Below are 67,191 nucleotides of genomic sequence, written 5' to 3'. Positions count from 1 at the left end.
CTGAAAAACAAGCCTCCCTCCCCAGGCTTCTGGTGCACTTTAGCCTAGGGGCAGGGAAGATCTTCCAAATTTACATTCGCATTACATCATACTATCACCTTGCATAAATCTCTGTCTTTTCCACAAGAAAAAAAATATGATTTTATCATGTGTTTTACTAAAATCTAAGTAAATAATATCTACATCATTCCCCTCATCTATCCATTAGTAACCCTATCAGAAAAAGAAATAGTGTAGCATAATTTGTTTCTGTTTTATGTTAAAATGTTTGGTAGTTTTTTTACACCATGTGTTATTTCTTAATATCTCTAGCTTCTTCATTGAAACCTTCCTTTTAACAACCTCTCTCTGTCTCTCTCTCTCTGTGTCTCTCTCTCTCTCTCTCTCTCTCTCTGTTTCTCTCTCTCTCTCTCTCTCTCTCTCTCTCACACACACACACACACACACACACACACACACACAGCAATCACACTGGTATACCCAGGATGACTGCTAGCACAGGTTTTTAGATATGCTTTACTAGGAAAGATACCACACTGGTATACCCAAGATGGCTGCTAGCACAGGTTCTTAGATCTGCTTTACTAGGAAAGATAGCTGTTTAAGGGGTCACGAATCTGTTTTTATTACATTCTCTGGTTCAGGGGAAAAGTTAGCATCCTTAACTTCAGAGGAAATACAAGCAGAGAAACAAAGACTAACAGACAGGCCTCTGCCTGAATCAACTACATACTTTACATACATCCCTGGGTAGAGAGAGACTTTACCTCTGAGCAATCAGGGAGATCTCAACCAGGGAATGACAATATCCTTCTCATAAGCAAATTCTCATAGCAAAATACCAACTCAAAGTATATATACACTTCTCAGAGCCAGAAGGCATCACAACCCTCCTGACTCAGAGCTTAGTTAGAATTTAGCAGGTGTTAAAGACTTCCTACAAGCAAGCCTCCCCTAAGCAAGCTTCCCTTAATGCACTCCAGTGAGGCCTGTTAATGGGAGGAGAAGATCTTAAAAACCATTAATATTACACAAGGGTTGGAGAGAGTAGGTCTCCTTCTCTTGCCTGGGCTGAAAGTACAGGGTTTATTTACTCACAGGCCCTGTAGCAGTCTACGATGAGCTTTAATCTGCTTTGTTTCCTACCTGGATCAGTTTGCCCAACCTGGTGGACTCCCCTTCTCCTTCCAGACTCCTAGGGGATCACCATATTGATGCCAAATTTGGTGCAGACAGCCTATTGCTTTAGCCCAATGAAGCTCAGAACTCCCTAGCTTGAGACCTACCCACTCAGCTTCCAGGGTAACAGGGATGTGCCACTGCTCTCAGTAGCAATTTCTTCTCTTTTGAGCCTTCAATTTCAGCATCTTCATGGTCTCTTCTGAAAAATAATGTTTTATCTGGTTGAAACAGATTTGTCTTACTTTCTCAATGGGGGAGGGGGAAAGGGGCTGGAGAGAATCTGGAACTGAAAATAAAATGGAATGTAATTTTTTTAAAAGAAAAAAGTGTCTCCATCTTGTCACACATTAGTTTTCTTGGTATGGTATGAATATTTCTAAACACAGCTCAGTTTCTTCATGTGCTACAAAAGGGTTTAGAATCAGAACCAAGTCATATTAGATTCTTCAGTAGCTCCCACTACTATGCTTGGAGAAGAATGCACTTGATAGAATCCCATCATTCCTGCCTGAAGCTCCCATGGTCTATTTTCCATACCACTGCAAAATATCAATGTTTAATCCCAAGGGTGCTGGCTTTTTTGCATGCATAAGTATTTGGTGAAATTGGTTGAATTAATTAAACCATAGTCTTATAATATCATTCCCTTTTCCCTATTCCACAGGATTCTCCAGTACCCTAAAGGAGGTTTGAAGGTGAAGTATCCAGTCTCTCTGCCATTGGCTCAAAATCCTGCCTCTCTTCCCTCTATTTTAGGATTCCCCAATACTCCAGTTCCATTTAGCCATTTACTAGTCAGATTAGTTTTCCAAAGGCATATTTACTTCTAAGATATAGCAAGAACAGACAGACCAAAACCTGAGGGGGTGGCATAATCTCACCCCTCGTACCATCATTGTCTTGGGGAAGTTGAAGGGGTATAGGTACAGGACAGTTCCACTAAGTTCCAATTTCAAAGACCCTTTTTGAACTTAAGCCCTGGAGAACCTGGCTTCTCAGGGCTTCTTTGTTAGGCTGGCAGTAACATCCAACCTGAAATCCTATCTCCCCCATCACTATGACTCAAGTCTGGTCTAGGAACTCCAAAGGAAAATGAACAAAACCCTATACTATTTCCTGGAGCCACAGGGTCTGATTTTTTTTAAAACGGCAGTTATCCAGATCAGTTTATAGTACCCATGCTGTGGGAGAACAGGACCTTCACCCTTGGAATACCGCCAGGAAGAGAGGGAGACTCCTAGTCTGATATTTTTAAAGATATAGCCTATTTTAGTTATGTGGTCAATAGAAACAGGGGGGGAGGGGAGGAAGGCTGTTTCCATTAATCTGGCAGAAGAAGTGAAATATCTTTTTCCAGCAGCAAGTCCCTAGCAACTCCCACATGCATCCCTCCATATTAACTGATCTTACTATGTTCAAAGCAAATCCCCATTAAATAAACATATGAATAAATAAATATAAAATATATTCCCATAAACAAAATTAATACAGAGAATATATGACACTATACCTCCTCTCCCAAGGTTTTTGTGAGGATATTACATTGTTAACCTTAACATACCATAGAAATGTGAAATATTATGTTTGCTAAGTTATCATCTTAAATGTTTTCTTTCTCAGCAAAGTATACCCAAATTCCTTCGACCATTGATCATCTGACAGTTTATATACCTATCACCATCACGTTCATCCTCTTTAGAACATTCCCATTACAATCAATTTGCTAACCAGAACTCAATACAATACTCTAAATATGGTCTGACACTATAGAACCAAGGGGGACTTTCAGCCCCACCTTCTGGATAGTAAGCTATTCTATTGTATATTAATGGAGACAAAGTTTGTGTTATTTTTTTTTGGCAATCACTTCATATTGTTGAAAGAAAAATAAAATTTAAGTGAAAAAAACCATGATCCTCCTCATCCTATACTTGTGATAATGACTTTTTTTAACTTAAGTGAAGATCTTTTGATTTATTCCTATCAAATTTCATACTACCTTCATTAGCTTAAAATAGAGTAACACAATATAAAATAGAACATAACATAAAATAGAACATAACAATAAAACATAACATAACAATAAAATAGAATATAACAATAGAATAGGACATAACAACAGAACACAAACTTCCCGAGGGCAAGACTTGTTTTACCTTTGAATTTGTATACAGACAAAATATTCAACCTGTCAAAATATTTGGATATCAATAATTTCATAATTCAGAATATTAGACATTCTTCCAAGATATGAGTCACCTGACTCAAAATTTCATAATCATATCATTCAGGCTTTCATTGAACTCCTTGATATAAACATTGAATAGAGTAAGTCCAATAGCAGAACCCTTCCCTAGATCACTAAACAACATCCTCCAAGTTGATAGCCATCCATTAATCAATATTACTGAAATATAACTGGGCAAACAACCGCAAATTCACGTGACTCATAATATTATCTATGCCAGAGTCTTTAATACTGTCAATGAGACTAGTATGAACCACACACATTGCTGAATTCCCCGATGAAATCCAGATACATCAGTCTGAGTTTGATTCACCAACCTAGTAACCTCTTCCAGAAAGGAATTGTAATTTGGTATGACTTATTCTTAACAAATCCATGTAAGTATGATTATCACTTCCCTTCATAAGTTCTTATAAACCATTTGTTTAGTAATCTCTTCTAAGAATTTTGTAGGGCATTGACATCATTCTCACCAGTCTGTAGTTTCAGAATGAATATATTTTGTGTCCTTTTGAAAATGGGAAAATATTTTCTTGTCTCCAGAGCCTAGAACCTCTCTCTCCATGGTCCCTTAGAAATTATCAGCAATTGTTTTGCAAATTTTTTTTTTCCAATTGGTTTTCATCCAGATCAACCTTTGGATTGATCATGTTTTCTTTTCAGTTAATTCTTTTTAAACAATGTTTTCTTTATTTTTCTTTACATCTAATATTTAAAACAATTTACTGGGCCTGAGGAACTAGAGTACTTTATCTACACCCTTTTCCTCAAGAGACCTCTCTGTTCTGGAGCCATGGACATGGTCTGACTATGTTCATCCCCCTAGAATATCCCAGCTTTGTTATCTCAAAACACCATTCTGGTGCAGCCATTCAAAGCACCTTCTGGTGCTGCCAGGAAGAGTAGCTTTGAGGATGCCCTGAAATGGTCCTGGAAATACTCTTTCCCCAGCCAAATCTTTGCTACCATTGGCAAGTCAGTGGGGATGTTTTGGGCAAATTTTTCAAATTTCCAATTGTAAAACGTTCTCTGGGATTTCAGGGAAGCTCAGGCATTGCTCTCTCCAGTGTCTCCTACAGGCTATGTACTAACTGTCTCCAAAAGTACATGCAGTACAGTTCTTGATTGTCCCCTAAATGCCATGAAAGAATCTCGGGTTCAGCACAGTCCTTTATACTGTCCCAATTTCAACAGCCTTTAGGAAGGTCTTAGACTAACCACAGCTAATGACCCTGAAGACCACAATTACCCTCAAATACAAAGTTATGTGAATTCAACAAATCAGTGACATTTTATAAAGCTTACTTTTAAAAGACCCATCCAAACCCAAGAAAATAGAGAAAAGAAAATATTACAATAAAACAAACAACTCAAAGGAAAAAAAAGAGAAAAGCAAAATCAAGCTTTCCTTCTCAGAAAAAGATTAGCCTTCAGTGAACTCCCAGAATAGCATGGGGCTCTTTTCATAGGGCATAAAGACCTAACAATCAACTGAAAGGCAACTCCTGAAACCAAACTCTTCAGGGAAAATTCCTTCAATGATTCCCTTCATCATATGGTTCAGTCATTTCAGTTGTGTCTGATTCTGCATGACTCCATTTGGTATTTTCTTGGCAAAGATACTAGAGTGGTTTGCCATTTCCTTCTCCAGCTCATTTTACAGATGAGGAAACTGTGGCAAACAGGGTTACAGTGTCTTGCCCAGGGTCACACAGCTAGTAAGTATCTGAGGCCAGATTTGAACTCATGAAGATGAGTTCTCCTGACTCCAGGACCAGCACTCTATCCACTGAACCACCTAGCTGCCCCCTTCAACACTTAGGGCAATCCAACCAAAGGTCTAGACAAATTATCTTCAGGTATCCCTTCAGCATACAGGGCACAATGAAGTTTGTTTAAGGATTCTAGGAACACACTGGGCAATCTCACTAGAGAAATGGACAAAACATTTACTTGGGATCATTGAACACATATGACACTTGAAATTTTCCCCAATAAATCCTTGTCACTCCACTGAGAAATTCCTCACTCAACTGACAAATAGGTTTAGTTTAAATATAAAAAAGCCAGATGATCCTTGATCACATGTGGAGGTCCCCAAAGGGATTAACATTTGGGGTCTGTTGGCATCAGACTCTCAGAAATGGAGTGGTTCCCCATATCTAACAAAAAGCAGGGCTGCTGGGCCCAGCAGGTCTGAGGCAATGTGTCCACTTCTATTCTGGACCAATTCAAATAGTCTCAGCTGGATTCAGGTCTAGAGGAGCCTGGCTCTGAATGAGAGTTAAATCTCCCTTTTCTCCCACTCTTAAAATTTTGCATCTATTTTAGGCTTTAATTCATGTTTAAATATTTACAAAGGAGGAAATAGAAAGATATTCTGTGTATGCTCTAGAAAAGGTAAGTATTTTATGCACAAAAGAAATTCTGAAAGACAGAAGACTCAAGACAGGCTTAAAATAGGGTTCAACAACTTAACCTATAGCAACAGTTATATTCTTCCAAGGAGGTTAAACCTCATCATGATAAAAAGCAAACTTTGGAATTGCTGAGTAGCCATGGTTATATTTTACCCTAGTTCTGCATTTCAAACAATCCCATTCCATGTCATCTGTCGCAAGAAGACAGCACCTCCTCTTCTGAGTGTTCATCTTCTCATAGGGAAGCTGGACCTTGTCATTTCAAAGCACCAAGTCTTAACTAGGAAGGGCAGCTTTACTCATGCCCAGAGGTGACACACATACACATATGCATGCATACACAAACACACATATGGTGTGTTTATAAATATATGTAGATAAATTCATACATATATTTACACATACACATACCTAGATACATACACATGCATAGATATACATAACATGTATCTATGTTTATGTGTGTGTGGTTGTGTTTATACTGTAATATGATATATATCTATGCATATTATGTATTATGTTTATACTGTATCTTTCTGTTGGTCCTGCTTTTTTCATTCTATAACTGCTCCCTGATTTCTGATAATTATCATTTTATACAGTGAAATAGTATTCTATTACTTTCATAATCCCAAAAAACATCAATCAGCAAACATTTGCTAAGTACTTACTGTGTGCCAGTCACTGTGGTAAGTTCTGGAGATATACTACAATTTGTTAAGCCATTCCCTAGTTGATGGAAACCCACTTTATTCCCCCTTCTTTTTTCGCTAGCACAGAAAATGCTGTTGTGTATAAATATTTCTATATAAATGGGACCTTCTTCTGTCATTGGGATATATGACCACTATGATGACAAGTTCAAAGGACAAGAACTATTTAATACCCTTTTTTGCACAATTCCAAATTGTTTTCTGAAATGGTTGAGCCAATGAACAATTCCATAACCAGTGAGCTTGTAGGCCTGTTTTCCCACAGTCCATCCAGCATCAACCATTTCCACCTGTGGTCTGATCAGTGTCCTTTTAAAAAGAGACTTGAACTCCAACTGTAAAGATACTGTACTGTACTTTGTGGGCAAGTTAAGAGATTTGTCTTTTTCATTTCAAATTTTTGTCATTATGAACTTAATAAACAGCATCAAACATGAGCATTTCCACATACAAAGAAGATCATATATGAAACTGGGAAATTCCATTTTATGTTGGGAGGGGATATGTAACAAATTCAATAATATTTAGTTCATATGCTGTCCTACTCTGCATCTCCCTCTGAACTTGATTCTGTCTGTCTTCTGGGCTTTTCTGGAATAATTTTTCTATATACAATTCTCACCTGATAAGCTGACTTGAGTCATGTAGTCACAACATTTTATAAAGCACTTATTATATCCTTAATTTGATTTTATTTTATTAATATTTTATTAAGCACTTATTACATGCCAGGCAGGCACTATGTCCTTAAGCTAAGGATATGAAGACAAAAACACCCCATTGTAAATCCAAATGTTGTTCACTAATGATATTAATCTCTCCCTCTGCACCATCTGGAAGAAGACTACCTGCAATTCAGTCCATGAAATATCTGTAAATGTAAGATTTTTAAACTGAATACTGAAATGGAGATTTTTTAAATAACAAATGTGAACAGAAAAGTAAGTTATTTTCACTGAGTTTTAAAAAGATGTGAAGAGGAGGATCTCAGTGTGTTTCTAATACTGATTAAGGAATCTTTCCTTAGTTCCAACAATATCTCTTCCACTTTAACTTGAATCCATTTCTTGTACTCTGTCCTTCATAATCAAAATGGACATATGATCAGCATCCTCCCCATGGAAACTCTTTATTTACTTGAACATGGTAATTAAACTATCGTTTTGTCATCCCTTCTTCAGATGATTTGCTTTCCATCCCTTTCATCTTTTCCACAGTTCTTTAAGCCTGCTCTAGTCTTTTCATTCCCTTGATGATACTGAAAATTAAGCACAATACACTTAAATGATGACACAATGCCAACGAAGGATTATTTATGTGTCCTTGAATTGATATACCTTTTAATATAACTCAGTATCACATTGATTTTTGTTTCCAACAGCAACAAGGCTCCAGAGACAATAGAAACAATTTATCCTGTTGATAAAATTTTCTGGATTGAGAGTATATAGTGGTAAATGTCACTGATATTGGCCCCCAGGAAATGCTTAAATTAACTTTTCTTGCTCTGAATCTTGCCAATGCAGCTGACAGCAGCCAATACCACTTCCTAAGAAAGAAAGAAAAGAAAAAGGTGGTCAGAGATACTTTTCTGGCTGAGATATCTCCTGGTCTTAGCTGAAAGAGAGCCCAACACTCCACCCCCGCAATGGGGATGGACTATAGACATTATTGCTAGACTTGTTTGAATCCCAATTCTATCATTACTAAGATTACAGCTTTGTTGAAAGTATATTCTAATAGGGTATTTTCTCCTCTGCTATGTGAAAGTATTAGACTACTGGAAATAGGAAAAATCTCTAAGGTCCTTTAGAAATCTGAAACCTTATGACTTTATGACATTCCAACAATAGAGCCAATGAATCCAGGCACACCATCCTTAAAGAGGAACCCAGTGATGGGAAGGTCACTCTTACATCAGCTTTAACTTTCTGATCTAATGAGCTCCCCACTAACTATTCTCAACTCAGTATATCCTAGAGATAGCCAAATATGCAATCCCTAAATTTCGTTTATCCAAAGATTTGCCCTTCCCCTAACCACCTAGCAGACATTAACCACCAACCGAGAGATTGGAGGGTCTAAAAAGTGACAGCCTCCCCATTATAGTTACATGCCACCTAATGTCCTTAATTGTTGTCCTAAAAACACAATGTTATATAAAATAATAAGTGGGAGTGAGAAAAGCAGTACAATCAGAATAACACTATAAATAAAAGTATATATTCTGGGTGACCAATATTCATAAAAGTGAAGCAGGAAATATTGGTCTTATTGAGGTTTTTTTGTTTGTTTGTTTGTTTTTGCTTTTTGGAGAGCAATTAGGGTTAAGCAACTTGCCCAAGGTCACATGGCTAGTTTTTGTGCTAGGTGTCTGAGGTCATATTTGAACTCAGGTCCTCCTGACTCCAGGGCCGGTGCTCTATTCACTGTGCCACCTAGCCACTCCCTCTTACTGGGTTTTGATAACTGGTAATTTTTTTTTATTTTTTTAAACCAGAGAACTAATTTAATGAATAAGGGGCCAGTAATCACGATCTGTTTCTAACATAGAGTGGGAAGGTAACTTCAACTCTATGTCCCTTGTTGTGTGAAATCTTGTCTGGCTTCCAATGCAGGTTTACAGAAGACAGAGGTAGACAAGGACAGACAAATATATTTTACATAGTCCTTGAGTAAATGCAATGCAGAAATTCAAGGAGAAAAAATCATTGTTCTTGCCACACAAAATTTCCATCTTGGGAGAGAAGATAACAAAATATAGTATAGTAAAATCCCCCTAATTTAGACTTAACCAGGGAAAAGATCTGTTTTAAGGAGCTTCCATGATCAGAAATGATTTCTCTTTCATCAAAGCATGAATAAAACTCCGCACCTCTCAAATTTATATTGTCTCCTGCTCCAAATTAGTGCACAGTTTTGTATGTATGTATGTATGGTATCACCCTGCTAGACTAAAAGCTCCTTAAGGGTAAAGATCCTGTCTTAATGCTCTTTATATTCTTCTATTGTTTAGTACTAAAGGCAGGCACTTAAAAGCAGTTGCTAGAGAAAGAAATTAGTGAATAGCCTTAATCATAAAATAGATATCTTAATTGCTTTACAGAACATATACTTATGAAAATTAATATAGCAATGTGCAATGTATAGATTCTAAACCACTTTTAATGCCAGCCCCCAACACCACCTGCTAATTCACTGAACAAACCCTTTCTTCACAGAGAAGACAAGTATATATACACTTCAGATGAGTCCAGGATAGATACTCACAATTTTGAAGTGAGAATGTTGTGGTGAATTCATGAATTCATTCAAAATGACTTACACAGCACATTAAAAGCTAAGGTACAAAAAGAGAGTTACCAGGTTTCCAGGCAAAGTTTTCTGAATGACTTAAAGAATTTTGTGTATTTCTTATTCTTATTGAGTTTCCTTAGCTCCAATTTCTGGAATTTTTTCTCTCCAATCAGAGGGGTTTTAAAATTTAGCTGAATGTGTTTACCTGAGGGAAAAAAAAAGGAAAGGAATTTCCATAGCATCAGATACAGAGTTCCTACCTTCTTTCCAACCCTTCCCTCTACACATTATTCCTTTTAATCAAGCTCTTTTTGTGTCCAGACCTGTAAAAAGATATTGAGAGAGATATTGTATATACAAAGCAATAACACAATACCTTAGAGCTGAAGTTGTTTTGTGGTCACCACCTCCTACCCCTCAAAAGCCATAGTGTATTTGGAGGTCATTGGAGGTTTTGGATCCGGAAAATAAAATGATCAGAGCTGTGCCTTAGAACATTTCATTTATCAGCTATGTGATAGGGTAGATTCATGGGGACAAGAGGAGGAAGAGACTAGAGACAGGAAACCTACTGGAAAACTACTGCAGTAGTCCAGGTAAGGTCAAAGGCAGAAGAAAAGGTCACTTTTGCACCAAAATATTTGTAGCAGCACTTTTTTTGTTGTGACAAAGAATTGGAAGCACAGTTGATGCACATCAACTGGGACAATGGTGAAACAAATCAGTCACATGAATGTCATTGAATACTCAGTGGCATAAAAAAAGATAAATATGAGGAATTCAGAGAAGCATAGAAAGACATGAACTGATGTCAGAGTAAAGTAAGCACATCCAAGAAAATAATATACACAGTGACTACAACATCATCAACAGAGAGAATGACTTTTCCAGAAGAAAACAAGAGATGGAGAGATGAAATAATGTATGTCTAGATACAATAAATAAACAAAATCGTTGGCGTGTCTAGAAGCCCAGGTGGCCTGTCTCTGGATTTAGGAGAGTCCAAGGTTTTCTCCATACACCTTTGTCTGAGATCCAGACACATTTTGCTCTGCTTCTTCTTCATCCCTAGGTAACCACTAATGGAAATGGGGTAGAACTGGGGGGAATGACGTTGTTGTTGTTGTTTTTAAGGGTCCCTGGAAAAGGATTTTGAATACTTTCAGAGAAGCTGGATTCAGAAAAAGAAGAGAACTCAAGATTAATTGAACAAAGTTGTAGGTAATTAATCTGTTAGAAACAATTAACATGGGTGTCCTCCTCCTCTCCCTCTAGGCTCCCTTCTCTTTCCAGATAAGTACTCACCACTTTTGGATATTCTATGCTTAGTGCCTGTAGGGAGATTTTGAGTAGATAAGGCCATGGACTGAACATCATGGAGGACTGTAGGCTCAGACCACATGATGAGTCTAGGAAAATCTGTGCTGAAGTTGTGGCATTGAATGATCTGGCTAGAATTGGTGATCAGATCTTTTCCCTTCTTAATCCTTCTCACGGAATTTCCCAGCATCAATTTGATGTCTCTGCAAAGGGGATAAAGTGTTGACTGTAGCAGAAGAATGAATTTGGTGGTGGTTTTCTTGTTCAATCATTCCTAACTCTTCACAACCCCATTTGGGATTTTCTTAGCAAAGATATAGAGTGTTTTGTCATTTCCTTCTCCAGCTCATTTTGCAGATGAAGAAACTGAGGCAAACAGTATGAAGTGACTTGCCCAAGGTCACACAGCTACAGTGCCTGAGGCTGGATTGGAACTCAAGTCTTTTTTGACTCAAGGCCCAGCATTCTATCCACCTCACTGTCTGAAGAATATGTAAAATCACATACATTATTTGTTTTCCTTGACAGCATATTTGTTATAATGCCTATGTATGCAAATATATCTACATATATGTAGGTAGATGTTGACATATACACACATAATGTACATATGTATGGGTATGTATACATACATATTGTCTAATGTCAAAGTTAATGATTTTTTAAAATCCTTTATATGAAAGCTACGTTTCTACAAATACTTCACTTGGAAAATCTCACTTGGAGATTCCTGTTTGAATTATTTGTAGCCCTTGGTGCCTCTGACATTCTCCATGTCTTCTCAATCTCCAACCGTGACTTAATAAGCATAGCCAAAAATGTAGTATCCTGAGTTTGTATCCATCATGGTGTAGCAGCAAGCACCCCAAGCGTCCTCAGGGTTTGCAGCTACCACAGGTTCTTGGATCTGCTTTGTTAAAGGAAAGCAACTCAAAATGGGTTAACAAGCTTACTTTAATCAGTCAGACATATATCGTTTACCTTGTTCAGGAGAAAAGGTCAGCACCCTGAACCTCAAAGTATACAGGCATAATTATCAAGACAGAAACATCAAGTAGACAGATTTCTAAACTGTCCAACCATTACATCCATACCCAGTCAACATCTGGGTTTCCACATTCTGGGTTTTTCAAAGCCGGGGGACTCTCAACAACGGCTTCCCAGAATTCAGATCAAATCACAGAACACTTCTCAAAGTGAGTCCCAAAACAAAGCTACACATCAGGGCTTATATAGCCTTCTCCTGGCTCAGAGAATGTAACAACCTTATTGACCCACTGGCCAATCAAAAAGTATCTACTGAAAAACAAGCCTCCCTCCCCAGGCTTCTGGTGCACTTTAGCCTAGGGGCAGGGAAGATCTTTAAAATTTACATTCGCATTACACATGGTCGTGGTCACATTAGACTGCGAGCACTTTGGAAGTAGAGACTTTTGTTTTAACCTTTCTTTGTATCCCAAGTGCTTAACACAGGGCCTGGCAAACAGTAGGTGCATAAAAAATGCCAGCTGTCTAATTGACATACCAAAACTCCCTAGTCCCATGACCTAAGGACTTGGAATATGTGAGTGCGTGTGCATGGACACACACACACACACACACACACACATATATCTTTATGCACACATGTATGTGTGTCTAGTCTCATTCTGTGCCTTCAATCAATCCCTTCCCAATCAGAAGATGGATAGCATGTGTTTCATGACCAATCCTCTTCACATTGTGAATGGTTATTACATGATCACTGTTCTTATAGCTTTCACAGTTGTTAGTAGCCACAGTGTTGCTATCATTGAACAAATTGTTCTCACTTTGTTCTTAATTGTTCATTTTTATAGATTTTTTTTGGATAAGAAGAAACTACGAGCACTTTAATGTCTTTGGGGCAGCACCTATCTTACTTAAAGCGAGATTAATGGGACGACTTTATAGGCCAGATAAATCCAGAAAAGACAGACTAAGAGGATGCTGCATCAGAGCTTGGAAGTGGAAGCTGAAGGTTAGAGCCCCTAACACTCACCGTAAATAACAGTGAGCAGCTACCAGCTGGTATTGTTGCTGGGTGAAAACACCTTCACAGGACTTGAAATGGATCTCCATCTGTATTGCGTGGGTGTCGAGACATTCATCTTGCTCAGCTCTGTGACCATAGTAAAATGAATCTGGTTGGGCTAGGGAGTGGAGAGGAAGAACACAGAGAAGAACAGATTATAGGATCAGAAAAGAGTGTGGCCTCCATCTATTTATTCACTTGGTTTTCATGATACATTCTTGCCACCTCACACCAGCCCGCATCCCAGACCTTGATAGCTCTGTCTCATTCTTGCCTTCACTCTATTATCAAACACAAGGGATAAGAAAGAATGAATAGGAATGGTAAAATGGTAAAATGGTAAGTGGTCCTGCACCATCAAACTCCCCAGACACTTTCAGAAAGGCAGTGAGACATTAGAGGGTGGAAAAGAACTTAGCACAGGCTTCTAAGATTCAAAAATGGGCCAATATCCTGAGTTTTATTTTCTTATTAGAATGGGAAATGGGTCACTAGAGGAGGACAGCAATAAATATTGAGTAGGAAACAACAGCTTGCCAATCACCTGGAAATGGGGGAGGGCAACAATAATGATGGATGTGGGATGAAGTACTTGGAAACTTTTTTAAGGCAGAGCTTGGGCAAAGATCATAAGCAGTATCCATGAGTGATTCTAGATCATCGTCATACTTTCTGCCCCTATCTCCCCTCCTCCCTCTCCCAATCTGGAATAATTCAAATTTCCTTCAGGCAAATAAACATGAATTCACAGAATGAAGAAAATAATGAATTTCATGGTCGTGGTCAGGATTCTCCCCTAGTGATAGGGAGGGAGAAGATAGGAGGGCCCAGTCCCCCCTTTCTTTTCCCGTCCCCAGTGGTACTACAGAAAAGTTGGTAGTCTTAGGAAGGAGTTTTCTGTAGGACAAGAGATACGTCTGAGCAGGGGGTTCCAAGGCTCAGAGTATCTTTTTTTCCTTTTTCCCCAAAATAGAACAACCCAGAGGCAGGTTATCTACATCTTTCCCCAGAGAAAGCTTGTCTGTCTTGCCTCCTCATTACAGTTCCTCTCTAATGCTAAGGGTCATTTATGCTATACACAGTGCCCCTTCTCTACCCTATTATCACTGGGATCTCCATTGTCCACATCATCACTGTCATCCTAGCAACAGGTCAGACACTCCACAACGCACCTAGTAGAGTAACTACAATACAAGCAAGAATTGAGACAGATCAAAGTCAAGCAAGTTATTTATTGGGGGCATTTCAAGGTGTTTTCACAGCTATTTTGCAACACAGGAATAAGGGGTGGGAAGAAATTCCGATTCCTTCCCCAGGTCTTCTAATAAGTTACTGAGTGACTATGGATAAGATGCTCTCTGAATCTGTTCCCCCATCCTTAAAATGGCAAAGTCTAACTAGAGGATTTCAAAAATTCTTTATGTGAGGTCTACCTCCGTATTGAAACTTAATCACTTGGAAATTTCTATTATCATGTAGGCCTTGGTGTTTCTGACATTCTCCATGTCTTCTCCAGGTGCCCTGCATTTCTAGTCACCCTTGTCATGGTCACATTAGACAGTGAGCACTTCGAAAACAGACACTGTCATTTTACCTTTCCTTGTATCCCTAGTACTCAATGCAGGGCCTGGCATACAGTGGGTGTTTAATAAATAGTACTTGACTAACTGACAGCTAAGACTTCACAGTCCCATGACCTAAGAACTTGGAAGAGATTTTGCATATTTCATATACGAAATGAGAGGGAATTGAATTAAATGGTCTCTAAGGACTCTTCCGGATCTAAATCTATGACCTTGCAATTCAACCTTTTTCTTAATAGACATACATTGTTTGCCAGAACCCTTCTACATTAGTTCCCAGATCTGCCTCTTCTAGCCAGATCCACTCAGCTGCCACACACACCCTGGTGTGACGCAGAGAGGGGGACAGGTGTTTATAAATTTTTAAAAATGTATCAGTAGTTGTGGAGGAATCCATCTCTTTCCACATGAGCCTCACTCTTTGTTAAGTCCAGGGGTTCCAAGATATTTGTGGTTTTTAAGAAATGGAGTTAAAAGAGTCACAAGGACACAGAAGTGGAGCCAGAGTTCTCTACTGGGACCCTATTCTGTAACTAGAGACAGGGTCAAAGTTAGGGTTCTATATCCCATAGTTTATATCATAGGGACAGGGGGTGAGTTTCCAGGAGGATCAGAGAGATCAAAGGAAACTCAGTCTCTAGAGATAATCTTCTTGATCCAGAGAACATAGCTGTGGACCTTGGTGAAGATACCAACATCCCCTCCCAGGATACATCCATCAGTCCAGGATAAGATCCCCTGTAAGAATCCACCACATATGGCTGGAGAAGCTGAGACTTCCTGTGAGAGAGAAAAGAAAGGAGGTCAAAGATATCCCCAGAACTAAGGTCACCCCAGCCAATGAACAAAGCCATGCCTGGTGCAGAGAATCCCAGGGTATTTGGACTTAGGGTAATTGGTGGGCCTTGAGTCTCTAAGTATAATGGTTATGTTGAGGCAAGCCTTTTGTCCACCCCATTGACCATCCCTGTGGCCCAATATTTCCCTAACCTACACCAAGGGGAAATTAGAAAAAAGCTTGATCCAAAAACCTTCTATTCCTCCCTATTTCTCCATTCTTTTTTTTTTTTTAAGCAATTGGGGTTAAGTAACTTGCTCAAGGTTACACTGCCAGTTATTTATGGGTGTGGTGCTAAGTATCGGAGCCCAGATTTGATCCCCAGGTCATCCCGACACTGGGGCCAGTGCTCTTACTCACTGAGCCACCTGGCTGCTCCTAAGCAATTGGGGTTAAGTAACTTGCTCAAGGTTACATGGCCAGGTGTTTCTGGGTGGATGCTAAGTGTCTGATCCCGGATTCGATCCCCAGGTCATGCCGACACTGGAGCTGGTGCTCTTACTCGCTATTTCTCCATTCTTAAGGGCCCCCACTTTCTAATCGAAGGAAGGAGAGGAACAAGTATTATTCTCTGGGTCCCATTCTCCTTCATCTGTTATCTCAACTACTGAGAAAGATTTCTGCCTGAACAAAGAGAGAGGTCATAACAAACAATGACCAAGAAAAGAAAGGATATATGAAACCTGGAAGAATTACCAGACATTTGTATGGCATTTCTGTTATAACTCCCACACAAAGCATGTCCTTTGTGAGCTTTCCTGGATAGTTATAAATGCACTGACTGTTAGGGATCATATCAGTTCTCAAGGTATGTAGAACATCTGCATCTTGTTCTGAGAAAGAGAAAGAGAGACAGACAGAGAGAGAGAGAGAGAGAGAGAGAGAGAGAGAGAGAGAGAGAGAGATTGAAATTTCCCTTTGTATTTCACTATTCCCAACGTTCTCCTTTCTCCTTCCATGCCTTCTTTTCTGTTATCTTCCTGACACTTATTTAAGAACAAGTAGAAGATACAAAATAATGTAAGAACTGCTCCCCTGAGTTAATATCTCTAACTTGGCATTAAGCCTGTCCAAAGCAGCCAAAGAGGAGTTTGTGGGAGGTCTTGTCTATGATCTTGACCTTCCTGTCTATGGTTCTTCTTGATCAGATTCTGCCTCCCGACATGATTCATATCTATCATATGTACCACTTTTAATTGAACTCTTCCCCATATCCCATTGTAAGGAGCTGTACCATGGAGTGACCTTAGGATTAGAAAAGAGGCATTAAAAAATATGCTAGAAAATTACAGAATCTCAAAACTGGGAGGAACCTCAGAGGTCACAAACAAGCTCACAGCTGAACAAGAATTCCCTCTCACAAAATAACCTAACAAGTGGCCACCCATCTTTTTCTTGGAGAATTCATGATCTGCCTAGGGAGCTCATTCTAATTATTGGAAAGTGATTCAGGCTTAAATTTGCCTATTGTTAAGAGAACAAGTCTAATTGCTCTCCAGCTTCATAGTCCTTAAGCTTATAAGATCATATATCTAAAGCCAGAAACGTTGTCTCAGAGGTCCTCCCTTATTTCATCTTTATTTTTTTCCTCAGTTGAGGAAACTGAGGCCCAAAGACGTTAAGTGCTTTATCAACAATGACACAAGTAGGGAACGTTAAAGTCTAGTACATTTAAATGCAACTCTCAGACCAGTGCCATTTCCACTATACCCCACTGCTTCCTCCATTGCTTGCTTGAAGAGAGAAATCTACCACTCCACTAAATCTTACCTCCTCTAGGTTAAATATCTCTATTTCCTTCAATAGATCTTTACAGGATACAATCTTGATTTTTTTTAAAGAGGCAATTGGGGTTAAGTGACTTGCCCAGAATGATATAGTTATTAAGTGTCTGAGGACAGATTTGAATTCAGGTCCTCCTGACTCAGGGACTAGTGCTCTACCCACTGAGCCTCCTAGCTGCCCCTCCTAGGGTACCACCTTGAAGACCTTCACCGCTTGCCTTCTTTTGAATGCTCTCCAGTCTGTCAGTAACCTTCCTAACCTGTGGGTTTCCAGAACTGAGTACAATAATCAAAGCAGAGTGCTGCCAGACTATTACTTCTCAAGATATTATGGTCTCTCTTTAATGCAATGCCTGGATCAAAGTAGCCTATTTGCTATATCATGTTGTCGAATCACATTGAGGTTATGATTTATTTAAACTCCTTCAGTTTTTCAGATGAATGGTTTTATTACCCACATATTTCCCAACTTGAGCTCACTGAAGTTGAATTTTTTGAACCAAAATATAAGATTTTATATTTATTTCTATTTAATTTCATCTTATTAGATTCCACCCAACAATCCAGCTTGTCGAGATCTTTTGAGATCCTGACTCTGCCATCAGTGTTGCCCAAGCCCTCCCAAATTCATGAAAGACAGCCCCTGTCCTCTTGAGGCTTACATTCATCTGGGAGTACTGAATGAGATGGACAAAGAATGAGAAGTCCTGTGCTGCATCCAAGTCAATGCTAAAAATGGTGAACATAATAGGGTTTGCCTATTAGAGATCCCTGAGGATAGAGAGTGGTGATGGAAGAAGCATTAGAAGAGTTTAGGAATAGCTTTTGTTCTTGTCTAATTATACAACTAGTTAGCATAAATGATAATGATGTTCAGTCGTTTTTCAGTCATGTTCAACTTGAGTTTTCTTAGCAGAGATACTAGAGTGGTTTGCCATTTTCTTCTCCGGCTCATTTTACAGATGAGGAAACTGAGGCCAACAGGGTTGACTTGCCCAGGGTAAGTGTCTCGGGCCAGATTTGAACTCAGGAATATGTCTTCCTGACTTCAGGTCCAGCACTCTATCCACTGAGCCACCCCCATAAATGGTGATGAATACCTGTGATCCCTGGTACTGGGAAGGCTGAGCCTGGTGGATCACTTGAGTTTAGAAGTTCTGAGCTAGAGTGGAATTAGTGTCTAAGCAGGAGTGGGACTCTGAACTAAGTCAGGAACTAATATAGTGACTACCTGGAAGTGTAGTGGAGGGGTGTAGAGAAGAACAACCAGGCTGCCTAAGGACAGTTGAACTAGCTCAGGTCACAAATAGAGTATTTCAAAGCTCCCATGCCAGTCAGTAGTGGGATTAGGTACATAAATGGCTGCTATTATTTCCAGTCTGGGCAAGAGAGGGAGTTCCAGCTCCCACTTCACTCTACCCACCCCCTGAAGTATTATCACTATGATTTGTAATAAAATCATAAAAACAATAATAATTAATATTATAATTCCTTATATTTATATAGTGCTTATAAGTTTTCAAAGTGGTCTCGCATCTATTAGTTTAACAACTCTATGACATAAAGCAGAAATTATTTACACCATTTTATAGACAGGGAAACCAGGGCTCAAAAATATTTACTGACATTGTCTACCATAACAAAAGAAGGTAGTGGTAATCCCTGGGGATAATATAGGCAAAACACTTTGCAAACCTTAAAGTTCTATATAAATGACAGATATTATTAGCCATTATTATGGGGCTCAGAAATCCAGTCCTACCCCAGTGATTTTCCATTCTTTCCCTGTCTCCTTCAGAATTTCCAGTAGAATATGAGCCCTCTAAGGGCAGGGGCCGGCCATCTTTCACTTTGTCTTTGTATCCCCAGGACCAAGCACAGTGCCTGGAACAGAGTAGGCATATAATAATATACGATTGTTGGACTGGACTGATTAGACTGATCTCCAACCTAAATAGCACCACCATCCGATAGTCACTCACTGAAATTATCACTTCATGCCCAGATTGAAATTATGCACTGTGTATCCATACTGATATCTTCAGGAGGCAATTCTACATTTTGGAAGTTTTTTGGTAATTGAATGGATGTGGCCAGCTTGATCACCATGATGTCATGCTCAGAAGAAATGGAAGTAAAGTTTGGATGACTGATGACCTTTTCATAAGGTACCTCTTGCTCGGTTGGCTATTGGTCATTGAGGGTATAATCCTTCCAGATGATTTTGAGATACCTAGAAGAAGAGGCAGAGGCTGAAGAGGTGAAGGAGCACATGGCTGATAGGCTACTTCATTGACAGACACATCTATGTAACACATGTACTCATGCACACACAGACAAATTCTATCCTTTATCCTTCCATTTATCTCAATTCGCTTATCCTCTCTGCCCTCAGAATCAGCTGAAATGAAGTTGAGTCCCTTTACCCCTGCTTTCTAGGATGAGTCAGATCAAGGACCTGGCAAAGCAATCAGACACAGAGAATCCTAGCCCTAATGCCTTCTGAATTTCTGTGAGAGATTGAGGCATATGCTATAAAAATCTATCTGAATGGGAGCATGAAGGGAATGTTTGACCACTTGGCTTGATAGAATGTTAGACAGATGAAGCTTTAGACATCCTCTTTAATAAACCTAAAGCTCAGAGTTAATTACTGTTTCCTTCCAGATTTAGATCGAACACTATCTTCTTCTACATGAAACCCTTCCAGATACTCATCAGTTTCTAGCGTCTTCCCCAAAATTACCTTACATCTATTTCGTATATAGATATATATGTTATATATGTGTCTCTCCCCCAATAGAATAGTATATATGCTTATGTTTATTTTTCCTCCAATAGAATATTAAGTTCCCTGAGGACAGAGACTTTCATTTTTGTCTTTATACTCTCAACATTTGTTGATGGATTGATCACTAACCTTTTAGAGACAGATTTAAATCCCAGCATTAACCTGTCTGATCTTGGGAACGTAAATTAATCTCTATGGAGCTCCATTTCCTCATCTTTAAAATAAGTTAGGTAGACTAGATACTGCTCTCTTCCAAGAAAACCTCAAATAAGGTCAAGAAGAGTTACTGAAACAAATGATCAACAACAAACTAGCTGAAGCCCCATAGGGTAGGTGTTGAGAGGCGCAGGGAGAAGGTGCAGAAATCCAAACTTTGCCAAACCTGCCATTGCTGTGATTGGTCAGGCCACAGAGCAAGTTTAATGTAGGTTATTATAATGGAATACTACTGGGCTATAAGAAATGGTGAGCAAGATGTTCTCAGAAAATCCTGGAAAGACTTGCATGGGCTAATGCAAAGTGAGATGTACTGTGTACAAAGGTACAGCAGTATTGTACAATGATCAGCTGTGAATGACTTGGCCATCCTCAGAATTGCAACAATTCAGGACAACTCTGAAGGACTTATGATGACAATGCTGTTCATCCCCAGAGAAAGAACTAATGGTGTCTGAGTATAGATAGAAGTATACTGTTTTACTTTATTTTTCTTGAGTTTTTGTGTCTATGTTTTCTTTCACAACATGACTTATGGAAATGTTTTGCATGACTACCCATGTGTAACCTATATCAAATTGCTTGTCTTCTCAATTGACGGGGTCAGGGGAGAAGGGAAGGAGGAAGGGAGAGAATTTGGAACTCAAGGTTTTAAAAATGAATGTTAAAGACTGTTTTTACATGTAACAGTGGAAAAGTGAAATACTAAATAATTTTTAAATAAAATTATATGAAGTATCTATTTAAAACCACCAGCAAGCATTATTTGTAATGGGGATAAGACAGAAGTCTTCCTAATAAGATCAGGAGTGAAGAAAAAATGCCCATTACCACTACTATAATTCAATATTGTACTAGAAATGCTAGCAATAAGAAAAGAAAAAGGAATTGGAGGAATCAGAATGGACAATGAGAAAATAAAACTAACACTTCTTGAAGATGATATTATAGTATGCTTGAAAAATCCTAGAGATTTAACTAAAAATTTAGTTGAAAAAATTAATAATTTTAGTAAACAGGGTAAAAAATAAACCAACACAAATCACCAGCACTTCTATATATCACCAGCAAAGTTCTACAAGAAAAGATAGTAAGAGATACTTCATTTAAAATAGCCAGACTATATAAAATACCTGGTGGGGTGGCTAGATGGCACTGGCCCTGGAGTCAGAAGGACCTGAGTTCAACTCCGGCCTCAGAAACTTGACACACTTACTAGCCATGTGACCTTGGGCAAGTCACTTAACCCCAATTGCCCTGCCTTCCCCTCTCAAAAAAAAAGCAAAAGTAAAATAAAATACCTGGGAGTATACCTGACAAACCAACCCAGGAACTATATGAACATAATTATAAAATACTTTTTATACAAATAAAGTCAGATTTAAATAATTGGAGAAACATTCATTATTCATGGGTGTGCTGGACCAATATAATAAAATGACAGTTCTACCTAATCTACTTATTCAGTGCCATCCCAATGAAAGTACCAAAAATTATTTCAATAAGCTATAAAAAAAATAATAAGATTCATTTGGGGAAAAAAAGGTCAAGAATATCAAAGGAATTAATAAAAAATGTAAAGGAAGGATGTCTAGTCATATCAGATCTTATATGGCAATAATTATCAAAACTATCTATCTGGTACTGGCTAAGAAATAGAAGGGTGGTTCAGTGAAATAAAGTAGTTATACAATACACAGTAGTAAATGACTATAGTAACCTTATGTCTAATAAATGTAAATGTACAAGTTTTTGGAAAAAGAATTCACTATTTGGTAAAAATTGTTAGGAAAACTGGAAAGCAGTCTGGCAGAAACTCGGTATAGACCAATATCTTACACCATTTACTAAAACAAGGCTAAAATTAATACATGACCTAGACATAAAGAGAGCTCTTAGTGCAAATTAAAGGAGCATGGAACATATTACCTATGAGATATGTAGATAAGAGAAGAATTTATGAATAAATAAGAGATAGAAAGCATTGTGAGAAGTAAAAGGGATCATTTTGATTATATTAAAACCAAAAACTTTTGTACAAATAAAATCAATGTAATCAAGATTAGAAGAAAAATTTTATGGCTAATTTCTCAGATAAAGGCCTCATATCTCAAATATATAGAGAACTGAGTCAAATTTGTAAGAATATGAATCATTTCCCAATCGACAAATGGTCAAATGGCAATTCTTGGAAGAAGAAATAAAAACTATATATAGTCATTGAAAAATGAATGCTCTAAATCCCTATTGATTAGAGAAATGCAAATCCAAACAAATCTTCTGAGGTATCATCTCATACCTATCAGCTTGGTTAAAATGATAAAAGGGGAAATGACAAATGCTGGAGGGGATGTGAAAAAAATGGAACACTAATACACTGTGTTGGTGGTATTATGAACAGATTCAACCATTTTGGAGATCAATTTGTAATTATGCCCAAAGGGTTATAAAATTGTGTATACCCTTTGACACAGCAATACCATTATTATACCTGTTTCTTAAGGTGATCAGGGAAAAAGGAAAAGAACATACGTGTTCTTTTATAGCAGCTTTCTTTGTGGTGGCAAAGAATTGGAAATTGAGGGGATGCCCATCAATTGGGGAATAACTGAATAAATTGACATAAATGATTGTGATGAAATGCTACTGTTGTAAGGAATGGTGAGCAAATTGGTTTTAGCAAAACATGAAAAGATTTGTATGAAATAATGCAAACTGAAATGAGCAGAAGAGAACATTGTATACAGTTATAACAATATTGTTGAAAGAGTAACTGTGAATGACTAAACTATTCTGAGTAATATGATCATTCAAATTAACTATGAAGGATTTGATTTATGAAGCGCTATCCACCTTCAGAGAGAGGACTGATATACATAAGTATATATTGTATGGTTCCACATACATCTCTATATCAATTGTTGTCCTTTTCTTTTTTTAAGTCTTTTCTACTCTTTTTTTAGATCATAAGCTCTTTGAGGGCAGGGTCTGACTCTTATCATATTTCCAATCCTAGTCCAGTGTTTCACTTAACAAACATTTCCTGAAGAGTGACAAGGTTTCAAGAATTAACCTTCCTCCTCCCTACCAGATTCCCTTATCCAGACTCCTAAGTCTTCTCAGTCCAGCTAAGTGCAGTGAAATTCCAGACAGATTTTTAGATTGTCCTCCAAATTTTAGATTTTCCTCAAAAATTTTGGAGAAGAATGGCCTTGAGATATCCTCACTCATGGCAAGTAGCAATGAGCAGCTGTCACCACCCACTGTGGGTGAATAAGAGTCCCAATGCAAGGTTGGAAGCTGGATTTCAGGTAGACCAGGTAAGGTAGACCCATCTCATCCATGTCATCATAGAACATTGGTAGGGAAACTAGATAACCAGAAAGAGACAGTTTTCAGAAGATGGAATACAACTGATTAAATCCACGTTGGTAATGAAGATTAAAACGTAGCATGTGCTATCACATCCAGAAACAATTCATTTCTTTCTTCTTTTTTTAATCTCCCCTATTTCCATTACTGTCAGAGGTAGAATGAGCAAACTGTTTTTTTCTGTCATAGTCTGAGAGTTCAGAGCTCTTTTGCATAGTTTTAGAGGTAGGGGCAACCTGAGAGGTCATTTAACACAATGCCTCCATTTTACAAATGAGGTAACCAAGGCCCAAAAATGTGTTTCCCTTTACTCCTTTATTCCTCGATATAATCATCACCACACTCTCAGGCTAGTCATCTTTTTAATTTTTTTAAAAAACATTACTGCAGGCATAAGGATATAGAGGCATGTAGGCAAGCAGCAAAGTGCATATGGAATAGATACATCCTGTTTTATATCATTTAGGAGATGAGACAGTAGAGTGAAGGGGAGAGAACAATGGTCTGAGAGTAAAGAGATACTGGGTTCTAATCTGTGCAATGGAATCTGTGCAAACAGCATCTCACTGTGCCATCCTAGGCAAGTCTTTTTCCTTCTCAGTTTTCTCATGTATAATAAAATGAAGAGGTTAAACTAATGGAACACCTTAAAAGTCCATGATAGCTCCAAATCATATATGGATGAGCCCGGGAGAGTCCTTCCAAAGCAGAGATTGTACTGTGAATCTATGCAAAATCATAGAACTCTATGAACAAAAATAATTTAATTTCTTTATTTCTGGATTCCTCTACCCAATGTATTCCTGACCTATATTTTCCCCCATGACTCAAGCATCCTCCTCTTTGTTGCTTTGTTATGATCTTACTCTTGGGGGCAGGTACAAGTCCTGCTAAGCCCTACCAGCTAAATGGAAAAAAACAACAGCTCTTGCCTGCTCAAAAGGTCCTATTCTTCTCCAAGACTTAGCTGTGTGTTCTTGGTTAAGTAATCCTGATTGTTCAAGCAGCAGGTCCTTCTTGACCCAGGGCTTTTATCACATTTATTCATATTTTTCCTTAATTGCTCTCCTACTTCACACCCATCTGCCTCCTTAGGTCATGATATCTCTCTTAAAAGAGTCAGAATCATGTAGCCCTTGCTTTTCAATTACTAATAATTCCTTAATATCAAACGATGGTCTTTAACATATATACATATGTATATAGTCATTTAATATAGCTTATACTCTAAATAAGCCTCAAAGTCAATACACTTTGCCCATATCTCTTCTCTCAAGCCAGCAATTATGTCCCTCTTTCTATCTCCTTTTCACTGTATATGGTGAGAACATTGTCAAATTCCTATTGGGAATATCTTCCTCTTCACTGAATTGTAGAATAGACCTCTGAGGTCAAGTTCAACCCTCACCCAAAAAAATTCCTTTTGAGACCCAAAGTAGAATTCCTGGAGATGCTTTTTTTTTCTATTTTTGCTTCTCTTTAACTACCTCCTTCCTTCACTTTATTGCTTTGAGGTCAGAGGAAAATCTTTGGGATCTGGCTATACCAGATGGATATTACACATAGAAGCTGTGAAATTGAAAATTGATGCCCCGATTTATTTTGTATTGCTTTAAGGTTTGGTCAATATATTATGTATTAGTTAGTGATCAATCTGCCATGTTTTGAGTGGCTCCTTCATTATGTGAGTTTGAGCTCCTTAATCCTATAACTGTAGTTGCCTATTGTGAAATTTGAAAATCAATATTGGTTGAGAATTGCATCTAATCATTGTATCTAATCAGAATCAATATCTGTGAATCAAATTCAGAATTGATTATATAGTCCCTATTAGTAAAATCTGTTAAGAGTTTAGCTTCCCTGTTACTATGGACTAAAGTCCAACCACAAAATTTCTAATCTGTGAGCTTTTGCTGACCATGGCAGAGGGGAGAGGTAGTGAGATGAGTCAATATGGTGATGAGATGTTTCTCTACCATGAGACTTCCCAGAGGATGTTAGTCATAGGTTGTTGGTCCACCTGGTGAGGAACTAAAGAGTGAAATACAACTGTACAGTCACTGTGTAAATGCTATAAGAGAGTTGCTTTGCTTGTTAGTTTTATCTTTGACTACTGAGGGGTCTTGGATTCAATTTATTGGCATTTGCTAATAAACTTATCATGTGTAAAAATTTGTGCCTCAGTTTCGTTTTGTCATAGATTTTTATCATGACAAACATGCTTGATTATTGTTTGTACCACATTTATCATTTTTTCTGTTAAACTTGCCAATAATTCTTCTGCCCCACTCACATACATAAGACGCCCAAAGTCACTCACCAGCCACTGACATGAGATTGAGGAGGAGAATATATTTCATGATGATATTCATATCCTGCCCCAATGAGACAGGAATTGAGTCTTCACACTGGTCTGTTCTGCTACTGGGGAACGAGAAAAGAGAAGGAAGGATCTGTTGGACTCCTAAGTGGTTCCAGAACTAGGTCTTTTAGGCTCAGGCTCTAGTCCCAGGAGGGACATCTGTCATTGCCTCTTCCAGTGTAATCAGAGAAGAGGAAACCTAAGAAGAAGGAGCCTACCTGATCTTTCTGCCTTGTGGGGCTAGAGATGTCCCCAACCTGGAAGAAGCCTGTTCTGATGAAGAAATAGACTCCAGGACTCAGAGTTTTCCTTTCTTATTTCTGGGAAAGAGATTTCCCCAGATGAGGGCAGGTAGGTTTCTCTAAGTCCCTAAAAAGACAATGTCACTGTGGCCTCCTCCTTGGTCTTTGCTCTTCTCCACAATCAATTACCCACCCTCTCTGTTTCATCCTAACCCACCATGTACACACATACCATGTCCTTTATGTGAAAGAGACCTTCTCAGATGTGAAATTGACCCTGCCTGTGTGACACTGTGTGACATTGAACCCTCCCTTCTGTGTGCAACATTAAGACAATGACTCCTCCCCTCTTTGTGTGACATCAATATACTGAGACCTCCCCACCCAAGTGACCCCCATGCATGTCCAAGAGCACCAGTCATGAGCACAGTGAAATTGTTCTCCTTTATAGTAGAGGGTAGAAGTAAAAGCTTCTGATGTTTGGCCAATTATCAGATTCTAGAATTAATCCTTAAAGCTACTATTTTCCAAGGTGCACATTTTCAATAAGAATATGCTATATGTCATGAATGTCTTTAGGTTCAAAATCCATCATGGTGACCCATCTAGAACATCTCCCAAAGAGATCAAAGAGGAAAAAGATCAATATATATAAAAACACTTATTGCAACTGTGTTTGTTTGATTGCAGCAAAGAATTGGAAACTAAGGGGATTCCCAATCAGATGGGGAAGAGCTAAACAAATTATTGTGTGGACATAATTGAATATTATTGTTTCTCTGTAAGAAAATAAAGAGGTGATTTCAAACAAACCAGTTCAAAGATCTGAATGAACTGCTACAAAGTGAAATGTACAGAACTAAGAAAACAATTAATAAAATAATAATTGCAGTTTAAAAAACACAACTAAGAAAGACTTAAGAATTCTGATCAATGCTATGACCACTCAATATTCTAGAGTAACAATGATGAACATGCTATCTTCCTCCTGACAGGGAGGTGACAAACTCAAGTTAAAGGAGACATGTTTTTAAACCTGGCCAATATGGGGATTTGTTTTAATGTGACTATGCACATACCTGACAAAAGGATTTGGTGTTTCACTGGGATTTGAAGTGGGGTTTTGGAGAATGGAAAGAGGCTAGTAATAAGGAAAAGAAAGTAAAGAAAGAGGGTCAGGTAAGCATTTTTAAACACAGAACAGCAGGTATGTGACTTGATACAGGCAAGCAGGGCAACTTTGAAAAATAGCATGTTGAATTTCTTTTATACTTGTGGCCATAAGCAGTCTTCTTTTTCTATGCTGCTTTGTGTGTAGAAATGATCTTATTTGGTGTTACATTCAGGATTTTAAAAATAATAAAAATATTTAAATAATATTCATTTAATTTTTAATATATATACATACCTACATATGAAGAAAGTAAAATTGTTCTTTACACTCAAGGGCAGAAGTAAGAGCAATGTGTAGGAGTCACAAAGATACAATTTTAGGCTCAATTTAATTTTTTTAGAAAACTTATTAACAATTATAGCTATGTAAAAATTCAGTGGGCTTCCTGGACAGATTACCCCTCCCTCAAAGTCAAAGAAAAGCTGAATGACCCCTTGTCAGGTCAGAGAACATTCCTGTACAGGAAAGATGGGACCAGATATTAGATAGAGAGATAGGTAGGTAAGTAGACAGACAAATAGATAGATAGATAGATAGATAGATAGATAGATAGATAGATAGATAGATAGATAGATAGATAGACAGATAGATAGAAAATTGTCTATTTAAATAAAAATAATAAAAAATAATTTATTCCCCCACAAAAAATAAAGTGTTAGACTAAGTGTACTTTCTAACTCATAGAATTAGAGAGTTTGTTGATTATGATCCTATGATTAAAAGCTTCACTGTGAAGTCTTAGTGTCTTAGTGTCTGACCCAAAACCAGAATTATTTCCTCAATTTAGTTATTTTTAAAGTAGCAGTATTTCTTTTTTTTCCCTCTATGTATTGCTTTTATCTGCTATCCCACTACTCAGCTCTGCTTTCTATATTCTCATGTGGAAGCATTTTAAATAATCTTTTTAATTCAACTAGAAATTGAGATAAAAATTGGAGAAGTCAAAGGTTTGTGTCCTGTCCAGATAGATTATGTGTATGGCCATAAAGGACTGGCCTCAGACACTTACTAGCTGTGTGACTTTGGGTAAGTCACTTAACCCTGTTTGCCTCAGTTTCCTCATCTGTAAAATGAGCTGGAGAAGAAGATGCTAAACCATTACTGTATCTTTGCCAAGAAAACCCCAAAACACCAAGAGTCAGACACAACTAAAATAATCAAACAAAGGCCCCCAAAAAATATTGCTAGGAAAAATAATTTTTTAGGTTTCAGTCACTCTCCTGATTACTATGCCTTATCAAAGGAGTGCCTTAAGCTATATCTGAAGGCTTGACTCCCTTTCCACCAAATACCAGTTCCATAAAAACCATCGACATAGTGAATTACAAACAATCCCATTAATCTGAACAGATGACAAACAGAAATCAGAGAAATTATACAGATTAGAATATACCAGACCACACACCGAGTGAATGAGCTCCTCCCACCGGCAGCAAGATATTTTAGTTCAATTGACAGAGTTCTAACGAAAAGAGGAAATTGCCAAAGTCTGCTAGTGTGGCAAGCTGAAAATAGGGAAATACTCAAGGGAGTGGCTGCTCTAAGTACAGGCTTCTTCTAGAGTGCTTAAATTTTGTTCAAAAAATTCTTTCCAAATACACATCAAAACCATTTTAATATGCATTTTTTTTTATTTTGAGTTGTGAATTGTCTCCCTTTCTCATTCCTCCCCCTTCCCCTCAATGAGAAGGTAAGCAATTTGTTATAGGTAGAGTGTTTCTCTCCTTCCAAGGGCCTCATGCTGAAGAAATTCTGAAACTTCAGGTAACCACATGCGTCCCCTGTGAAACTCGGAAGCCAGCAGAAGGAAACTCCTCTCCAAGTTTTCATCAACTCCACCCTTCAGACAGACAACAGAGCTTCAAGTAATCATTCCCTCCACTGAAGAAAGAAATCTTATGCAAACAAATGTCTAAACTTCAGCCTTGGGTTGTAGTCATTGAGCCAAAAAGATATAATGACCTCCTAGGTTAATCCCTAGGATCAAATCCAGTCCATTTGAGTTCAAAACCTTTGTGGGACCCTGGACCAAAGTTTACATTTGAATATTTTTAACTATCAAAGAAAACTAAAATAAAAGACGTATTCTTTTAAAATATTATCCACTTGATTCCAATAATCTTGAAAGGAAACAAAATTAGTCTATGACCTAATCTTGACAAAATCATATTGGCTCTTTGGAATACAGAAGGGAATTCTCATTTATTAAGCACCTATTCTCCTCTGCCAGGCAAGTGTTAAGATGGTCTTCACGACAAGCCTGAGATAGTTAATATTGTGATCCCCATTTTACAGAAGAGGAAACTGAAGCAGACAGAGGTTAAATGACATGCCCAGGGTCACACAGCTAGAAAGTCTATGAAGCTGGGTTTGAACTCCAGTCTTCCTGACTCCAGACCCAATGTTCAATCCATTGTGCCACCTAGTTGCCTCTAGGTATCACTATCTCATCTCCTAGATGTTAAATAACACTTTGACAAGGTATTCTATAAACAGTGTGATGATGTTAGCAGAGTGGCTTGACATCAATATGATGGTTTTTAAAATGGCTAAGGGATCGATAAAATGACTGACCATGAATTTAAGACTATTCAGTCAACAGCTGAGGAAACAGACTAGGAACTAGACAAAACTTACTGGTACCAAAATTGACAAAAAAAAAATAATAATAACCAATATGTTTAGAGCCCTTAAAGGATCACAAAGCACTTTATCTTCATTATCTTATCTAAGCCTGATAACAACCTTGTGAGGCATCATTATCACCATTTTATTGATAAGCAACGGAAGCTTGGAAAAATTAAATGACTTGCCCTGTGTCATGAAAGGTATAATTTAGGCCCAGGTCTTTTCCCTAATGAGTGTATTGACCTATAGAAGCATAAATGGCCCCGAATTTGCCCAAACACCTTGCCAAAGGAGTGATGAGGTTCTGATGTCACACAGAGGGGAGGGGTCAGTGCTGGGCAGAAGTAAGGGATGTTACTCAGTGGGGAGGGGTTGATACATTAGGGAGAAGAGCAGGAATGAGGGGAGATGGCAACCCAGGGAGATCCACCTGCTCTTTTTTAAGAACTTCTATTCTTTGGGGAAGGAGGAAAAAAAATTCTCTCCAGCATTCACCTCCCTGGTCAGACAAAGTTTTCAGACCAGAAACATAACTCTCTGTTTCCTCATGTCTGCCAGTGCTGCTAACATCACTAATAGATACCCTAATTGGAATCAGGCTCTTACATCTATAGAGTTACAACTACCCAAGGCTTTTCGAGCTTCATTGTCCATTCCTCTCCTGCTGCTGGAAGTCCCTAAGTACACAGTTAATCATCCCAGCTTGCATCACCCTCTCTTGGTCTCATCAGCAGGACAAGATCTGGATATCACTATGTGGTATCTCCTTTTCATCCATCTTCTGATGCTGTCTGGTGAGTGCCTGGTGGGTTCCTGTATGTACCTTTCAAGAGGGATGAAGGTTAAATTGGATAGTTAAATGGCACAGAGGATAGAATGCTGGATTCACTGGAGTCAGGAGGATCTGAGTTTGAATCTTGCCTCAGACGCTGAGTTGAACAAGCCTGAAAAAATCAAATGAGATCACACTTAAGAGAATTTTTGCAAGCCTGAAAGTGATATATAAATGCCTATCTCTTATCCTGTACGTAATTTGTTTTTGAACCTAGTTATGTGCAGGTTGTCTCCCTCGTTAGACTGTGAGCTCCTTGAGGGCAAGAGCTGTCTTTCACCTTTCTTTTATCCTCAAATGCTCAGCATGGTGCCTGGCATATAGTAGGAACTCAATAAGTACTTATTGACTAAATAAATTGTGATTATTATTGTTGGAGATAATGTAGTATGTGGAGAAGCTAGAACAGGGAAAATAAAGGAGAAGTAAGAAATTAACTTCTGTATTTCTAAGGAAAGGGCAAAGAGGTAGGAAAAGGGGGCATAATGGTGAGGGGGGTCCAGGAGGAGAGACAGTTAAAGTGTATGGAATACGCGATGGTTTTGAACAGTCTGTAACCATTATGAATCATTCCCGTCAGCTGGGTTCTGGAATTTGTTTCTCCTTCTAGTTGTTCAATCATCCTGTACCAATAATACCACAGTGCCTTTCCTCCTCTTCCTGAGATCCAGCTCCCAGTCCTGTGTGGGGACCCTCATTCACCCACAGTGGGTGTTGACTGCTGCTCACTGCTTCTTACCGTGAGTGATTGAAACTCAGGACCAAGCAGGTCTTGGGAAAAACATACCTCGATTGGGATCTCTCCAAATCTGAGCAACATCAGAGAGGCTTTCTGGGTTTGCTAAAGGGGAATAAAAAAGAAATTACAGATTTGGAGGCAGGGTGCATTCCTAAGTTTATTATGACTTCCTGGAGCGTGGTAAAAGTGGAAAGATAGGGCATGAGTGCATTTATTTGTGGGATATATCACAGCTAGAGAATTCATCAGGAGTGGGAAAGAAGTGTTTTGTGGGGTTGAGCTCTCCAGTAGAGATTTTTCTAATGGGACATTCAGGACTCAGAACTCCCAGAGGATGCAATAATATGGAGGGGGCAGGGACACTGAGGTGGGTGCTCAAAAAGGCTCTAAATATAAGGTACTGAATGGAATGTTGGGGTGCCAGGGGTCAAGGGTCCCCTATTACCTGTCTCTTCTTCCAGATACCTCCAAGTGATCATAAGAAAGGATATCCAGTACAGCCAAGAGGAACCTGAGAAGGTGGTACCCTATGAGAAAGTCATCCCTCACAAAAAATTCACAGTCATCTCATCTGAACATGACATTGTACTGATCAAACTGGCTTACCCCATCATGCTCCCAAACTCCTTCAAGACTGTGGATCTGCCCCTTAATAGTCACAGGGCAGATGACCTCTGTGCCACCTCCAGCTGGAGCTGGAACATAAGCAAGCCCTGTAAGTGGTGGTGGTGATGGTGATCGCCTTTATATAGGACTTCACATTTGTTATATCATTTCATCCTCACAAAAGTCCTGTAAGCTAGGCATCTTTTCAGTTGAGTCTGACTCTTCGCGACCCTATTTGGGGTTTTCTTGGCTTCATTAGAAGTGATCTGGAATTTCCTTCTCTAGTTCATTTTACAGATGAGGCACTGAAGCAAACAGGGTTAAATGACTTGCCCAGGGTCACACAGCTAGGAAGTATCTGAGGCCAGATTTGAATTCAGGAAGATGAATCTTCCTGACGCCAGGTTAAGCATTCTATCCCATTGCATTACCCAACTACCCTCTAAGTACAATTATTAATCCTCATTTTTCAGATGAAGAAACTAAAGCACACTAGATTAAGTGATTTACCCAGGGTCACATAGCTAGTGAGTGTCTGAGGCCAGATTTGGACCCAGGATGATGAGTCTTCTTAACTCCAGGCCTGGTGCTCTATCCATTGTGCCACTCAGCTGTCCTCTAGGTGCTGTTATTATCTCCATTTTTCAGATGATCAAATGAGGCAGAGAGGCTGACTTGCCCAGGGTCACACAACTAATAAGTAGATGAGATAGAACTTGAACTCTGGTCTTCCGACTCCAAGTAAGGCACTCTATTTTAATATGCTTGCTTAATAGGCTGGGCAATAAATGACACGGCCACATTCAAACACCTCAGCCCTGCTTCCCCACCCTATTAGCTCTACCCTCCTCTACTTCAATGCATATGTGTGTGCACACACACGTGTGTGTGGATATGGATGGATGGATGGAAAGATGAATATGGATATCTGTATATACACATATATAAATATATATTATATATGGGGAGGGGAAGAGAAAAGGAGGGAGGAGGAAGGGAGGGAGATAGAAAGAGAGAGAGTAACTCAGTGTAATGCCAATGTGATACCCATAGCAGCTGCTATGAATATGCATACATATTCCCAGGGCTTGTTCACAAAATATAATAAACCCTCCCCCTCTAAGACAAAACCAAATTATTTATTTGGGACATTGCTATTAGAATACCAAAAATCAAGGTTTAGTAAGATACTCATCAGCAATCCAGGGAGCACCAACATTGCAAGCTTTCTCTCCGTCAAGCCTCCCCACAACCAAGTTCCCCTAGGCAAGTTCTTCCCTCTGTCTGCTCCTCCCTCTGTTCTAGGCTCCCTTCTCTCCAGGTTTTTCTCCCCAAAGTGAGTACTAGAAAAAGAGCTAAGAAAAGGAGGCAAAAAGTAGCAAGGAGGAGGGAGGAGCAAATGTGAATGGAAATCTTGTGTCTTCTTTTGTGCTCAGATGACATCATTCTCCAGAATGTGAAACATTCCCCCATTCCTCTTGGGCAATGTCTCTATATCTTCCCTGGGAAGACCATGAAGAATGTGTTCTGCATGGGGTTGCAGGAAATCCATCATCCCCCCTGCCAAGTAATGATCCCCTACCACATCTCATTTGATACTCATTTGTGACTCCTCTGTCCCTGAGCAGATGTGCAATGTTATTCCCATGTTTAATTCTGCCTCTGCTCCTCTCTTTATATGTTTGTCCTGTTGATTCAGCCCCTGACTTGTAACTGTAATCCTAACACTCCTCTTCCCTTCCCCCACCCCAAATGCTAAATAAAGAGTTTGGGGTATCCTAAGTAGGTAGGAGAAATAGATATGTGAGGCTCAATGACTCACCCAAATCTTTCTGCTGATTCTGGAATGTTCCTGGCCATGGGTGGAGAGAAATATAGTAAAAAAAAAATAATAAGGAGGAAAACTGGTCTGAGCAAGGCAGAAAGCTAGTCAGGGAAGGAGCTCCCTAGATGCCTGATCACCTGAGCACCTCTGCTGGGGGGCAAACCACACCTAACATCTGGGGAACACTTGGGGATAAGTGAAGCGGGCCAGCAGTGAAGCATAAGGAAGGAATTCTGACTCTGTGCTCCTTTCTGGCAGGAGGTCTCCGCAGCTGCAGCCATCTGTGGAAGGAAGCTGATTGGGATCTTATCCTGGGTTCGTGGATGTGTCCTGAATGGTGATGTGGGCATCTATACCAAGATTTACTACTATGTCCCCTGGATCCAAGATGTTATCTATGAAAATTGAAGCCCACTGCCTCTGATCTCTGACCACCACTCACCAACTGACTTTCTCACCCTGTTGCACACTAGACTTCTTCCTAACTCTGTCTTGGACCTCAGGATGGGAACCCAATATAGACACCACTGGCTACCTCTAAATATGTGACTCTGCTTTGCTTGGCTCTGTTATTCTCTCTGTACATCCCCCTACACAAGAGATTCATAGCACAGGCCAATGTCTATTGTAGATGCCCTGTCACCTTCACCCTGGGCCAATTTAAAAAATCAGAAACATACATGTAGAAGGTTCTTCTCACTGTCACTTCAGGCTGAGGTGAGCTCAAGGATATAGCCTTCTCTAATTCACAAAATCACAGAATGTCAGGGTGAGAAAGGAAGCCATATGGGACATTATCAAGAACACTGGATCTAGAGAATTTTTTTTGTTCAGTCAGCAATGTTAAGTGACTCACCCAGAGTACACAGCTGGTAAGTGTCTGAGGCCAAATTTGAACTCATGAAGATCGGTCTTGACTTTCAGGCCCAGTGCTCTAGCAACTGCACCACCTAGTTCCCTGATCTGGAGTCAAAAAAACATGAGTTCAAATCTTAACTCTGACGCTTACTACATAAGTGATCTTGGATCAACACAATCTTCCCTAGGTTTTCATTTATTCATCTGCAAAATGGGAGAGTTGGATTATGTACCACTGAGGTCCCTTCCAACGTTCTACCTAGATCTAGGGCTATATGACTAGTGAAGAGTAGCCCAGTACTTATAATGTAGCCCCCAGCATTTTTGTATAACTCTATTTTTCCTGATAGCAAGCCTAAGTTGGTCTCTCCAACTGCCATCAGCTGCTCCTAGGTCTGCTCTTTGGGGTCACAGAGAAGAAGTTATTAGATATTGTCTTGGGTTAGTTTATCAAATACTTAAAGACAGCAACAATGTGTGTCCAATCACAGCCCACCCCTAACCCCAAGTTTTCTTCTCTCCAGGCTGAACAATCCAGCTCCTCTTCATTCAATCATTATATGACATGAAAAGAAGGCACCTTTCTTTTATCTTCACCTATATAATACTTATAATGACAATAATAATGATTATGATGATGATGATAAACTATCATTTATTTAGTACTGTAAGGTTTGCCAAAAACTTTATAGACATTTTATCTTCACAACAATCTGGGGGTGGGGGTATCACCATTTTACAAATGAGACAGGCCGAAACTGCCCCAGGATCACTCTTCCTAACTCCAGGCCCAGAGCTCCATTCACTGCTCCACCTAGCTTATTGGTCTTTCCAGTGTCCTTCCTAAAACAGCATGCTGAAAAGTACATGCATACTCCAGATATGTGGTCTGACCAGGGAAGAGTATAGCTCCTTATGCGTAGATTCTGTAGGCCTTGTGCAAGAAATCTAAGTTTGCATTAGCTTCCTTGTGAGATATATCTCCCTCACACTGAGATCATAGTCCAACTAATACCCCTAGATCTTCTTCAGATAAACTGCCCTCTAACTAAGCAGGACACCTGCTGACCCCAACCTGAACTTGTGAAGTTGATTTTTTAAACTGTGTTCCTGTCTACCCTTTTACCTACCCTTCTTATAAGGAGATATTTCTCTCTCTCTCTCTCTCTCTCTCTCTCTCTCTCTCTCTCTCTCTCTCTCTCTCTCTCTCTCTCTCTCTCTCTCTCTCTCTCGCAGGACACTGATCTTCATGAATTCAAATATAGCCTTAGACACTTACTACCTGTGTGACCCTGGGCAAGTCACTTAACCCTGTTTGCTTTAGTTTCCTCATCTGTGAAATGAGCTGGAGAAGAAAATGGTAAACCACTCCAAGATCTTTGCCAAGAAAACCCCAAATGGGGTCACAAAGAGTTGGACACAATTGAACAACAAAGCTGATATATTATTACCAGCTCTTGTTAAGTAACATAATCACAATATTTTCAGGCACTATCTCCTAAATCACTATTCACTTCCCTAATCTGCCTTTCTTATCTGAATCTCCTACCTTTAATTGGCATGAGTGATTTGAAAAAGAAAAAGAGAAAACACCATCATCCCTAAGGTCTCAGTTTCTTGCCCCTAATCTCTAGCTGTGTGTTCTAGGTTTCTTCTCAAGTTATCCTTCACTTTCACATGAATCGCCAGTAGTAGGAGGTGGTTAAGTGTCACAGGTCTTGGGAGAAGGTTCTCATCAAATTCCAGATGCATGTGCTAAGACCTCTCGTTAATGAGAGATCAACCATTTACCAGAAAATCACCAACCATCAATACTAATCTCTTACTGAATCCTACTAGTTCCTAATCTAGATCGTCCTTTCCTTGGATCTAAAAGAAGCCTGTATTCTCTAACCTCACATTGGTTCTATCCTCAATCCAATGTGAATTTTTCTGAGGCTCTCTGTCCACCTCAGGAAGTGATCATTCTGTCTGGTCTCTTTCCCAACACTGTAGTCATAACAACATGCTTTGTAGGTTCAGATACCACCTCTGATGCTTACCACTCTGCAGCAAGTTAAATGTCTTTCCCAAGATGTGTAACCTTGGCAAAGTTATTTCACTTCCCTGAGACTCTTATCTATCAAATGTGAGGGGGTTGAAATTGTAGCACATAAATTCAATGTAATAGTACTGCCCTGTAAGAAATAATACTATGAAGACTATGAAGTGAAACATGGGGAGATTTATAGGAACAGATGTAAAGTAAAGCAACCAGATTCAGAAAAACAATATATATAATGACCACAAAGATGCAAATGAAATGAATGACAATGAAAAAAATTAAAATGAAAACTAAATGTTTTTTGAAAAAGGTCAACTTTGGCCCCAAAGAAGAGATACATAAGGACCCAAGAGTCCTTGCATTTTATTTTTTTGTAAAGGTAGGGAATTATAGGTGTAGAACAGTATATGATGTCAGATTCACCATAAGATTCTTTTGCTGAAATGATTTTTTTCTTTGTTATTCTTTACTATAAAGAGTGGTTCTTTGAGAGGAGAAAGGGACATATCAGTGGATTAAGGTGATATAAAAACAAAAGATATCAATGTTAGAAATTCTTACTGTTAAAAACTAAAAATTAAAGAATGCTGGGGTTCTTTAATTATGTATGGGGGGACATTTGGGAGCAACTTATAAAAGTTGTATTCGTGGTACATAAAGATATGACTAAGATAGGAATACAATTTGAAGGATGGGTGCATGGTGGGGGGCAGGAGGGCCCTTCCCAACAGAACCATACTATCTTCTCCATTCCTTTCACTCAATAATTTTTTCAGTGTTCTAGTTCTAACTGCTTCCATGAGAGCAGTTAGACTGAAGACGTCTGGAGTGATTCGTGGCGACAGTTTGGGCCAGGCATTCCAAACAGGCAGGGATCATCTGACTATCAATATTAAGAAAAGAATAAAATAGGTCTATCAGGATGTATATGTTTATTGACACGTGTGTTTATATGACATAAATATATATGTGCATAAATACATGCCACATGTGTGTGCATGCATGTATTGTGTGTATGATAATAATTGTGATAGTTAACATTTATAGAGAGCTTACTACGTACCAGGCACCATGCTAAATGCTTTACAATTATTATCTCATTTGATCCTCACGACCATCCTGGGAGTTTGGTGCTATTATTATCCCCATCTTACAGAAGAGGAAATTGAGGCAAACAAAGGTAAAGTGACTTGCCCAGCCATCTAGCTAGTAATGTTTGCGGCTAGATTTGAATTCAGGTCTTCCTGACTCCAGACCTATCCACTGCACTACCTATTACACCATCTGTTCTTTTGTTTTTCAGTTGTATCTGACTCTCCATGATCCCATTTAGGGGTCTTCTTAGCAAAGATACTGGAGTGGTTTGCCATTTCCTTCTCCAGCTCATTTTACAGATAAGGAACTAAGGCAAACAGGGTTAAGTGACTTACCCAGAGTCACACAGCTAGTAGGTGTCTGAGGCCAGATGTGAACTCATGAAGATGTATCTTCCTGATTCTAAGCCCAGTGTTCTATCCACTGTGTCACCTAGCTGCACTCTATATATACAGTCCTGTTATCCACTGACAAATCAAGAAATTCTTCATTTCATTCTTTTATTTCAGGACCACTTTTTTAATACACACAAAAACAGATAGACTTACTCAATTTACTGTCCACCCATCTATACATCATGGTCTAATCAATGAGTGTCTTTCACCCACTGAGGGTTTCCTGTGTGGATCATAAGCCCAAACTCTTTGAAAGGTAACAAATCTCATGAGTAGTGGGCTGTGTCACCCTCTGAGACTTCACGTAATCAGCACAATACTTCCTACAGAAAAGAGGCTCTGGACAACTTCATCACCTACAGGAAACTTCTCTTTCATTCTGAGTCCAATAGGAGGCACACATTTATTGCTACATATATTTATTGCTACTGTAGATGTAATGGGCAGACATACCACACTGCAAATTGAAGAGAAGTTTGGCCCAGCTCCTAAATAAAAAGAGTGGGCTAGATGGCTTTGGAGAAATTGTCCAGAACTTTTTTTTAATTGTGTACTTGCCTTTATTTCATAATTGGATCCAACATCACAATCACTTTGACATCAGGGTCAGGCAGTCTTCAATATTAACTGGATTATTAATGTCAAACCTACAAATCTCTCAATTATAAGAAAAAATTTGGGGAAGCAGAAATGTGGCATTAAAGATTTTCACACATTTCTTAAAACCCATCAAACCATTGTTTGTTTTTTTTCATGAAATCAGAGGTCTCTCAAGTCTCTTGGAGTTGACAAGTAGAATTTATAAACCTCATCTCCATTCTTGGTGGCTTTTAATTAGCTTTTCTTAATGTTTAAGCCTTTTTGACAAAGAGAGGTTAGCCTTCTCCACAGAGAGGCTGCCTGTATTTTGGTTAGTGTAAGAAGCTACAGCACTGATGCTATCGACTGAGACAGTGGAGTAGGGGAGAGAGAGGGAGTGAGGAAGGGAAAGGGTCAGACAGTCAGAATCTTCACGCAACCAGCAGCACAGCTGGTCCTCAAGGTTCTCTTTTTCCTGGATAACAGATGCTCCAGAAGACCTTTCTACATAAAGGGTGCAGCTTTGTTCCAAGTGTCAGCAGACTAGATCCTGCTGGACTTGTTCTCTCTACTGGATAGATATGGCTGGCCGCACTCAGAGGTAGAGGCACCCTTCCAAGGTGGAGAACATTCTTGGGCTGGTCATTCAGGAGTCTTGTCTTTGAGTTTGAAATCTGTCTTGTTTCCATGACGTTGGACAAACGAGTTCATTTAAATGGGACTTGTAAAACAAAGCATTCATCGGACCATCATTGGTCACGACTTCTTTGTTCAGACATCTCCTCATTTCCTACTTGGTTGCACTCATTGTGGTTTTGAACTTTTTAAACTTCTCCAGCATGCCACGGGTAAACTCATCATTGGAAAATAACACCATCTTGTCATATTCGATCAGCTTTGTTACATATCATTATTTCCTTCGACCTCTCAGATTGCCCAGTACTTTTAACAATCCCAATCTGTTCCCTGAAACAAAATTCTAACACTAGTGATATTATATATCTAGGAATCATGGAAAACCATAATCTCCAAAGACTCAGAATTGTGGGTGACCCAAAGGTCAAAGGAAAGGTTCATGGTGCTTGCAAAATAAGTCATAGTATTGCTACTAATGAGGTATTGTATACAGGAAAAAGCAAAAATGAGACCATCCAAGAGAGAGATGGCTAAAAAAAAAAGAGCAGCTCATGATGCAGAGAGAGTGATGAATAATAGATGGGTGGCCCCAAGTACTATGTTAGTATTCATGTGATGTTAAAAGTCTCTTTGGAGGACTTCGAGCATGTTTCAAGATAACTCCTTCAATTTATCCTTGTATGGTATGATCTTTGGTGTGTTCAATTCCTAACTTCCTTCTTTTGTACACACCCCAGATTCCCAACATTATTGTGATGCCCAGAACTGAACACAACACTCATGCTGTGGTCTGATAAGAATCATTTCACTCATTCTGGTCATTTGCTCCTCTGAATGACATACTAACCTTGAAAACTACTCCATCCTGCTGTGGTCTGCAGCAGTCATCAGATGGGACACATCTCGGATTCTTCCCATTATATACATGAGAATATAAAGTGTGGACCCACAACACACTAGGCCTTTCATACTATTTATATCAGATTAATAGTCATTCCAGCATCTTCAGCATGGAGTCACCATCTTCAACTTCCTCTCTTCTGAAGCATATTTTTCCTTGTCCCCCTTACATGCTAATGTCTTTCCCTTTCAGATTGCCTTCCATTTTCTCTGCATATGTCTTGTGAATAATAATTTCTTGTAATAACATATCTTGTACATGCCTTACAATTGAGATATTGTCTCTTCCATTTGGATGTACGCTCCTTAAGGGAATTTTACCTTTCTTGGCATCTTAGCACAGCATAACATACAGTAAAAGTTTATTTAATAAGAATAAGTTGACTGGCTTCTTTGTTATAGCTGTTTCTTTTTTGGGATCAGTAAGTTCAAAGGTCAGAATTACCACAATAATGAAAAAGGAAGGCTACAGTGAAAGACATAAAAAACTTAGATCAATGTAACAAATAATCTTGATTCCAAAGGAATAAAGATGAAATATATATGTGTGTGCAAATATATGTATGTATGTATGTATGTATGTATGTATATACATATATTCTCTCAGTAGAGAAGTAGTGTAGACTATGGCTGTGCAATGCTATATACATCATCATAAAGTTGTTCTGCTGGCTTTTATAACTGTTTTCCTTTGTTACAAGGAAGATTTCTTTTGAGAGGAGGAGAGAACAACATTGATATTTTTTTTAAAGAAGCACCAATAAAACTGGATGAATCAACAATTTAAATTGTTTCAGAGAAATCAAAGCTGATGAAGAACTAAAAACAGCATTGAATTTGACAATAAAAATTTACTTATGGATGATTTGGGACGCAGCAGTTTCAACAGAATGGTGGGGGCAAAAATTGACATGCTAGGCATTGAAAAGTGGGTGGTGAGAAAATGAGGAATAGAATAAGATTTTTCTAAAAGCTTGGCAGTGAATAAGAAGACAGAGCTAAGAAAATAACCTAATAATGTATCAGGATCACTTGAAGATTTTTTAAGATAAAGGAGACTGCATGTTTGTAGGCATAAGAGAAGTATCCAGTAGAGAGGGAGAGATGAAAGGTAAAAGAGAATGGGAATATAGAGGTAACTTCCTGAGGAGATGGGAGTCCAAGGGACCAAGAGCTCAAGTAGAAATGATAGCCTCAGCTAGAGGTGACATATTTTTCTGAGATAAGAAAGAAGGTATAGCTGGGTGGAAACATACAACAAACACTTTAAGCATCTCCAGGGCAAAGTTCTTTGAAACTACAGAGAAGGGAAATCAAGATATGCTCCATGGTGGAAATAGCTCTTGAGCTGAACTTTGAAGGAAGCTAGAAACTGTGTGAGGCAGATTGTGCAGGAAGTTTTGATCTCCATGGAATAAAATGTAAAAATGTCTCTGCTAAGAGAAAGGAGGTGGGCATAGATTTGGGAATTTGAGAATAATGTTCAGAATGTAACAGCTAAATCAATAAAAGATGAATAGAAAGATTCCCATACAACAGTACAGGCTCACTTGAATATAAGCTGCAAAATTTATAGCAACCCCTTGTAGTTTTATTTTGTGACTTGATATCCAGCAGATTTCAACAACTTAGAGTTGGGAGCAGAGAAAGTAGATCAAAAGACACACAGTAGTTGGGTTTCATGGTAGTAATGGGTGAAGAACAATGCACAAATCAAGGTTTGAGACTATAGGAAAGGAAATGAAGATTAGGGATAATGGGCTAGAAAAAATAAGGAGCAATGAAGAGACTGGAGGTGATCATAATATCATGCAAAGAAGAGGTTCAAAGAGAATGAGGACTAGAATAGCTAGGAAAAGGTGAGATAATAGTCAGAAAAGGATTACAGGAAGACCCCACTGGCTCCATGGACATTCACTTGTTGTAGGAATTCATTACGTCTGTTACAGGAATTCTTACACCATGAGTCCATTTCCAAAGAAACAGAGAGGAACAGCATACATGATGCAGGGGAAGATGAAATGACTAGGAGTCAAAAGGCCTGGGTTCTAATGATGGCTCTGCCATGAATTAGCTATTGTTCTTGGACAAGTCTCCTTTCTTCTTTCTGGGCCTCAGTTTCCTTATCTGAAATATGATGTAGTTGGAGTACATGATTCTGCTCCTAAATCTGTGGTCCTCATCTTCCTCCATAAAACCAAAGATTGGATTACATAACTTCTAAGGTTCCTTGTAAATCTAGTAACATCTATGAGGAGAAATAATTAGACATATTTCAAAAAATAAATTAGGAACAATCTCATAATAAAACTCCAGTCACATTTTCTGGCCATGGAACCAAACTTTTGCCAAAATACTGACAAAATAAGTCATTTTAGAATCTGAACTTAAATATTCAGACCTAATAGAATGGTTGAAATCCAACAACATGCAGTCAATCCCAGTCTATGCCAGATTGTGTGCACACTTCACACAGATATGTATAATGAATAAAGTAAGACTAAGAACTGAATCTTCCATGATCATAAATTTGATATATTTGCTGTAACTAGAAAGACCTTTCATAGCCAGATAATAGCAAAAAATCTCCAAGGCCACTGAGTAGAGCAGCGGGTACATTGTTGTTGTGAAAATAGTATCACTTACTGATCTAAAAGAAAATGGAACCTTTAACTATTTTACAATGTTTTCATGGGTGTTTTATAAGAGCTTTTAATCAGCTGTAGCTTGTATATCTTACTTCTTCTGTCTAATGTTTTGCATTTTTAAAAGACCATTTAAAAACCCTTTCTCTCCCAAAAAGAAATAAGCAAATCATGGAAACTGGAACAGACGTTGTTATGGGAATGAGAATCTAAAGATCTTCCCTGCCCCTTGGCCCTTTGATAGACTTAAGTGACTCTGAGAACCTTCCTTGATTTGAGAATATACTCTGCCCCCTAATAGGCTGAATATGCTCACCTGGAGCCTGTAGAGGGAGGCTTGTTTCTTAGTAACACCCACAACTTGTTGTTTTGTGATTGGGCAGTGGGTCATGAGGGTTGTGACATTCTCTGACCCAGGAGAAGGTTATATATACCCTGATGGGAGGTTTTGCTGTGGGGCTCACTTTGGGAAGAGTTGTGTGATTTGGCCAGTTGAGACTCTGGGCAGCCATAGAGCCACCCAGCTTTGAAAACCCAGATGTTGGTGCTTCCCTCTCTGGTAACTAACTAAGTATGGATGTAATGGTCAGTGGGAAGCCCTGTCTAATGATATGTCTCTCTGTCTGCTTATAACTTCTGTTTGTATTCTGTTTGTATTCTCTGAAGTTCAGGGCGCTGACTTTTTCCCCTGAATTGTGTAATTTGGCCAGATGAGACTCTGGTCAGCCGTTGAGCTCCCCAGCTTTGAAAACCCAGATGTTGATGCTTCCCTCTCTGGTAACTAACTAGGTATGGATGTAATGGTCAGTGGGAAGCCCTGTCTAATGATCTGTCTCTCTGTCTGCTTGTAACTTCTGTCTGTATTCTGCTTGTATTCTCTGATGTTTGATTGATTAAAGTAAGATTGTTAAGCCATTTTGAGTTGCTTTCCTTTAAAAAAGCAGATCTAAGAACCTATGCTAGCAGCCACCCTAGGTATACTAGGGTGCTTGCTGCTAAAGATGTGAAAGACAACGCAGTTATATATTATTGAAAGAGAATTGTCCTCATAAGATGATAAGTGCCTATATATAGAAACCATAAAATCATAGAACTTTGGAGCTATATATCAGACTTTGAGATCCTATAGTTCAGACCTTAAATTTTACAGCTGAAAAAACTGAGATTCAGAAAGTCTAATCATCTTTCTTAAAGTCATACTTTTTAGAAGGGCTGGGGAAAGAGCTAGGATCTTCTGGTTCCTAAATCCATAACTATTCCAGTCACATTTATGCTGCCTCAGACATATACGATCCTCTGTTGTCAAATGTCCATTTTAAATGGCCAAAGTAACTATCTGGCTTGACTTGGATGTCTCAATTCCCACATGTACCCTAGTTCAATTGATAAAGATGAATTTACTGCATTGACATTGGACATGCTATCAGGAAACATTACTGTCTCGTTGCTCAGGACAACAAGGCTGATGATGCCTATGGTGCTGTGAGGTTAACAGGGATGGGATGGCCCAGTGTCATAAAGAGGGGAGGGTCTAGTGTATGATACAAATAATCCATATGGTTAGGAGGAAGGGTAGTGGGGAGAGAAGAGGGACCATAGTTCCTTGGGGGCAAGGTGTAGATAACCTGCCTCTGGGACGGTCTACTCTGGGAAAGAAGAAAAGAGCTCTGAGCCCTGGATATCCAGCTCAAGCTCAAGTTTTCCACTGAAAACTTCTTCCCGATACCACCCAACTTCTTTGACCTACTACCACTGAAAGGGACGTGGGGAGACTAGGATCCGTGCTCTCCTGAACTCCCAGTCTCATGTCTAGGGCAGAACTTTAACACAACCATGAAGTTTATTCTTCTCTTTGCTCTGCTTGTGGGTGAGTGTCTTGAGTGTCTACAGGTTCCCATCTTGTCAAAAAAATTGGATTTACAGGAGCAAGGGTGTATATAGTCAAAGGTGGAGAAGTATTAAGAGTATAGAGACAGTTATGAGCAGAGATGGGTGTCTATCATCCTTTTATTCCCCCTGCATTCTTCTCTTTGCTCTCCTTTCAGGTAAGTATCTATGGGTTTCCATCTTTATCAGGAAATATCTGGGTTGGGAGGGGTAGAAGTGTACATGGTAAGATATAGGAGAGGTATAAGGAGAATCTGGAAATAGTTATAGGTCATGATGGATGCCTCCCACCTTTTTGTTAACTTCCACCCAAACTCCCTCCCATCCATGTCCCTTTTCAAGTTTATTCCTGCCCTGGAAAAAATACTTCTCCCCAAAACTCAGGTTATTAACATGGATCCCATTAATATCTGCAGAAATCCTACTCTTAATCATAGGAAAATGAAACTCAAGAACTTTGCTGCTTCTCCAATCCTAGAAAGCAGTGGTTTGTCCATCCTAATTCCCTAGCTACATTTCTGAAAATGTCTGAAAACACACACAAATATACACATATACATATATGTATGTTGGGGGGACCACTTTCTGCTTCTTTTGGATTGATAACCACTGGATGGCAACAGTCAGGTACAGACCAAGATGACTAGACTGCCATTAATCAAAATGTACTGGAAAAACTAAGAATAGAGGATATGCTTCTTCTAATTCTGTAATCTGCCTTTCTTCTTCTTTCTCCAGGTGCATTTTCCTCTGATCATAATTCGGGAAAGGAGGAAGATCTTGCCCCTTCCTTGGTATATATAAAAAACCATTTCCACCCCTGCATAGTTGCATTCTTGCACCAACAATCTCTGCTAGCTGCTGCTCAATGCTATTTACCGTGAGTAATGGAGGCCTCCAAGGGGGCCCCTACACTTCCATGCCCTCAGCCTCCCCACTCCAGACTAATACAAATAGGTAGAAAAGATGATAGATAGATAGAGTCAGACTTCCAATCTGTGCCCTTAATGTTCATTAGACCTCATAAATTATAAATACATATATACATCTATCTATATTTATCAACACACACATATACATATGTGTGTATATATGTGTATGTGTACATATATATGTATGTATATAAATTTATATAGGTATATATACCCATATATCCATATACATAGATTCATGGGTCACTTAGAAATGTCCAGACATATAATATAGCTTCCACAATAAAAGGTGAACAAAAAGGGTTTTTATTGCATCACAAAGAAACAAGGCTTTTAGAAGTCCTAGTTTGAGACAGAGACAGAGACAGAGAAAGAGAGAGAAAGATTAAAGTATTTTCAGTGAAATTGTGAGAATAAAAAATAAGACAAGAACCCCAGGGTGGACTGAACAAGAGGAGAAATTTGGGGTTTTGGGGTCTGGTTTTTGGCATTGAACAATAGAGGTATGATGATAATTTTTAAAGGAAAGGGATATTATTAAGCTGTTTTTTTAATAATTCTCCCCCTATTCTTCTCCCCTGTATATGTCACACTTTCATTCTCATAGACGTCTCAAAGTGATGGTGGAAAATTTCTCAAAGAAATTTAAGGACAGAACAGAACAAACAATGGATTCCATCCAGATCATTCACTACTGGAACTTAACTACAGATTCTTTTAAGCACCTTAACAAGGTGTCCTTGACCATGACCTCTAAAAGTATCAGTGTTCTCCCAGTATACACCATCTCTGGCTTGGATTGGAGCACACAGAATGGTGGTGGTGAGTAGTGTGGGCCATCTGGCAGCAGACTAGTAGTCATTTAGAGAAGGGGAAGAAGCTTGGGCAACAGGGAAAGAAATGGAGGAAAAACTCATAACTCAGGCTTTTCTCACAGTCACTTTATGCCTCTTATTAAGACTCCAACCTGGGTCTCTCTTCTCTTTCAAAATCCATTTTCTCTATAAAAGTATTGTATGTCCTTTTCCAAGGCAAGGGCCTTTTAAAAACAACAACAATGGTAACATTCATGTTTCCTCACAAAATGCGTAGCCAATGGAGGGAACTTACCTGTTAAAGAGGAAAGAAAGACAAAAATATATGTTGCACTGTGCATTCATAGTGAAGAGAGTGTCCGGATCTCTCCAGATTCTAGTAAGCCTACCACATTGGTTTTGTGAGACACCCAGTGGACAATTCATAAACTGTTCATGAGCAAATTACTTCATTTTTTGTATAAGGGGATGGAATCCCTGGAAAAGGGTGTCTGAAGAGGAACAAGTTGTCAGTGAGCTTTCCATATCTACCCTGCTTTCGAATCCCCAGTAGTCAGAGTGAATCTCCTCTCAGCTTCCTTAGGTCCCTGAAGAAGTAAGCTCCTTTTCTACCTGGGACCACTTTCTTGGAAGAAACTTGGAACCGCCTTCCTTGGGAAAATGTGACCTATTAAACTCAGTAGGGATTACTCCAGCAATGAAATGTGCTATCTGGATCCTTCTCCCTGAATTATTGAGCTACTTAATATTCAGCCCATCACATTCTTTGTGTCCAAGTGATGATACTGACGGCAACTCCTGGACTTTTTAGCATTAAATACACATATTTTCCATTAGATTTTTTAAATAGGTTGTTCTGTCCCTCAAGTCTCCCTCCTTTCAAAGCCTCATCAACTCAAGTAAAAAAATTAATGTTGACATTACCAAATCACTTCACCTTCTTGCTCAGAATACTGGTAAAATATAGCTTTCAATTATGACTTGAGGGGAAAGAGAAGTGATGACCGCAAAGTAACTTAAAACATATAAAGTAAGAAAAGCTCTTTTCTCACATTACCACAATACATTTTCTTTTCCATATGTCTGAACACAACAAAGATAACCAAGGTGGAAAGCATCATGGTAATTTAGAGGGAAATGGAGAAAGGGGGGATGGGGAGGCACTGAGTATCACAGGGTACTATATGGGAAAATCTCTTTTCTGCAGGAAAGCAACTTGACCTTAAGGAAAATTTTAAGAGTTCTCTAATAACAGAGAAAGAGTGTCCGAAAACAGAATTTGGGAAAGTCAGCAGGAAAAAAAAAAGAGATGTGAAATTCTTAAAATCATTCAAGAGACTTTGTGTAGAAACTTGGTAACTATCTTACATTCTATTCTGTTCTCAACTTGAAATGTTTGTATATGTTTATAATACATAATGGAAGGAGATTCTCATGATTTTAGACTCCATTAATTACAGATTTGACCCTTACTGGTTGTTGTGGTTGTGGTCCTTCATTCCTGAAGAGGACCATGACATCAGGGAGGTGATGCCATATGAAGATAAAAACCTCTGTACTCTATTTGTAATGTTTAAAAGTGCTTAACTAGCTTCTCTCCTCTATTCCTTTCATTATATAACTTGGAAGAGGACAATAGCCCTGTAATATGGTTTTTATTCTATCATTGTGTGATTTTGGATTGTTTTTTTTTTCTTTCTTTTTTTTGGGGGGGAGGGGAAGGTAGGGCAATTGGAGTTAAGTGACTTGCCCAAGGTCACACGGCTAGTTTTGCATTAAGTGTCTGAAGCTGTATTTGAACTCAGATCCTCCTTACTCCAGGGCTGGTGCTCTATTCACTGCACCTAGCCGCCCCAGGGTTGTTTTTTTTTTTCCTGCAGGACCCATCGATGACATAAATGGCACATGATTGTTGATGAGGGAGATGAGGGATTATTAATAATTCTCCAAAGATTATCATGGGTTGTTGGAGATTATTACACTTTCTAGGGAGATAGGGGAAGGTAAAATGAGATTCAGAGATTGAGACTCAGTGAAGAGTTTTGGGGAGGTGATGGTGTTTGGAAGTCAACTAAAGTGAATTCAAAGGCTTGTGTGAGTTGGGTTTTGAACAGCCTCATACTTCAAAATAAAGATTCAATTAAGCCCTTTTCTAGGGTACCATAAAATATGTGTATGCACCATAATGTATAATACACTTATGGTCTAGAGTATCATAAAATCAAAGTTATCATTTGTAGCTAATTAAATTAAAATTTAATTTTATAAATTTTTCTCTTTAGGCATGAATGAGAAAATTGTCCCTAAGAAGGTCCTCAAGTCCAGGACCCATGATGGAGCTCAAGTTCATACTCTTATAAGCTCCCTAGGGTATCATAAATTCTCATTTTCACATTTTTAAACAAACTTTAGACATTTTCTCCTTAGAGAAACTGTGCTCATAAAGTTTCTCAAGCCCAGAGGCCAAAATACTAGTTAATATTAGAGCTCAGCACTCAAGCCGTCTTCTGATTCTCTCAGTATAGTATTTTTCTATTACATCATGCTACTTCTGGGGAGTAAGAAGAGATGGGATTTTGGGAGACTTTTTCCATTTGGGGGAGATTGGAGAATCCTCTCAGCCAGAAGAAATAACTTTAATCACTGTTTTTTTCCCTTTCTTTAGGAAGTGGTATTGGTTGCTATCATCTGCAGTGACAAGATTTAGGAGGGGAAAGGGAAGGCATTTCCTGGGAGACAATATCGGTTTCTATATTGATATTTTCCAGTATGTCCTCTGCATCCAGAAAATTGTCTACAGCATAAGTTGCTTCTATTCCCTCTGACTTACACTGTTGTCAGAAAAAAAGTCATGGGTTGTATATTAAATGTAATATGACATGAAAGGACATCTGCAGGATCTCATTTTTGTTCTACCTTCTTCATTTCATAAAGGATTCAAACATACCTTTAAGGAGGACTGGGAGCTGGTTAAATTTTACTCTCACACAACTTTTGTACATTTAATTCCTTCTATACACTGAACAAAGTGTTTAGTAGGTTGCTTTCCTGAGTCATTTGGGGAAAAAACATATTGACGTTGATGTGAGATCACATCTGACTCTCCAAGATTCTGTATTGCATTAAAAATATTATTATTGGGGTGGCTAGGTGGCTCAGTGAATAGAGCACCAGCCCTGAAGTCAGGAGGACCTGAGTTCAATTCCGGCCTCAGACACTTAACACTTACCAGCCGTGTGACCTAGGGCAAGTTGCTTAACCCCAATTGCCCTCTAAAAAGAAAAATATTATAATTATTGAAGTTTGAGTCATTAATGTTATATATACACATTGAGATGGCAAGATGGCTATTCTTGCAGTGAAGAAAATCTGAAAAGTCCTGAACCAGGCCTGATTGTTTGAACCCTTCAGGTTACTTAACAGTATATGCTAGACAACTCTCTAAGGCTATGGTGTTGGAGCTGATTCCAATCTGTCCGGATATTAGTAAAGGGAGTTTATTAATAGGAGCTTTCTACAATAAACAAATCGTAAGGAGGATGGGGGAAGGGGAAGGAGGAGGGAATTTAATAAATGCATCTTTTTGTCTCTGAGAAAGATCCTTAGAATGTTAAGATCAATCCTCTTATGAAGGATTGATGGCAAGATAGTAGATAAAAGTCACATAGGGGGATATGGCATGAATGAGTTTGCAATTTGCATAATTGGGGTGGGGGGAATTCCATATCTTTGAAATGTCAAAGTCAATAAAATCTCAAAATCCTATGTGAAAAAAAGTCTCACTACAACCTTTTTATTTTTTTCTCCTTTTATTTTAGAATGAAAGACATTACTTGTTTTCATTAAATGAGTCCTGTAGGAAAAAAATAAGAACCACCCATTTGGCAGCAGCCTCTGGTTCATATTCATATCCCATATTCAGTGAAAACTTCTGTTGAAATTAACTATATAATATGCTTTTAGATGTATGTATTTAATGAACATGAAAGATAAATTGGGATCATTAAGCAATTTTTATATCAGTTATGGAGAAAATTTAAAATGTAGCCTTTACTTCTCTATGGAGATAAAATTTTACCAGCTAACTGGTCCTCTGAAGTTATAATGCAGACTGCCAATTGTCCACTTGGTCCTGCTGCTTTACATCATTTCATGCACTTTTTACATCATCTCCAAATTTTTTATTGCGGTCTCTATCCGTAAAAAATGTTTGCGCACACACTCCTGATATAGTATATTTATTAACTTAAGGAGGGAGTTAAAATAAGAATATCTCATTTCTCACCGAGCTGCATTACTTTGGAACTTGTCTGACTTCTCCACCCTGTATTGGGTACCTTGTACAATATTATCTTCCCCCATTAGACTGTAAACTCCTTGAGGGCAGGGACTATCTATTTTCATATTCATACCCCCATTGCTTAGCACTGTGCCTGGCATAGTAGGTGCTTAATGAATATTTATTGTCTGATGACTGAAATAGAAAGAATCAATCTGTCACCTCCTGAAAGAAACTCCAAAATGAAAACTCCCAGGAACATCACAGCCAACAACTAGAGCTTCCAGATCAAAGCAGCCAGAAAGAAAGAATACTAAGTAAGGATCACATATGATTTAGCAGCCAGCACTATAAAGGAGCAGAGAACTTGGAATATGACACGCCTTAAGGCAAAGGATATGGGCTTACAACCTAGAATGACTTACCCAGCAAAACTTAGTACAATACTACAGGGTGAAAATGGATCTTTAATAAAACAGAGGACTTCCAAGCATTCCTAACGAAAAGATCATAGCAGAGAAATTTTGAAGTTCAAACACAGGAATGGAGAAACATAAATGAACAGTGACAAAGGGCTAAGCAATGATAAACCACTTACATTGAAATATGGGGAGATATACATGTGCCCCCTCTGAATTAGGATTCATAAGAGGGTATCCAATTAGACAAGGTCTGGGAGTGGTTCTGTTATGTCTTGATGATCTTAAGAAAAGAATAGAAAGATAATGGAAACAAATACACTGGGTATGGAGGGGGGAAGGTTAGTGGAAATTATCTCATCATTTGAATGCACAAGTAGACATTTTAGCAAATTAGAAGTGGGGGGAGGTAGGGAACTGACATGAGCCTCACTCTCATCTGAATCAATCAAAAGAAGAATAAACACACACACACTACCACCACCAACAACAACAGCAGGGATGACTGAACAAAGAGGTTAAATGATATACCCAGAGTCACACAGTTAGCAAGTATCTGAGGTATGATTTGAACTCAGGTCTTTTATACTCCAGGTTCAGCACTCACACTATTACCACCTAGACACTTGAATCTGGCTTTGAGCAAAGGCTAGATTTGTTAAGTAGGGGGAAGGGGGGTATGGATTGAACTAGATGATCCTTTTCAACTCTGAAATTCTGTGATTCAACTTAATTTGACTCAGTTGAATGGCAACTTTTAAAGGATCTATGATGAGCAATACAAAGTGCTGGGTGCTGGTTATTTAAGAATGAAAATGACACGATCTTAGCCCTCAAATGGCTTAAAATGTAATGGACAAGGCAAATAAATAGAGGCAATTTGGACAACAAAGAAGGGAGAAACATGTACTAAACAATGCTAAACCATTTACATTCAAACACGGGGAGATGATACCTGTTGGGAGACTGTAAAGGATAGAAACCAAGAAGCTAGGCAACAGTACATTGATTTCTCTCTAGAAAACAGAATGGTGAGGTAAGAGTTCTGTGTGAAATCAAGCCTTTTAAAGGACTGCCTCAAGGCTTTTGAAATAGCCCAGCCTTGCCTTATATGGACTCAGCTTCCCAAGAGAGTTAGTTATTACTGAGAGTATAACTTCACCTTTCTAATACTCTAGGTCAGATTGTGAGACTGCTACATTCTCAGGACAGGAAGGAATCTCTGATGGGGGCCAGCAGGTGCTGTCTTTTCCAAGTCCTCAGGTCATAGGGGATTATCAGTCTATAGATCACTGGACAGTGAGGAGCTACCTCCCAAGATACTAAAAGAATTTATAACTATGATCCTAGGAATCACAGTTGGAAATCTTTGAAAAATCATAGAGCATGAGAGGCACCAAGGGCAACACAAAAATACACTATTGACAATGGAAATTCTATGGAGACAAGATGTTTCTAGAGCATGAGGGAAATCATAGAAGCAAAACATTTTGGTGTTACAAGGTATTTTGAAATAAAAATATCCAACCTCTGTATTTGTTATACCAGAAAACTATGGTCCTAGAAAGGCTAAATTTCTAGCCCACAGTGACAGAGCTACTTCCTAGAAGGACTGAGATGAGACAAGAACCAAGATACATGAAAGATTTGTAGGATTCCCAAGTGTAGAATTCTTTCATTCATATTATATTGTCACTGGTATTACACCCTCTCCCGAACTGATACCCACCATGGCAGATCCCATGGTTTTTAAAAATACCCATGAAACCACTTATAATTAAGCAAATAAAAAATTGGTTTGACTCTATGCATTTCTCTTCCCACATATAGCTTTGCTGCTCTGTTTGAGCTACATTCAGAATTTCTGATCTGTTGCTCAGGACAGCAACAGTGACATTAATAATGGGTATGGTGATGCTACGGGGAAGGGAGAGGTCATGTGTCATAAAGAGAAAGGTATAAATAAAGTGGATTACTACTTTAAAAGAGAAAAGGTGGGGATAACCTGTGTGATGCTCTATTTTGAGGAAGAAGGAAATACCTCTGAGTCTTGGAATTCCCAGCTCAGACTTGAAGTCTGATCCTATTGAATTCTCCTTTCCAATCCATCCACATCTATTCCATACCACTGGGGAACAGGAGTGGAAGGAAAAACTGGACTTCATCATTGGGATAGATAAATATCTTGACATAATCATGAAGTACATTTTTCTTTTTGTTCTCTTCACCGGTGAGTGTCCATGGGTTTCTATCTTTTTGTTGTTGTTCAAGTTGTTTCAGTAATGTCCAACTCTTTATGACCCCGTTTTGGGATTTTCTTGGCAAAGATACTAGAGTGTATCCTTTTCTCCTCCTCTGGTTCATTTTACAGATAAGGAAACTGAGGCAAACAGGGTTAAGTGACTTGCCCAGGGTCACACAGCTAGCAGGTGTCTGAGGTCAGGCAGATCAGTCTTCCTGATTCCAAGTTCAGTACTCAACCCACTGTGCCACCTAGTTTCCCTTATGTAACAGGAAAAGTCTGGGTTGTTCTTGATTGTGAGGGTTGAAAGGTGGGAGGTATAAAGAGAGTATGGAGACAGTTATGGGGAGCAGATGTATGCCTCCTACTCTTTGACTCTCCCCCACACATGAAGATGTCAGGCACATCTTCACGCTCCCAAGTCAAGGGTGAGCAAATATTAAGAGTTGACCATGGATATAGAGTTGGAAGGGACCTTAGAGGTCTTTGAGTACAATTTTCTTTCCCTATCCTGCTGAGGTTATTAGAAAGCATGGACCCCATTATCTTTGGGAAAATCCTATTTTACTAACAATAGAATGAAACTCAGAACATTGGTCCCATCTCCAAGCCTCCAAGCTGAAAAGACATCCTAGGTCCTTGCGTTTCTAGTAGTGTCTGGGGACAAAGTAATGGGGATCACCTCGTTCTACCATTTCTATTCATCTCCCTTGCTGCCTCTGTTTGATGGATAGTAGAATACGGAAGCAATGAAGCAGCAAGACCAAGACTAGTACTAACTGAGTCAACTGAGGGAACAGAAGAGTGCTCTGTTTTTCTGATTCTATAACCTGGCTTCCTTCTCCATCTTTCCCCCAAGGTGAATTTTCCTTTGGTTATACAGATGAGCAGAGTGATGATCCTGCACCCTACCTAGTATATATCAAAAACCATTTTAGCCCCTGTGTAGGTGTTCTGATCCATCAACAGTGGGTCCTGGCAGCTGCTCACTGCTACTTACCGTAAGTGATAAAGGCGTCCATGCCTAAAATATAGCTCCCTCTCAATCTGTATTTTTTGGAGTTCTGTACCTAGAAAACATTTTTTTAAGGTTATCACATTTCACTTCCCCCAGGAAGGATAGTACCAGGATCAAAATAGAAGAGTTAGCTGTGTCTTTTTTTTTTATTTTTAGAGAGGGGGAAAGGTAGGGCAGTTGGGGTTAAGTGACTTGCCCAAGGTCACCTGGATAATTTTCTTGTGTTACGTGTCTGAGGCTGGATTTGAACTCAGGTCCTCCTGACTCCAGGGCCAGTGCTTTATTCACTGTGCCACCTAGCCACCCCAACTGTGTCTTATTAAACCACTCCAAATCAGTAGACATTATAGAAGGGGAGAGAGAATGGTGGTGAAGGCTCTGAATTCATGAGCAAAAAAAAAAAAAGAGGTTTAATAAACATAGAGAAGGTTAAGATGGGAAGTAATAAGGATTGGAGAAGGTCATGGAACTTGTAAGGTCAAGGTATGGGAATATATAGTCTCTGTGCTGAGACAGTGTTGTAGAAGAAATAAGGAGGATTTTTTAAAATAAAAGAACCTTCTGGAACTTTAAAAGAAATGTGAGTTTAGAAAGGGAAGACAGTCTAAGTAGTGCCAATTCAGAGGAGAATTAGCTAAAGTTTTTTAAGAAAACCTCAAACAAAGATATGGTTATGAGGGGATTCATAAATTCATTCTCTTCTTACTCTCTGCCTCTCCATCGCTATTGTAGAAGTCTCAAGGTGAAGTTGGGAAATTTCAAGAAGAGGGTTAGAGATGGGACAGAGCAGACCATCAATTCTGTCCAAATCATTCGTTACTGGAATTTGAGCACAGATGCTTCAGAGCATAACCTCATGCTAATCAAGCTATCCAAACCTGCAGTCCTCAATGAAAAGGTCCAGCCCATGGCTCTGCCCACTAAAAGAGTCCCTGCAGGCACAAAGTGTGTTATTTCTGGCCTAGACTGGAGCATAAATAATAGTGGTGAGTATTCATATATGACTGCAAATAGGTCATCCTAAAGGAGCCTGGGGAAACAAATGGATGGGTGGATGAAGGAAAAGACAAATTTTTATGAACTTAATAAACTCTGAGCTTAAAAACAGAAAAGTGATAGTGATACTGATGTCAAAGCATTCACATCCCAACAGGGAGACAACAGATAGAAGAGTTTTCAGCTTCTAGTTAAAAGGAAAGGCCCCAGTGAGAAGGGAAGTCAATGTGTAGAAGCAAAGCAGATTGTAATATTGTACTTTAGTTTCATTTCCATTGATAAAAACCCTATCTATTGATCTATTTGAAGAGTTTGGTGGTGAGAACTTTCTTTTCTGTGTCTTCAGTAACTCCAGCTACTTAAGAGGCAGGGGTTCAAGAAGGAAGTTGTTAGGTAGTATTCTCTCACAACTGCCGGTTGATGCTCTGGATGATGGCTTCTGAGGGTAGGCTAGAAGCCAGGCTAGTGATCTAGAGAGCACTGCTATTCCTTGGTTCAGAGATGTGAGCTGGCAGCCTCTCAAGGTCTGAAGGGAGGTGAGATCTGACTCGAGTGGCACACACGTTCCCTTGTTTCTCCTCAGGATGGCCTACTGCTGTTACTTAGCTTTGCTGTATTTAAACTTGTCTTTTTAATTAGTATATCCTGGACTCCCTACAGCTCTCTTTCTCCTTATGTTTTTAATTTTTTCTCTTTAGAGTTTTTAATTTTTAATTTTTTCTCCTTAGAATATTACCTTAGGTTCTCTCCACTTTTGCTCATTCATCCCAAGCTTCTTCCCTGTTTAAATCTAAAACTTCTCTCTCAAAATCCATAAAGGCTTTCTTCAAAGCCCCATTGTTTTCTAACAATGCCACCCCTGAGTACTAGTATTAGTCCATCATTCCTGTTTTGTCTTCATTTGCCTATGGTATCCTGCCAGAGGCACGTTTTGATATTTAGGGAAATCACTAAGAATGGGGAGGGGATGGAGGAGGGAAGAAGATGGAGGGCAGTCCTTGGGATGGTGAAGGGACAGTCCCCATGGAGAAAAGGAGGGGGGAAACCAAATTAAAAATACATGTAAGCTTAAAATAAAGGACAGGTTGGTTGGTGTTCGGATTCCTCCCCAGAAACAAAATCCAAGGATTGAGATAGAAACAGGAAAAAAATTCTAGAAACTGAGAAGAGAGGGTCACCAAATTTCCAACTGCCTCCTTTCACCACCTGAATATCCCACAGACACCTCAAGTTCAACAAGTCCAAAATTCAGTGTCATCAGCTTTCTTTCCAAACCAGTTCCTCCTCCTAATTCCTCTATACTGTTTATGGCAACATTTATTCTCCTAGCCACTCGTGCTACAAACCTTGAGGTTAGCTTTGATTCCTCCTTACTCACATCCCCCTGTCAATCAGTGTTAAGTCTTATTGATACTTTTTTCAATGATCTCCCAAACCTTACCTCTTCACCATTTTCAGGAAACTAGTCCCAGTTTCAGTCCCTCAATTAGTTTGCTTCTTAGTTGTACTTTAGGCATTATTTCTGAATAGACTTTTGATTGGCCTCTCTCTCTCTCTCTCTCTCTCTCTCTCTCTCTCTCTCTCTCTCTCTCTCTCTCTCTCTCTCTCTCTCTCCCTCTCTCTCTTTCCTTTCACCAACATGTATTAAATGCCTACTATGTGCCAGGTACTGTGCTAAGCAATGAGGATACAAAAAGAGGCAAAAGACAGTTGTTGCCCTCAAGAGGCTTATGATCTAATAGAGAAGACAACAAACAAATATGTACAAACAAGCTAGGATAGTATAAATAAGAAAGGATAGGAAATATATCATAACTTAGACAGGATGGTAGCTGATGACCACCAAGCAAAATAAACTTAAAGGAAATATATAGGAAATGAGGGTCTGTTATGGTCATTTACATACAAGACCTTTTCTTCTCTTTTCTATTTGAGTACAGTTTCTTGTACATATTAAGAAATCAGACCACAAATGTTTTTACCTATCTGTCATGTTACAGAACCATGTTAGGCATTGGTAATATAAAGACAATGAATGAAACAATCCCCTACTACAAATAGCTCACATTCTAATGAGGGGGGGGGGGAGTATATAAAATAAATATAGAGAGAATAAATACAATTAAATGCAAATTATATAAATGGGGGGGTAGTTTGAGAGGAGGGAAGGCACTAAAAAAATCAGTTGAAGAGAATCATGTTAAGATAGCTACTAACAACAGGAAATTTTCTATCTTTTTCCCTCAGGCAAGCACCCTGACCTTCGGCAAACCTTCACAGCCCCTCTGCTATCAGACAAAGAGTGCCAGCAAACAAAACAAGGAAAAGTCAGCAAGAACAGGATATGTGTGAAATTTTTAAAGTCATTGGAGAGAATTTTTGTGGTAACTTTTCTATTCTCTTCTCAGTTTATGAGGACCTCCTTCTACCTCCATAAAGATCTTACCTAGGCTCTATCCACTGTGCCATATTTCCTCTATCAAAGAGTAGAGACAGTGTAGTATTTTGGAAAGAATCCTGGTCCTGTAGTCTGAGGGCCTAGGTTCAAATCTGTCCTGTGACATTTACTACTTGTATAGCCTTAGACAGGACTCCAAACTTTGCTAGGACCTTGTCTCCTTCACCTAATAGACAATGAAGGGGTCTGACTCAATGGCCTCTGAGGTTTCTTACATCTATGACCCTTTGAGTACACAGTAAGTAATATCATTCTTGCGTTTCTGTCTCTGTCCCCCTAGGACTTTGTGTAAGGTTAGGCAGAAATCTCAGATGGTGAAGACCATTAAGATGAAGTTTCCTTCTCTCTATTTTGTGATGAAACAAATCATGGTTTTCCACTGATAACCATAGCCCAAGAGGATAAAAGTGTCCCAGACACATCTCTCCCTCCTTTACTTTTGCAATACTGATTTTGGTTACCCAAAACATATGTCTTGTTTATAACATTGTCCTGGTGAAACTACATGTCCATTAAACTTGTACTATCGTTTCATCTAACACTGAATTTTCATGAAGCTAACTAGTGACATTAAGCTGTAGTATATGACTATATAATGGGAATGTTGCAGTCCTCTCATCTTTGGGTTGAGGACTGATGTTCACTGATGGGTTATAGGGCAAGTCCCAGGGTAAATTAGACCTATAGGATTACATTCTTTTCTTCAAGATATTCCTGGGTGTGAAGGTCTCTAGGATTGACTAAAAAAACTGGTCTTAGTGTGATGCTAATGCCATCAGCCTCTATAGGGACAGTGACTCCTGATCTATGGCCCCTGTTGCTTAGGGTTTCACAAAGTCATACAAGTTTCTGATCTTTAGAAGACCTCAGAGATTTCTTTGCTGCTTGGGGAATATAACCCCTTTACCTGACACTTGGTTTAACTGGTCCTGAAAGAACAAACACTTTGGTAGTGGCAGAATTGGGAGTCTAACTCATCTCCTCAATCTTATTATTATACTCTATCTACTATACTATATTGCCACCATGATGGGATTGGTAGAAGGTAGGTAAGTGACATGCCTAATCTTGGTAACTGGGCATCTCTAAGTCAACGAGAATCTCTAATTCCTTTTTCTTTTTTCTTTTTTCTAAGGAAGCTGTACTGGCTGCTGTCATCTGCAAAGATAAGATTCAAGGGATAGAGGTTGGGAATTTCCTGGGAGGTAACATTGGTGTCTATACTGACATCTTCCACTATATCCCTTGGATCCAGAAAATTATATCTACAAGATGAATTGCCTTTGTTTCCCTATGAATTATGCTGTTGCAAGGGAAAAGTTAATGTGATATTTCATTTTATTAAAAGAAATATGACATCCAAGTGCCTGGAAAGACTCCTTCTATTGCACTTTTGAACATATGCATCTTAGTATATTGTCTGATTTGGGGATACCATTTTTCCCCAAATGAATGAAGAGTGTAGAGTGGTCCTAGAGAACTATGGGGAAGAAATATAAAATAAGGAAAGGGTTCAGAGAGATAGCTGATAGATGACTTCAATACTATGTAAAATCAAGTAAAATCAAAGGATTGTATGAAGAAGAAAAATAGATTTCCCTTGTTGTCCATAAAGGATGGAAAGTAAAAGCAAGATGATTTAAGTTGAAGTAGAAGAAAGGGGGAGGGGGGCGGGGTTGGAAGTAAGGTAGAATTTCTTGACCAGGCTTTCTTTATTCTTCATTTTCTCCTTTTGGGGTTAGATACAAATGAGTTGCCCTTCTTGGTTTCTACTTTTTTCTTCTGCAAAAACAAAACAAAACAAAAAACTTACTATAATATCTTGGCACATACAAGACCTTTTCTCTTTGGGGTATTAGCCTGTAAAGACTTTAGTAGCCTCCCTACCCCCTTAACAGCCAAAAGCCCTTTTATATTCCAGTAAGGCATTTGAACATCAACCAGCTCACAATTCAACATTCCCACTCCCCACAATCCAACATGAACGAGATCCAGGCTCTTCAATCTTCTCCCCCAATACTCAGACTCAGATAACAACTCTACAAAAACTCACCAAACTGTACTGCTTCTTTACACTGGGGCTGGGGGATCTGACCTGCCTCTATCGTCCCTGACTCCCTTCTTTTTTGTGTTTCTCCTCAATACATGTCTTGATTTACTTTCTCTCTGCCAACTCTTCCTTATTGTGTGGTCCATGCTTCCTAGTACCATGCCTTGGGATTCCAAATCTTACACTACAGGCATTAAAACAAAGCCCTAGTAATAGTATGGCTGAGTCAAAGAGTATACACAGCTTGGCAGCTTTTTAGGCTTAGCTCCAAATTACTTTACAGAATGACTAAACCAATTCAGAATTATACCAATATCATTTTACTATGCCTGTTTTCCCACAACCTCTCCAACATTTCTCATTTTCCTCTTTTGTCATCTTTGCCAATCTAATGGGGGTAAAAAGTGGAACCTCAGAGTTGCTTTAATTTTCATTTCTCTAATTATTAGTGATTTGAAACATTTTTTCATGTGTTTGATATCTTGGATTTCTTCCTTTGAAAACTGACTGTTCTTATCTTTTGAAAAATTGTCTATTTGGAATTGGATCTTATAAATTTGGTCTTATATCTTTTATATGAAATTTCATCAGAGAAATTTGGCTAGCTCTAATTTTTGATCAATTTCTGCTTCTTTAATCAATTTTAATCAAAGCTGCACTAACTAATTCAACTCACAGGATTACAACAAAACATAATTCCACATCTTGAAACTCCTTCCCTAACTAATCCTTTCCAGTTCCATGGAGATCCAAACTCCAAACTGCAGAAATTTGTTGAGACCACAGTAGTGCCATCAGTGTTCTGTGCTACAGCAGAACTCTACAAGCCAATGGATGAAAAGAAGGAATAGTCCAGTCATATGTCTGAACTTATAAATAGAGCTTAACTCTATACTCTTACCCCCCCAATCTGCCCAATACCTCAGAGATCCCGACTCCAAATGGCAGAATCTTGCCCACTATGCAATAACACCAGTGTGAGAGATGTCTACATCCAGAGAAAGAACTAGAAAGAACTGAGTTTGAATCCAGATTGAAGCGAAGTACTAGATCCTTTTCTTTTTCTTGTTTTGTTTCCTCTTTCCCATTTTTCATTCCAACTGATACAATTCATCTTTATCCCCTGACTAATGTCTAATGTGAAAGTATTTGCAGATCCTATACTTGATTGTATCCTGTCATGGGTGGGGGGGGAGACAGGAGGGAGGGGGAGAAAATTTGAAACTCAAGGTATTGTGGATTTGAATCTTGTAAACTAAAAGTAAACAAACAAATTAATAAAGACCAAAAAAAAAAATAACACCAGTGTAGTGAATGGGCCAGAGAACTGAGGAACAGATAAAACAAGGCAGGACATCATATATGGGGGGGTGGGGGGAGGGCTCTGCTAAGACAAAGGGAAGTACCCAACATCCATCCAGATAGAACACCAGTTTTGTCTCCTCAAAAGTAACTAGAAGCAGAAACTTAGGCTGATAAATCATGAATTTTCCAGCATGGGACAAAGCTGAGATGCTTTGAGGTCCAGCCCCCAGAGAAATGACCAACAAAGTGAAAGAAACAAACAAAAAAGTGAGCAATAGGTAAAAATAAGGGGGAAAACTGAAATTACCACAGATCCAGGAAAAATAAAACTCAAAGATCATAAGCATAAGCAAAAAACAGAGAAAGTGTTAACATAAGAAAATATGACCTTTGGATCTAGCAAACAAAATGAGGCATCTATGAATAAACACCATAAAACAAAGGGAAATGATTCAACATCTGATGAGGAAGGGGCTCTGTGGATTTTGAGGAGAAGATGGAACCACAACACACTTCCTAAGTTGTTTAAAATAGAAAAGAGAATTGTGAAACAGAATCTATGGCCTGTCTAGCAGAAATAATTGGTAGAATAGGAAAATGTGAATCTGCATGATGTCTCACTAAAGAAACAAAAGAGAGACCAACTAGTTGGGGATCCAAATACACAGAAGTGGAGGCCGCAATCTGGAAGAAAAGAAGCAAAAATCTATTATAAGAAACATATAATGTCTCTTGACAAGAGCAAGAGACATTCCTGAATAAAACATGGTCTACGAGAATAAAGTTTCCCAAAAAAATGTAAATGATCAATAAACATATAAGAAAAACTCTCCAAATCACTAATAATGGAAAATAAACACAAAACAACTTTACATTTCCCTGCATGCCCAGGCAATTGGCAAAGATGGTAACATGGTGAAATGTGGGAAAACAGGAACATTAATACTGTTAGTGGAAGTATGAATTTATCCAACTTTGAGGGAAACTATTTCAAACCATGTTAGGAAAGTGATTAATGTGTTCATACCTTTTGGCATGAAGATGATATCACTACCAGGCATTTACCCCTAAGGAGGTTAAAGACAGAAGGAAAGTTTCCTTAGATGCCAAAATATGTATAGTAGCAGAGTCAGTGGTGGAATGAAACTGGAAACAGTGGACACTCATTGATTAAGAGCAAATTGTGGTATGCTAATGTAATAGAATATTATTGTGTAATCAGAAACAAGGAAGGTGAAGAATTCAGAGCAACTTGGGAAGACTTATTTGAATTGATAGGGAACAACTCAAGTTTGAACTAAGTGAACAATCTACAATGAAAACACTGTCATAAGAGAAAATAAAAGATAGCAGAACTATCAATCCAATGACTAATTCTGAATTCGGAGGACTGTTAAAATATTCTTCAATATGCTGTCAGATAAGATCAACATGTTGGTTTGTTTTGCTTATTTTATTATGATAATGGCAAATAACAGCAATGTTTTTGTGTTTGTTTGCTTTTTTGGACAGGGCAAGGCTGAGCAATTGCGGTTTAATGACTTGCCCAAGGTCACATGGGTAGTAAGTGTTAAGTGTCTGAGGACAGATTTGAACTCAGGTGCCCCTGACTCCAGGACTGGTGCTCTATTCACTGTGCCACCTACCTGTCCCAACAGCAATGTTTTTTAAAAGCATTAATAAATGGTTTTTTTTTTTAAGAAAACGTTAGCAAAAAGGCTATAGAGAAGCATATTGTTTTGAAGTATCCATTTTGACCAGAATGGATTTATTCAGGAATCCAAAAATCAAAATTATTATTATAATAAATCATAGCAAAATAACATGGAACCCATGGTTTAGGGTCAACCATGCACTTACGTGGACCAAGTCTAATTCATGACACACACAAAAAAATTAAGAATCCCTGACCTAGAGATTCCCATATCTGTCTTGGTGTGCTATTGATAGGAGAGATATAGCTATTCAGAAAATGATGAATGCACATCCTAGAATGGAGTTGTGAGGTTTTCTTGTCTTAAAGACATAGTCATGTTATGCCTTAAGTTGTATTCTTTCTCCTAATGTACTGTCATTTTAAGAAAAATGCTTTTATTTTTAACCAAGCATTTTCCCAATAGAAAACCCTTCTCCAGTGGGAGCTGGTTTTTATTTCCAACTCGGTTTGCATTTTGCTTCTCTTGTAAAACTGTAAGCCCATCCAAATACACACACACACACACACACACACACACACACACGTAGATTACGAAAAGAAATGGCACAAGTACAGCAGGAGGACACTTGCTTAGGTAATAAATCACATGAAAAGGGGCAGTCAGGTGGCTCAGCTAGTAAGAGCACCGGCTCCAGTGTCAGGATGACCTGGAGATCGAATCCCAGGCTCAGACACTCAGCACCACACCCAGAAATAACTGGCCGAGTAACCTTGAGCAAGTTACTTAACCCCGATTGCTTTCAAAAAAAAAAAATCACATGAAAAAGACCTGGCAGGAGAGAGGGGCTTTAGAAGACCCGAAATTTAAGATGAGCCAATATAGTGCAAGACAGCTGTGAGAAAAGCTACTGTGGACAGCCTGTAGTGATCAAAGAAGCATGTATGTGCTTCGTGGAGATGGATGGTAGAGCATCAGGTCTACAGTGAATAGGTGAGGACAGCTAGATTGCAAGAATATATGGGGGAGCGATGTGAAGGAAGACTGGAAAGGACAAGGTTATTCCAAAATTAAAATGTCAAATGGAGTCTGCATTTGATTCTCCAGGCAATTGGGAGCCACTAGGTTTTATTGAGAGGAGTTCATCAGAACTGTACTTTAGAAAGATCACCTTGGGGAGAATAATGGCAATAGCTGACATTTATATAGCATCGTAAAGTTTCCAAAATGCCTTCTATTGAATTGCTTACTTAAGCCTTACAAAAAGCCCTGGAAGTAGGCACCACCAGTAACTATCTCCATTTTATAGAAACTAAGGGATTTTCTCATGGCCAAAGGTGGGATTCAAATCTAGGTCTTTCTGATTCCAATCTAATCTAATACTCTTCCCGCTACGGCACACTGCATCTCTCAAATATCTCTTCCCATGTGACATGTGCACGCATGCACAAGAGGGGTGAGACTTAGGATAAAGGATGGGGACTGGACTTGTCATTTCCTTGGTTCTACTAGATGATAAAGCTCTTTATAACCATTTTAGGTCAGCAGTTGCTCTGTAATTTACAGTTTTAGAGTTGTCTCAAGCACACTACAGAGTAACTGCCTGCAACATTCCTGAGTATGACCAGAAGCAGATTAAAATGGAACTGGGAAATATTTAACAAAATAAAGAAAAATACAATATAACATATCTAAAACTACATTTTAAAACTAAATTAATCTGTAGCTCCCCAGAGCTCCTGATGCACCAATTAATTAGTGACTCCTGTCTCTATTTGAGTTGGGCACCACTGGTCTAGAACATAGAGGTTAAGTGACTTGCCCAAGGTCATATAACTAGTAGGTGTCCAAAGTGACACTTGATATCAGATCTTTCTAGGCCTACAGCCAGATCTCTAACCACTATGTCATGCTGCTTATGAGAATGCAATGAGATTATAACTATTATCATGTTTTCAGGAGCATGTAAACTATTATGAAATACAAATTAATCTTTTGTTATTTATAATTCAAAACTGGTATGCACTCATTATCACAATACAGTTCTAATGATTTATTACTGGAATCAAAATCTGCTCGTTATAATACAAGTAGTTTACTGGTACCTAGAAATGTCATCTTCCATACTGCCACCCAAAGAGAAGAGGTCCCTAGTTCTAGAAAAAATCTGACTCATATACAAGAGAGCTGGAATGACTTCACTGTGGGCCATTTCCAACATATCTTAACAGTTCTTTTAGGGGCCATGCTAATTTTAGCCTAATCTCTTTGTCTAGGGTCACAATTGTGGAGGAAATGATGGTGGTGATGATGATAACAAGGGGTCACTGTTACAAAGAGGAGAAGGGCCAGGGTAAGGTATAAATAACTCTTACAGGTACCAGAGGGGATTAGTAAGCAGGAGGCTAACATGACCCTGTCACCTTGGGAATGGTGGAGATTTCCTGACTCTGGGACTCTTCTCTGGAGGAGGAAAAAGTTCTGAGTCCTGGAGCCCCTTATTCAGGCTCTAAGCTTCATTCTCTCATTCAGAACTCTCTCTCCAGTCAATCTACTACTTCCATCAGTATCAGTGAGGGAAAAAGGCTCAGTTGCTTCCCTTCCTGTCTCCCTCCCCGGCATCAGCAGTAAGACAGGATTCTGACATGGCTATGAAGTTTATCCTTCTCTTTCTTCTCTTTGCTGGTGAGTGATCCATCGGTAATTCTAGCTTTATGATTCAAGAAAAATGGGAATAGGCTGGGAATTGAATGGGGCATGAGACTGGAGTGGGGGGCAGTAGGGAGGTTGGGACAAGAGATGTCTAACAATATAGTGCCACTTGGCACAGTACAAGGAATGTTGGATTTGGGATCAGACAACCTGGGTTCAAATACTACTTCCTCCCTTCTATTCACCCACTCTACTGAATTCTGGAGATTGCCTGAAAGGATAGAGTGGGGGTGGGGAGGCAGGGAGAGGGGAAATCATTCCATTCTACCCCATTTCTTTCCTTATTTCTTAGATTGAAAGCAAATGACACACACTGGGATAACATAAGAGGAAGCACAGAATTGCATAACATCAGAGGCTATCTAGTCTAGTCCATATCTGAACAGGAATTTCTTTTAGGACAAGTCATCTAACCTCCATTTGAAGCCCTCTTGTGATCGGAAACATTTCCACAATTCAAGAGAAAGTTTTCCTAGGGTACATTTTATTTTTGTTGCTATAAACTGCAGCCTTATCTCTTCTTTCCCCAGGTGCATTTTCCTCTAATGACAAAGCTGAACAGAAAGAAGATCCTGCCCCCTACCTGGTATACTTCAGGTCCCATATGAACCCCTGTGTGGGAGTCCTCATTCATCAACAATGGGTTTTGGCAGCTACTCACTGCTATTTACTGTAAGTGATGTATATTCTGATCCTCAGTAATGAGGCAGCTAATAAAACCGTACATACCCTTTGATCCAGCAATATGACTACTAAGTATGTATCCCAAAGAGACAAAAAAAATTGTGTACAAAAAATTTATAACAGCTCTTTTTGTGGTAACTTAGAATTGGAAATCAAGGGAATGCCTATCATTTGGGGAATAGTTGAACAAGTGGTGATATATGATTGTAATGGAATATTATATAAGAAATAACAAAAGTAGGGTGATTTCAGAAAAACCTGGGAAGACTCACATGAACTGAAGCAAAGTAAAATAAGCAGAACCAGGGAAACATTATACACAGTAACAGCAATATTGCATGCTGAAATATAAATGACTTCGC

The 67,191-nt window shown here is 38.9% G+C and overlaps 4 protein-coding genes, 1 long non-coding RNA gene and 2 pseudogenes across 7 annotated transcripts in view; 4 read left to right on the top strand and 3 right to left on the bottom strand.

Annotated features, from left to right (window-relative positions):
- Positions 1-7,974: 7,974 nt before the first annotated feature.
- Positions 7,975-13,330, bottom strand: LOC138160682 (probable inactive serine protease 37; annotated as a pseudogene).
- A 1,119-nt stretch (positions 13,331-14,449) lies between these two features.
- On the bottom strand, positions 14,450-26,189 carry LOC138160487 (serine protease 58-like; annotated as a pseudogene).
- Positions 26,190-29,300: 3,111 nt separating this feature from the next.
- LOC138160486 (uncharacterized) lies at positions 29,301-34,365 on the bottom strand. 3 transcript variants are annotated; one of them, XR_011168158.1, is made up of 6 exons: positions 34,223-34,365; positions 32,401-32,489; positions 32,240-32,305; positions 31,795-31,896; positions 31,047-31,167; positions 29,301-29,435 (listed from the first exon to the last, which is right to left on the bottom strand). It is a non-coding gene; the product is annotated as an uncharacterized lncRNA (long non-coding RNA). The 3 variants fall into 3 exon arrangements; XR_011168159.1 differs by lacking the exon at positions 29,301-29,435 and having other exon boundaries at positions 30,877-31,167; positions 31,843-31,896; positions 32,240-32,321; XR_011168157.1 differs by lacking the exon at positions 29,301-29,435 and having other exon boundaries at positions 30,877-31,167; positions 31,843-31,896.
- LOC138160484 (serine protease 58-like) lies at positions 29,428-34,733 on the top strand. Its single transcript, XM_069087044.1, has 5 exons — positions 29,428-31,017; positions 31,666-31,795; positions 32,256-32,509; positions 33,837-33,967; positions 34,484-34,733. Exons 1-5 carry the CDS (start codon positions 30,771-30,773, stop codon positions 34,631-34,633), a joined length of 912 nt encoding a protein of 303 aa, XP_068943145.1. The 5' UTR covers positions 29,428-30,770; the 3' UTR covers positions 34,634-34,733.
- Positions 34,734-44,087: 9,354 nt separating this feature from the next.
- LOC138160390 (probable inactive serine protease 37) lies at positions 44,088-49,836 on the top strand. Its single transcript, XM_069086996.1, has 5 exons — positions 44,088-44,154; positions 46,003-46,144; positions 46,804-47,018; positions 48,219-48,366; positions 49,677-49,836. Exons 1-5 carry the CDS (start codon positions 44,088-44,090, stop codon positions 49,834-49,836), a joined length of 732 nt encoding a protein of 243 aa, XP_068943097.1.
- Positions 49,837-53,905: 4,069 nt separating this feature from the next.
- On the top strand, positions 53,906-59,699 carry LOC138160483 (probable inactive serine protease 37). Its single transcript, XM_069087043.1, has 5 exons — positions 53,906-53,939; positions 54,811-54,952; positions 55,702-55,955; positions 58,213-58,349; positions 59,559-59,699. Exons 1-5 carry the CDS (start codon positions 53,906-53,908, stop codon positions 59,697-59,699), a joined length of 708 nt encoding a protein of 235 aa, XP_068943144.1.
- Positions 59,700-66,078: 6,379 nt separating this feature from the next.
- Positions 66,079-67,191, top strand: part of LOC138160482 (probable inactive serine protease 37) — a 7,123-nt gene continuing 6,010 nt past the window's right edge. The window contains exons 1-2 of the mRNA XM_069087042.1: positions 66,079-66,118; positions 66,676-66,817. Coding sequence (XP_068943143.1) covers positions 66,079-66,118; positions 66,676-66,817 — 182 coding nt within the window. The remainder of the gene's footprint in view (positions 66,119-66,675; positions 66,818-67,191) is intronic.

This window comes from Petaurus breviceps, unplaced genomic scaffold (genome assembly GCF_028583685.1).
Source record: "Petaurus breviceps papuanus isolate PSGF00001 unplaced genomic scaffold, PetGlider_PUasm1.0 181, whole genome shotgun sequence".
Lineage (NCBI taxonomy): Eukaryota > Metazoa > Chordata > Mammalia > Diprotodontia > Petauridae > Petaurus > Petaurus breviceps.
Note: the sequence above shows the minus strand (reverse complement) of the source record. Positions and strands in the feature narration are given on the sequence as shown.

Bases quoted from the DNA above. Each gene is read 5' to 3' on its own strand.
- LOC138160484 (XM_069087044.1), top strand. From the start codon at position 30,771: ATGTCTGCCAGTGCTGCTAACATCACTAATAGATACCCTAATTGGAAT. The intron at 31,796-32,255 runs GTGAGTGATTGA...CTCTTCTTCCAG, and splicing joins GCTGCTCACTGCTTCTTACC to ATACCTCCAAGTGATCATAA. The intron at 32,510-33,836 runs GTAAGTGGTGGT...TTTTGTGCTCAG, and splicing joins CTGGAACATAAGCAAGCCCT to ATGACATCATTCTCCAGAAT.
- LOC138160483 (XM_069087043.1), top strand. From the start codon at position 53,906: ATGAAGTACATTTTTCTTTTTGTTCTCTTCACCG. The intron at 55,956-58,212 runs GTGAGTATTCAT...TTTTTCCCTCAG, and splicing joins CTGGAGCATAAATAATAGTG to GCAAGCACCCTGACCTTCGG. The intron at 58,350-59,558 runs GTAACTTTTCTA...CTTTTTTCTAAG, and splicing joins CATTGGAGAGAATTTTTGTG to GAAGCTGTACTGGCTGCTGT.
- LOC138160390 (XM_069086996.1), top strand. From the start codon at position 44,088: ATGAGACTCTGGTCAGCCGTTGAGCTCCCCAGCTTTGAAAACCCAGAT. The intron at 44,155-46,002 runs GTAACTAACTAG...TTCTTTCTCCAG, and splicing joins TGTTGATGCTTCCCTCTCTG to GTGCATTTTCCTCTGATCAT. The intron at 46,145-46,803 runs GTGAGTAATGGA...TCATTCTCATAG, and splicing joins GCTGCTCAATGCTATTTACC to ACGTCTCAAAGTGATGGTGG.